The sequence below is a fragment of the Pelobates fuscus genome, chromosome 13 (genome assembly GCF_036172605.1).
Source record: "Pelobates fuscus isolate aPelFus1 chromosome 13, aPelFus1.pri, whole genome shotgun sequence".
Taxonomy (NCBI): Eukaryota; Metazoa; Chordata; class Amphibia; order Anura; family Pelobatidae; genus Pelobates; species Pelobates fuscus.
In genome coordinates this window covers 71,841,934-71,914,022 of record NC_086329.1, presented here as the reverse complement: position 1 = coordinate 71,914,022, position 72,089 = coordinate 71,841,934, and the positions used below count along the sequence as shown (strand labels likewise).

The following is a 72,089-nucleotide window of genomic DNA, read 5'->3' as shown; positions in this document are numbered from 1 at the left end:
GTGTGATTTGGAAGCTCTTATAACTATGTTTAATTATGTTTTAAAGGGACACTATAGTCACCTGAACAACTTTAGCTTAATGAAGCAGTTTTGGTGTATAGAACATGCCCCTGCAGCCTCACTGCTCAATCCTCTGCCATTTAGGAGTTAAATCCCTTTGTTTATGAACCCTAGTCACACCTCCCTGCATGTGACTTGCACAGCCTTCCATAAACACTTCCTGTAAAGAGAGCCCTATTTAGGCTTTCTTTATTGCAAGTTCTGTTTAATTAAGATTTTCTTAGCCCCTGCTATGTTAATAGCTTGCTAGACCCTGCAAGATCCTCCTGTATGTGATTTAAAGTTCACTTTAGAGATTGAGATACAATTATTTAAGGTAAATTACATCTGTTTGAAAGTGAAACCAGTTTTCTTTTCATGCAGGCTCTGTCAATCATAGCCAGGGGAGGTGTGGCTAGGGCTGCATAAACAGAAACAAAGTGATTTAACTCCTAAATGACAGTGAATTGAGCTGTGAAATTGCAGGGGAATGATCTATACACTAAAACTGCTTTATTTAGCTAAAGTAATTTAGGTGACTATAGTGTTCCTTTAAAGAAAACTAGATCAGTTTGGGAAAAAATAACAGATCCTGAGCGAGGAAGAGAAGAGGAGCGATTGGGGAATGGCATGACAGTGCAGCTTTAAGAGTTATTATAGTCCCAACCAATGTGTTGTTACGTCTCGGTTGTTTTTATAATTCAGTATGGACTTGCAGACTCCAGCAGTGTAAATCCTTGTGCCAAGATTTCCTCCTTTGTGTGTAAGCTACTGATTATAATAAATAGAATGTGAAGACTTCAGTATGAAAGTGATACACGGGTGCAACCGTTTTTGTGGTGATTAATGAAACTATTTATTTAGTAAAACCTTTTTAAATCATTAAAAACCTTCATTGACATGTCTTGCTCTTTACACTAGGAAAGTTATCTTGGAAGGAACTCCACTGCCTCAACAATCCTTTCATAAGCTGATCAAGGACGATTTGCCGTAAGTAACTCAGTAATCTGAACTCCCAGCGGAAATGGAAAGGACATTGTATTAGTAAGTTTGCCTTATATATTGTAAATATTCATGGGTTAATTCGCTATACAGGAATATTAGAGAAATGATAAGAAAATTGCAAATGTTAACTAGAATATCAAAAAGAGCTGAATAGTTGGAGAATTTTTCCAGTTTTCCCTTGTGCCCCTCTCCCCACTACACTTCTATGGGAACCACTGGATTGGACAACAGTCATCTTTTCTAGGGCGGAGTGTCTGGTCCCAAGAGACTGACCAGGCATTGGATTAAAGGTAAGTTTTAGAGCCTACATGCAGGGCCGGTGCAATGATTTCTGACATCCTAGACAAAGATCCATTTTGCCGCCCTCTCATGTCACTTACTCGTTGACACACACACACACACTCGCTGGCTGACAGACACACACACACTCGCTGGCTGACAGACACACACACACACTCGCTGGCTGACAGACACACACACACACTCGCTGGCTGACAGACACACACACACACTCGCTGGCTGACAGACACACACACACTCGCTGGCTGACAGACACACACACACTCGCTGGCTGACAGACACACACACACTCGCTGGCTGACAGACACACACACACACTCGCTGGCTGACAGACACACACACATTCGCTGGCTGACAGACACACACACACTCGCTGGCTGACAGACACACACACACTCGCTGGCTGACAGACACACACACACTCGCTGACTGACACACACACACACACTCGCTGGCTGACAGACACACACACACACACTCGCTGGCTGACTGACTGAGACACACACTCGCTCACTGACTGACTGAGACACACACTCTCTGACATACATACTCTCACTCACTGCCTCTCTGTGAGAGGCGGCCGGAGAGTCTGGTGAGTAACCGTCTGTTCCACCCTCTGCCAGCCCAGCCACCCCATCACCCTCTGCCATCCACCCTCTGCCAGGCCTATCACCCTCTGCCAGTCCTATCACCCTCTGCTATCCACCCTCTGCCACCCCATCACCCTCTGCCATCCACTTTCTGCCATCCCTATCACCATCTGTATTAACAAAAGAAAGATAGGCACACCCGATTAATAGCCATTAACGGTGGACTAAGAAAACTAATACACAAAAAGGGTGCTCACTCCAAAAGCTCAATTTCCAAAGAGCTACTAATATAATCATTTAATAATGAAAGGAGGAGCACAACCAATAAAAATTCAAAAAGCTTAATGAGAAGAGGGCGAAGCATGCTCCCTTGATAAAGGCTGATAGTGCCGAAACATTGCGGGCTATTTCACCCTCTTCTCATGTTCCTTGATAGGGTCTGTGTTTGTTATGTATTTTTTGGTTCACTATCTTATACAGGTATCATAACCTTGCTCTGTTGCATCAGTGGTTACACCACGTATTGTTGATTTATTTAGATCAGAATTTTCTTCTTTTTGATCTTTTTTTCTTTGGTCCTAGTCATTGCTTACATATTGGGTAGATATGTTTAAGTATATTGACACTCTATGATGTCCTTGTTGATACTTGTTATATGTGTGCCTGTACAATAACTTTTTTTGCATTTTTATTGGTTGTGCTCCTCTTTTCATTATTATATCCCTATCACCCTCTGCCAGTCCAGCCACCTCCATCACTCTCTGCCAGTCCAGCCACCTCCATCACTCTCTTCCAGTCCTATCACCCTCTGTCAGCCAAGCCAAGCCAAGCAGCAATTGCCTAGAACACCTGCCTTGCAAAGACTTCTCATCGAGCTGCATTGGGAAGTCTGTGATTGGACAGACACAGAAAGTCTGGCGGGGTTAGAAGGGGGGGGTGAGGGGGATGGAGCTTGCAAAGGATGCTGACAAGAGGTCTGCAGGTTTAGCAAACTGTTTTCATTTTTTTTTTCAACTTGTATTTTATTGATATTTTTTTTTTTTTGGCGTGAGAACAACATAGAGAACGACAAAGGATCTACAGCTGATTTTTGATATACCCCAAGCAAAAATGCTTAATTAAACATATGCATTTTTGCATATGGGCTATATCTACAAAACAGCGATTTTTATTTATTTTGTATTTGGGCAGGGGAGTGTCCCTTTAATTTATTTATATATCTTGTGAATCTGTTGTACAATGCAGCTGAAATTGTTGGCGCCTTTAAAATAATATTGTGGGGGGGCAAAAAGAAAATGTGATAAATGAATGTGGTTTTCATTTAACATTACATTTATTTCATTCTAATGCAGCGTTTTCCAATTGGTGTTCCGCGGAACCCTAGGGTTCTGCGAGAACAAAACTGGGGTACTGCCATGATTCGCCACATCAAAGATGGCCACCGCTCCCTGCTGTCCCAGGACAGTCAGAAACAATTGTTTTTTGTAAAAGTGTATGGGGTACAGAAAAGAAATGGGAAAATTGAATTTATAAAGCAGGTATTACTTTGTCGACATAATTGACCGGTTTTCGGTACATTCATAACATCGTCATTCGTTTTGTAGTACGTCAATAAGTTAAACACATAATATAGAGCGCAGTACAATAAACAAAATGGTAACCCATAGTATAATGTGCCTTTAGGGCAACATAAAATATGAAACAGGCTCTGGTACATATTAGAACTCGGCTTTTACAATTGTTATTGATACACAGGTTACAACAACTTTGATGACGTCAAAGCGTGTATTAAGTGGCATCGTAGTTGTTCAACAGCACTTTACAACTTTAGACAGTAACAAAAAATCGATATTGCATTCTATTGTTCAATTTGGGTAATTGTTCACATATTCATATATTATGTAGGCATACATTACATACACATATGTTAAATAGATTTATTCCCACGTCTCAGGAGTTGGCTTCTCCCACCCCATGTACTCTTTATTATGCTATTACATCTTATGTAACATATGGGGTATGTTGTGCTGTGGATCTGTAGAATTGTGCTGTGTGTGTGTGTGAAGGTTGGTGGTGACTGTGTGGCTAAACAGTACCTGCTTGTCTGTATTGAAACCTATAACATATGATGTTGGGGAAAGAAACTATTTACAATGTGGGTAGCTCTCATGTGCGACACCGCCTCCCATCCAGGAATATCGAATTTGTAGATGTATTACTAAACCTTCAAGCCATTTACCAAACACTACCAAACACGTATATAGTACAGGAGGGACCCCGTCTGGGATTGATTGGAAATCAATGGCCATTTTTATAAAAAGAGGATATATACTAAACTGATATAGTGCTCTGACTATTTTATTTTTTTGTTTTTAACCCCTTAAGGACCAAACTTCTGGAATAAAAGGGAATCATGACATGTCACACACGTCATGTGTCCTTAAGGGGTTAAAGGGCACTTTGTCAGGGTATTTATATCGGCAGACATTTTGTGCTATGATAGAAATTAAAAGTGTATATTCTGAAGTCACTCTGAACAGACCAGACTCCATCTTGTTATTTTCAAGTTAACAAAGAGACACGAAATTTCTATCCCTTCTGTAACTAACCACTTGCCAGAGCTAAAGGAATGTATAGTATAAACAAACCAAGTGATAAGAGACTGTCTAAAATGCTAATGGAATAGAATAATTCTAAAACCCAGACATTTGTGACAGAGAAGATTAAATAATTAAATTTTACTTTCTATATCTAACAAGATCCCATTGTATTGAAGGGGTCAGAAATAGTTTACGAACGGTCATATTAGAAATTACAGTAGGAATTGCAGACACATAGTCTGAAGAAAATTCAAGAAAACGGTTTGATCTGACAGAAAACTTAAATTATGAATAACCATAAAGATAAGGAAAATGACGTCAAAATAGCCACCAGGAAAAGTTAACTCTTTCCTGGATAGGTATGTTTAGTGGGACGAGACTGCCCTCTATAGACCAAATACTAAAATTGTTATTTAGAAGATAATCACACCTCCAATGTTTCTATTGGTCTACCACCTAGTGACGAACAGAGAATCTGTTCCTTTAAAAGTTAAGACAAAAGGAAGAGAGAGGTAATCAAGAAAGTCGGAAGCAAGCAGTAAGTAGCAAGCAGAGTCAGAGCGAGAAAGAAACATTCCTTGACACTTAACTACCTGAGAACATCTGGTGAGAATTTCTACTTAACTGGTAATTATACTGGCTTCATTTAATTAATTTAAATTAATTGAAATTTTCTAATAGCATGATATATGACTAGATAAATCATGATCAGATTTCGATATTCAGACATCTTAGTTACTAAAGAATATATATGGTTATAGCATCCCAATCTGCAGATGGGATTAATAATAATTATATATATTAATGTGATTATTATCACATGATAGCATGTCGTGATATTTATCCAGGCGTATTGATTTATTTTAAAAGAAGATAGAGTATCTGTTTAGGCAAATTAAAATTCAGCTTGTAGAATTTGATAGATTTCTTTTATTGGATGGTTCCAGGAAGTGACTAATGAACTGTGTTAAATGTTATTTTATCTAAAATTACATAAGAATAGATCTTAATTACCTAGGAGGTCTAGCCAGCATTGAAAGGGTTATTCTAACTATCAGCTAAAGTTGTTACGACCTTACGCTGCACTCTGAGGAATTCTGTTTTCTGTGTGAAACTTTTTCTCTGTGAAGCCCATCATAAATCTTCTTGACAACTAATGTTGCAGATTCTAAGCTGTGTTAACCGTTGGAAAATATATTACCATTTGTATTGCATATTCATGTTATACTGAAAATTTAATTGATTATTGTCACGCATGTTATTCATTATTATTATTTAAAATGTCACAATAAATTGTATCTATTTTAATAACAAATTGTGATTTTATTTATATGAAATACATTTCACTTACACGATAACGATCTTTGGAATCTGAGAATTGAAATAGTGGGCACTGTTTACTATTATTATCCCATAAATATCCCCGCAACTTGTTTTTAATGTTATGTGAGTGCAGAGCCTTTCTATAATGAGTTACCGTATATACTCGAGTATAAGCCGACCCGAATATAAGCCGAGACCCCTAATTTTACCCCAAAAAACTGGGAAAACTTATTGACTCGAGTATAAGACTAGGGTGGGAAATGCAGCAGCTACTGGTAAATCTCTAAATAAAATTAGATCCTAAAAAAATTATATTCATTAAATATTTATTTGCAGTGTGTGTATGAATGCAGTGTGTGTGTATGAATGCAGTGTGTGTGTATGAATGCAGTGTGTGTATGAATGCAGTGTGTGTGTATGAATGCAGTGTGTGTGTGTGTGTGTGTGTGTATGAGTGCAGTGTGTGTGTGTATGAGTGCAGTGTGTGTGTGTATGAGTGCAGTGTGTGTGTGTTTGAGTGCAGTGTATGAGTGCAGTGTGTGTGTGTGTGTATGAGTGCAGTGTGTGTGTATGAGTGCAGTGTGTGTGTATGAGTGCAGTGTGTGTATATATGAGTGCAGTGTGTATGAGTGCAGTGTGTGTGTATGAATGCAGTGTGTGTGTGTATGAATGCAGTGTGTGTGTGTATGAATGCTGTGTATGAGTGCAGTGTGTGTGTATGAGTGCAGTGTATGAGTGCAGTGTGTATGAGTGCAGTGTGTATGAGTGCAGTGTGTATGAGTGCAGTGTATGAGTGCAGTGTATGAGTGCAGTGCTGTGTGTGTGTGTGTGTGTGTGTGATGCAGTGTGTATGAATTCAGTGTGTATGAATGCAGTGTGCATGAGTGCAGTGTGCTTGTGTGTGTGATGCAGTGTGTGTATGAATGCAGTGTGTGTGTATGAGTGCAGTTTGCTTGTGTGTGTGATGCTGTGTGCAGAGCCTTGGTGGGGGTGGCCATTTTTATTTTTTTTTTATTATTTTAATACTAATTGTTTTTTTTTGTTATATAAATTTGTTTTAATTATTATTTTTTTTATTATTGTTTCAATATTTTTTCATTATTATTATTAATAATATTTGTATTATTATTTTCGTCCCCCCTCCCTGCTTGCTAGCTGGCCAGGGAGGGGGGCTCCTTCCCTGGTGGTCTAGTGGCATTGGCAGTTCAGTGGGGGGAGAGGGGGGCTGGCAGAGCTGTAACTTACCTTTCTTGCAGCTCCTGTCAGCTCTCTCCTCCTCCGCGCCGTCCGTGCAGCTCCCTCTGTCAGCTCACACTGTAAGTCTCGCGAGAGCCGGCTCTCGCGAGACTTACACTGGGAGCTAACAGAGGTGCTGAACGGACGGCGCGGAGGAGGAGGAAGCTGACAGGAGCTGCAAGAAAGGTAAGTTACAGCTCTGCCAGCCCCCCTCTCCCCCCAGTCTGTATTATGGCAATGCAAATTGCCATAATACAGACTATGACTCGAGTATAAGCCGAGTTCCGGTTTTTCAGCACAAAAAATGTGCTGAAAAACTCTGCTTATACTCGAGTATATACGGTATATAGTATTTTAACTATATTTTATTTTGACTGTAGCAACAGATATCTATATAATTTTATATAGCCAAAGCTGTAAAGCATATTTAGCTAGCTATATAGAAAGATGGATAAGTGGATTTTTAGGAACTTGTATCTTCAAGTACTCGAGAACTAAGACACTAAAGCATCCTATCATAGTGGATGATCCATTATATTTAGGATTTATCAGATACCGTCACAATCCAGTTCAGGTGCAGACAGGACACACATTGCATTGGTGGAGAAATGGGAGCTGACAGAGGTGCTGAACGGACGGCGCGGAGGAGGAGGAAGCTGACAGGAGCTGCAAGAAAGGTAAGTTACAGCTCTGCCAGCCCCCCTCTCCCCCCAGTCTGTATTATGGCAATGCAAATTGCCATAATACAGACTATGACTCGAGTATAAGCCGAGTTCCGGTTTTTCAGCACAAAAAATGTGCTGAAAAACTCTGCTTATACTCGAGTATATACTGTATATAGTATTTTAACTATATTTTATTTTGACTGTAGCAACAGATATCTATATAATTTTATATAGCCAAAGCTGTAAAGCATATTTAGCTAGCTATATAGAAAGATGGATAAGTGGATTTTTAGGAACTTGTATCTTCAAGTACTCGAGAACTAAGACACTAAAGCATCCTATCATAGTGGATGATCCATTATATTTAGGATTTATCAGATACCGTCACAATCCAGTTCAGGTGCAGACAGGACACACATTGCATTGGTGGAGAAAACATATATCATAGTGTTCTGTTATAAAGAGTGGTCGAAAGAACTAGAATTGGGGCAATCATCATGAAACCACTGGAACCAGCAGGCATATTCTAATGGTTATTCCTCCCTTTTTACATTTTTGTACCACTGTTTAGAACAGACACTTTGATAACTCTCTCACATGTAGGGTTGCCACTTGACTGGTATTTTACTAGCACAGCCGGTATTTAGGTTGTATGTGTAACGGATCAACTGGCACCCCGACTGGGTACCTCCGTTGAAGGATGCTCCTAGCGCTTACAGAGGGCTCCAAGCGCTCCGCAGACACCGCAACCACCGCAGACCCCACGAACCGCCACAGCTTAGTTGGGGTCTTGCCGTCTCCTACCCACCCTGGACCTACGACAAGGCTCCAGGTTCCAGTGGGTGAACCTCTCCTCCCAAGAGAGTGAAGCAGGAACAGGCTCTTTAAAAGAGCCTAGAAGTGATTATCCAAGGGAGCATGCAGAGCATAGCAATCCCTTGTAGTGATATAGCAATTCCCTTAATAAGAGACAGGACTCTAGATTGAGGGTGAAGAAGAACTCTGATGTTTAATGGCAGGTACTCTGCTTTTATGCAGTGCTCCCCTGCAAGGGAGACACCCACAGCAATTAGGCATTAACCAATCAAATATCGGTTGCATCCCACATATTCCCTCCCCTCTGCTTGGGAGATAATTGAGTTTCTTACTGTATAAACAGAAAAAAGTGGCCAGATAATAATATTTACAAGAGGACAGACAAGGGGGTAACCCTAATTGAATTAGCAGAGAAGAGGAAGGAGACGTCTGTCACTCAACAAGGTAGGTATATCTATACAAATCAAGGTAGGAGAGAAGTCGAAAAATAATAATACTTTAATAATAACACAAAAACATAGTGTAAAAACTAGAGCACAAACAGAAGGATAATCACTCCACCCTATCCATAACTACTAGTCTAGTCCAATATGACAGACCGAAGTGGTTGGAAGGGAGGAGAAGGGTATCAGGGGAAGGGGAGGGGGAGTGGGTAAGAGGAGACTAGGCTAAATAAAGTGTAGGGTGCCTAGAAAAAAGTAAAGCTAATTCCAATTCCTACAGAGTAATAATAGCAATATCGTAGATGACCAGTCAGGATCACTAATAATTGAAAATAAGATCTGTTGACTGGATCATTAGGCGTAATGTGACACTATAGTTGTTGTCCACTAGGGGTCACTAGAGAAATAAATCCTAGACCTATTGGTTTACTTCATTCACAAAATAATATCAAGTGTCAATGTGTAAACAGATAGAAACATTACAGTATCGGAAGATTGAACAAAGTGTAACATATCTGTCAGTATTGCAATTAGATAGTACTGACAGGGCACTACAACTGGTTAAAACCGTTGCGTGCTTGGTTACTCCTGTGCTGGAAGGGTGTTAAGTGCATATACGATCGTGCGGTATTAACACCTGGCAAGGACAGTTATTTATTAGGTCTACTGCGTGGTCTATTACTCACCGTGCTTGATAAGATTATATGTATCAGATTGTACAATATAATCACAGTATCTAGTTTGCAACGGTAGTATACTCGATACGTGATGTTATCTGTTACTCCTGTGTGACATACAATTTAAGCGTACGATCTAACAGTGCTTAAATTAGCAAGTATAGCTCATATGACACAATAAATAGATTTAGAAAGACATAGAATAGGAATAGTGCCTTCATGGGCACTGGTTATAGTAAAGAGAGTATGCCAATAGAGCCGCACAATAGTAAATAGGTAAAAGATATTGCATATACTGTGGAATAGTTTAGATGAATCAGTACCCAGATCGGTATTATAGTTACTGACCAAGTCTCAACTGGAAGCAATTTAAGCTATATGGAACGCAAGGCCTTAATAAACTTACAACAACTAACAGAGGTTATTATCTAACCAGCCGACAAGGGGGGCAATATAGTTCTTATGAACAGGTCTGAATATGTCACCATGTGCATGGCACATCTGAGTGACTCTACTCACTATAAAACCCTTCCCTCTGACCCCACGAGTCTGTTTATAGGTGAACTAGAGACACTCCTAAATTACGCTTTGGTCAAACAGGTTATTAATCAAGACAAATTCCGGTACTTGTTAACGCACAAAAATCCTACCATCGCAACATTTTATTGTCTGCCAAAGTTACACAATGGCATTCGTCCCCCTCCTGGCAGACCCATTGTATCTGGGAATAACTGCCTTACCGAAGCCCTCAGTAAATTTATTGAGAAAATTCTTCATCCTATGGTGCTTAAACTACCATCCTACTTACAAGACACCAAATCCACACTTCGAAAACTACAGGACATGACAGTTCCACCTTATACCCAGCTGGCAAGTCTGGACGTGGTCGCATTGTACACAAACATTCCACATGAGGCAGGCCTACGTGCATGCAGATTCTTTTTGGATAACGCTGCATATAGCGAGCCCCAAATCACATTCATTCTAGCCACCCTGGAGTTTATTCTCAAACATAATTATTTTGTTTTCAATAGCCAGTATTATCTACAGATCTCCGGGACCGCCATACTTACGCCAACTTATTTTTGGGGTGGTGGGAACAGTGCATTGTTTTGACATCCCGTTTTAACCACTTTCATCAATACATTATAAGCTGGCACAGATATATAGATGATCTGTTACTCATGTGGTCAGGTTCTGTTCCTGCTTTTGAAGAATTTGTGAAGGCTCTCAATGACAACAACATCAATCTGAAACTAACTCATGTTATTGATGAGCATGAATTAGTTTTTTTAGATCTTAAGATTTTGCTACAACAAGACGGGACTATCCAAACAGAACTATTTAGGAAAGCCACCTCGACTAATAGTCTGTTACATTGGGATAGTCACCATCCATATAAATTAAAAGCTTCCATTCCTTATGGACAGTATCTACGAGCATGGCGCAACTGCTCGGTTGACCAAACCTTTTACGATGAATGCAAAATATTAAGATCGCGCTTTAAGGAACTTGGTTACCCGAACCGAGTTTTAAAAAGGGCATTCCAGCGGGTATGTGATGTGGATAGGAACTTAAGTCTTCATTCCACCAAGCCCAAAGTGGAACAAAAGGCCCCACGCTGTATCGCGACTTTCGATCAGGGCTGGGCACCTATGTCCAAGATTCTTAGAAAGAACTGGCCCATATTATTACATAACCCTGAATTATCCAACGTGCTACCTGACTACCCTTCTGTAACAGCACGCAGACCTCGCAATTTACAAGATTAATTGGTTCGCAGCCATTTATCATCTCCCTCACCAGCCACGAATTGGCTAACAGACACGAAGGGAACCTACAAATGCGGCCATTGCAAGGCCTGCCAATTCATATTACCTTCAAAATCAACTACGTATACACAAACCCATATCACCATGAACTACAGCACCACTAGGGTTATTTATCTAATCACATGCAACTGTGGAATCCAATACATTGGAAAAACGTTTCAGCAGTTCAGACGCAGAATTTTACAACACGTGGCGTCCATCCCCAGTGGCAAGACACATCCAGAACTTCCATGCTGGCAAATCCGAATTTCTGAAATTTCAAGCAATTGAAAAACTCTTTCCCAATCCTAGGAAGGGCAACTTTCATAAAGTTCTACTGCAAAAAGAATCGCAATGGATTTTTTTATTTAAGACCTTGGCTCTTCTCGGTCTAAATGAGGAAATCAGTTTTACACCATTCATAAATTAAGTAGCTTTCAACATCGGGCTTAAGTCCACTATCATTAATGATGACGATCATTTTTTAGTTATTGCCTTAATGTCCATGTTTTCAGTTATCAGAATATGTATTACATCATCCTCAAGATTGGCACCAGTATACTATTTTTTTCTAGTATGCAGTCTTTACTATAGCATGAGCCTAGCATGCCTATCTATACATTTTATATCTATGGGCTCATTATCTTGCTAGACCTTATACGTCTAGTCTGCAGACTGGCTAGTGTACTACTAGCATTCACTACATAGTGTTACATATGCCCTATTTGGGTACTGCTAGAAACCCTTAATTATGGAACTTTTCCTCCACTAAGGGATCTATAGAAGTTTGATATATCCGTTTTGAGCACTCCTGGCCACCGTACCAGCTCATCAAGCCCCCTCCCCCCTGTGCTCCGAGACAACCAATGAGAACTAAGGGCGGGCTTTTTAAACTTTACTTGCCTGGGGAGCAAGTTCCCCCTGACGAGCCTCTAATCCAGGCGAAACGCGCGTCGGGTTTACACCGACATCATCTTGACATCGTCGTCTACTTTCCGTCATTCCCCACTTAGACTCTATTCCTCAAAGTATCTGACGATCTGGTCTCAGCACTTGCCTTACTAAAGTTTATCTTGGCTGTTTAACAGCCCTATAGGCAGATAATAGACCGAGTGTGTTAGCTGAGGATACTACCTACCGATCATACTTAATAATCCTTTCAGAACTTAACGTTTGGGAATCTAACATATCGACCAAGTTAAATTGGAAAGTAACTATCATACCGGTACTGATTCATCTAAACTATTCCACAGTATATGAATTGGAAAGTAATTATCATACCGATCTGGGTACTGATTCATCTAAACTATTCCACAGTATATGCAATATCTTTTACCTATTTACTATTGTGCCGCTCTATTGGCATACTCTCTTTACTATAACCAGTGCCCATGAAGGCACTATTCCTATTCTATGTCTTTCTAAATCTATTTATTGTGTCATATGAGCTATACTTGCTAATTTAAGCACTGTTAGCGCACTGACAGATCGTACGCTTAAATTGTATGTCACACAGGAGTAACAGATAACATCACGTATCGAGTATACTACCGTTGCAAACTAGATACTGTGATTATATTGTACAATCTGATACATATAATCTTATCAAGCACGGTGAGTAAGAGACCACGCAGTAGACCTAATAAATAACTGTCCTTGCCAGGTGTTAATACCGCACAATCGTATATGCACTTAACACCCTTCCAGCACAGGAGTAACCAAGCACGCAACGGTTTTAACCAGTTGTAGTGCCCTGTCAGTACTAGCTAATTGCAATACTGACAGATATGTTACACTTTGTTTAACCTTCCGATACTGTAATGTTTCTATCTGATTACACATTGACACTTGATACAATTTTGCGAATGAAGTAAACCAAACTCCAGCACAGGAGTAACCAAGCACGCAACGGTTTTATTCAGTTGTAGTGCTCTGTCAGTACCAGCAAATTGCAATACTGACAGATATGTTACACTTTGTTCAATCTTCCGATACTGTAATGTTTCTATCTGTTTACACATTGACACTTGATATTATTTTGTGAATGAAGTAAACCAATAGGTCTAGGATTTATTTCTCTAGTGACCCCTAGTGGCCAACAACTATAGTGTCACATTACGCCTAATGATCCAGTCAACAGATCTTATTTTCAATTATTAGTGATCCTGACTGGTCATCTACGATATTGCACTGTAGGAATTGGAATTAGCTTTACTTTTTTCTAGGCACCCTACACTTTATTTAGCCTAGTCTCCTCTTACCCACTCCCCCTCCCCTTCCCCTGATACCCTTCTCCTCCCTTCCAACCACTACGGTCTGTCATATTGGACTAGACTAGTAGTTATGGATAGGGTGGAGTGATTATTCTTCTGTTTGTGCTCTAGTTTTTACACTATGTTTTTGTGTTATTAATAAAGTATTATTATTTTTCGACTACTCTCCTACCTTGGTTTGTATAGATATACCTACCTTGTTGAGTGACAGACGTCTCCTTGCTCTTCTGAGTTTCTTACTGTATCTACTCAATTATCTCCAAGCTAAAACTTATACATTTTTATACATTTTATAACTTTAAAACTATACATTCATCTTCACATATTAATAATCAGCATACTTGAAATATGAACATACTCAAAAATCATGCAAATCCTTCCATTAGTTCAAAGGTTAGTCGCAAGTCCTTTGTGACCGACCGCAGGCACATTTTCATGCCCAAAACAGTTCCATGGATTTGGGCTGTGTGGTCGGTCTATTTTACAACGAGAAAATGACTAAGTCCCATTCGAACGAGCGTTCGCATCTTCGAACGGGACTTAGTCTCCAGCCGCGGTGTCGAAGTAGGTATGGGTCACCTGACCGCAATCGAATAAGTTAAAATGGCCGCCGCCACGTGTTCGTTTGTCGAATGGCGGCCTTGTCGACGACTTCGGCACTTCGACTGCATTCGAAGTGCCAGTTTAAAAGTTGTAACACTACTCCAAAGTATTTAAAGGGCCAGGAACAGCATACAAAAATCCATTATGCCCAAATATAGTTTGTAAAGCGCAATACATCCCAGGGCCATAGTCGCAGGGCAGGAGGCTGGCAAACCGGCCCCTCCAAAAACCAGTGGCAAGGTTACTTTCGCCACAGTATGGCCGGAGCCGATTTGCAAAAATGCCAGCAATGCAAAGGCCGCTATTTTTTTTCTGTGCTGTGCTCTGTTCTCAGGTGATGTGGATCCAGTGGGGTAGCAGCAAGAGAAGTGCACCCTGTCCATCCAGGTATCCATACTAGGTACCAGTGTTTATTTTACTGTAAATGCATGTAATACTTTATTGCCGATTTGCAGTACATCCTGAGGGGAAAACGTATTCACATAGGATCCTCCTGCTGTCCTGCCTGACAACTTTTTCTCCATCTCCCTGTTGTGCTACCTGGCTCCTCCTTCCCCATCCTTCTGCTTTCCTGCCTGGCTCCTCCTTACCCATTCTCTTGCTTTCCTGCCTGGCTCCTCCTTTCCCATCTTCCTGCTGTCCTGCCTGGCTCCTCCTTTTCCATCCTCCTGCTGTCCTGCCTGGCTCCTTTTTCCTCATCCTCCTGCTGTCTCCTTTTTCGCCATCCTCCTGCTGTCTTGCCTGAATCCTTTTTCCCCATCCTCCTACTGTCTTGCCTGGCTCCTCCTTTCCCATTCTCCTGCTGTCTTGCCTGGCTCCTCCTTTCCCATTGTCCTGCCTGGCTCCTTCTTTTGGATCCTCCTGCTGTCATGCCTGGCTCCTCCTTCTAGATCCTCCTGCTGTCTTGTCTGGCTCCTGCTTCCCCATCCTCCTGCTGTCCTGTCTGGCTCCTCCTTTCTCATTCTCCTGCTGTCCTGCCTGGCTCCTCCTTTCCCCATTATCCTGCTGTCCTGCCTGGCTCCTCCTTCCCCATTATCCTGCTGTCCTGCATGTCTCATCCTTCCCCATACTCCTGCTATCATGTCTAGCTCCCAGTGGAGTCTCTAGGATTCATTTTTATGGGGGGCACATGGTGGTCCAGGGACAAAAGTAGGGGGGCACATTTAACCCCGCCCTCGCCGCAGTGTAACCCCGCCCCTGCCGCATGTTAAGCCCCACCCCCGACACAATGTGTTGTTGTTTTTTTAATAATCCCTGGTGGAGGATTTATTATTTTCCACCAGGGATTATTAAAAAAACAAACACATTTCCCTTGATACAGTGCCATAGTTGGCACTGTATCCATATACACACACAGACTGTGGAGTCCATACACACACAAAAGCTTCCTCACTAGCAGGCAGACACACACACAGACTGCTGAGTCCATACACAGACACACAGACTGCTGAGTCCATACACAGACACACAGACTGCTGAGTCCATACACAGACACACAGACTGCTGGGTCCATACACAGACACACAGACTGCTGGGTCCATAAACTGACACACAGACTGCTGGGTCCATAAACTGACACACAGACTGCTGAGTCCATACACAGACACACATACTGCTGAGTCCATACACAGACAGACTGCTGAGTCCATACACAGACAGACTGCTGAGTCCATACACACACACACACACACAAACACAGACTGCTGAGTCCATACACACACACACACACACACACAAACACAGACTGCTGAGTCCACACATACACACACACATACACACACACAAACACAGACTGCTGAGTCCATACACACACACACACACACACACACTGCTGAGTCCATACACACACACACACACACTGCTGAGTCCATACACACACACACATACACACACAGACTGCTGAGTCCACACACACACACACAAACAGACTGCTGAGTCCATACACACACACACAGACAGACTGCTGAGTCCATACATACACACACACACACACACACATTCTGCTGAGTCCATACATATACACACACACACACACACAAACACATACTGCTGAGTACATACACACAGACTGCGGAGTCCATCCACAGACACACACACACACACACACAGACTGCGGTGTCCATCCACAGACACACACAGACACAGATTGCTGAGTCCACACACACAAACACACAACCTTTCTCACTAGCAGACAGACAGACACACACACACACACACACAGCAGCAAGGGGTGTTGCTGAACTGCGGGGGTGGGGCTTATGTGCAGTAGGCGGGGCTTGGTTTGAGGGCGGAGCTTGTCAGTGCCCCAGCATCTTTCCACAGACAATACCCAGCACTGCATTCCCTCGGACTGTAATAGACTGTTACAGTCCGAGGGAATAGAATTTAAACACATGGCCAGCAAGTTGCCCTTTTGGGGGGGCACAGCATGATGTAGGGATGCCCCACCCTAGCGACGCCACTGCTAGCTCCTCCTTTCAGTCCTCCTTGAATCCTCTAGAGGAGGAATTAGAAAAGGGACAAAAGGTGAAGTTCATATGGAGAAATTTATGGTGTGGGGCAAAATATGGAGCAAGTTAAAGGTGTGTGTGTGTGTGGAGGGGATATGAGAAAAGGGGCAGAGGTTGGTGGGATATGAAGAAAGTGGAAGGCGTGTGTCTAATGAAAAGTCAGCTAATACGATTAAAATACTGTTGAATGTCTGATTATATAAGAGAAGTTTGGGGACGGGGGACTGAGGACACAAAGTTTGGAGAATATAGAAAAAGGTGAAGGTTTGAGGGCAGATTATGAGAAAAGGGACAAAAGGTGTGGGGTGAATATGGAGGAGGTTTTGGGCAGAATGGGGAAAAAATGGAGGATAACACAATAAACGGGTGGTACGATACACAAAACGAGTTAAGACTAAAGATGGGATAAGAAACACAAAAGTGGTGTTAAGAGACACACAGGTGAAGATAGATAGATTTTTTTTTTCTAAAAGAGACTATCTAATGCACAGCTTACCAAACTTTGTGGTGCAACACATTAGTGTGTCGGCCACACAATTTGAGTGTGTCGCATAGAGGTGTCCGACAGGAAGGGGAGCACATTGCACAACGTTACCCTCCTGCTATCACTTCGTGTAGCATTGTCGAGCTTCTGTTTCCCCTACCTGGTCTGACAGGAATCGCTCACTGAGAGCACAGAACTGCGTGTCGGAAAAGGATGCGTGTCTGAAAAGTGTGCCACCAACGTAAAAAGTTTGGAAAGCTCTGCTCTAATACTGAGATGGCCTCTGTTAATGTGCCCTGGAGAGGGGTCTCTCTATTATTATTATTATTGCTGGCATTTATAAAGTGCTGTGGGAGGTTTTGTGAGTGCAACCTGGTGCTGTGATGTGGAAAGTGCTGTGGGTGCAATATGATGATGTGGGAGCAATCTGGTGCTCTAGATGATGTTGTGCATGTTGCCTATTGCTGTGGCCAAATGCAGATTCTACACTGTTACTTTTAATTCACTATAACTGAATTATACATATCACAAAAAAATAGCTCAACTGGAAAAACTGGAAAATTACCGCCATTTGATTGGTAGTATGGGCGGGGAGAGGGAATTTTCACACGCCCCGTCTTGCCTCCTGATCCACCCACCAGTCCGTATTGGACGCTGACAAGGGGAGGGGTCTCCCTCCGTCCCTTTATAAGGAGTCTTCCTCTCAATTACCGGCTTGCTCTTGACAAAGGTGTATGTAAACGCCGAAACGCGCCTCGAGCTGTACCATGCCGATGCATATTATTTGCTAGAACTATTTCTTTTTTCTTTATTTTTATCTTTAACTGGGTTACCATGATGCCTGTACTTATGTGTACCTAACGAAGTTAGTGGACTGTGCTCCTCTGTTCTACTTATGAGGGATAGCTTGAGGATGCCTCGAAGCAGCAGGTAGCTTTGCCATTTTTAAGTTCAGTTAGTGAGCTGGCTAGGGCATACTAGGGTGCAGTGTCTCTAGGCTATTTCATTCAGGGCGTTTTACCGTATATGGGTTTCACTGGTGCAATTTGGTATGTACTAGGGGGGAAGTCCATCCTCTTTTTCCAATTTCGTTCACTTCTATGGATCAACTGAGTTCTGCACCCAGCTACTAGCAGCCACTTCAGTATACCGGCTGTTTACCACTTATACTTAGTAAGGTCCACTAGCTACCGCCTCTGCGACTGATTTAAATTAGTAGACCAGTACCCATAGGAACCTATCCAGTGACTTCTACCTCCTTTACAGTTACTGGGATTTTTGTGTTTGGCTATTGGGTTGGGTCCTCACTATCTTTAGAGGTGTTTCCAACAGTACCATCAGGTGTCTGGGGTTAACGTGACGTTACTTGGGGATCTATTAAGGCCCATATAGTATGAGCTACGTTTAGCCCCTAATTACCTGTGTTTTGTCTTCATGCCATTAGTTACCGGGTATTTTAACTAGGTGAAGTTTTCACTTTTCTCATGATTGCTACACGTTGTTTTTTGGAGTTCATTTGGGTATCTAGCAATTTTGCCTTTACTTTAATTGAATTTATATATATTTTTTTGATTGTCAATAAAGGTCCCCACCATTTTTTTAGCTATACTTACATTTGGAGGTATCTGTGGATTGGAGTAGATCCCACCTCCTCTTTTGGAGTTGGCGGTCTACCCCATCTTTTTGTATGTTTTGCTAAATATTTGACCTCTTCGAATTAGTACTTGGTGGCAAAACCCTTGTTGGCAGTCACAGAGGCCAGACATTTCTTGTAGTTGGTCACCAGGTTTGTACACATCTCAGGAGGGATTTTGTCGCACTCCTCTTTGCAGATTCTCTCTAATTCATTAAGGTTTCGAGGCTGACATTTCGCAACTCGAACCTTCGGCTCCCTCCACAGATTTTCTATGGGATTAACGTCTGGAGACTGAACCACTCCTTTGTTGCCTTGGCTTTGTGTTTTTGCGGTCTTGCATGGAGCACCAGACAGAGGAAGACTGACAGTAATTTTGTGTTTCCTCCATTTGCAAATAATCGCACCACCAAGCTGCTTAGCGATGGTCTTGTAGCCCATTCCAGCCATGTGTAGGTGCACAATCTTGTCCCTGACATCCTTGGACTGCTCTTTGGTCTTGGCCATGGTGGAGAGTTTGGAATCTGATTGATTGATTCTGTGGACAGGTGTCTTTTATACGGGTAACGAGCTGAGATTAGGAGCACTCCCTTTAAGAGAGTGCTCCTAATCTCAGCTCTTTACCTGTATAAAAGACACCTGGGAGCCAGAAATCTTGCTGATTGATAGGGGATTAAATACTTAATTCACTCATTGACATGCAAATCAATTTATAACTTTTGTTGACATGCGTTTTTCTGCAATTTTGTTTTGTTCTGTTCTGTCTCTCACTGTTAAAATACACATACCATTAGAATTAAAGACTGATCATTTCTTTGTCAGTGGACAAACGTTCAAAATCGACAGAGGATTAAATACTTTTTTCCCTCACTGTGTGTGTGTATGTGTATATGTGTGCGTGTGTGTATATATATATACCGTTAATTTCCACTGGGGAATGCATTTTATTTATATTTTTAGGTATTTAGGGCATTTCCTCCTATACGGAGTATTGAAAGGCAGAGATAGCTACAGCTGGTCTGATTGTTCGCTGTGACATCACTGTGACATCATCCTTGCTGAGCACAGTTCAGTCAGTACAGACTGCTTAAACAGTAGTCACTGCTTAGCTGCTGTGGTGATCACGTGGCTAAAGATGGCAAATAGTAGAACAATTTTTTCCTGTTTTCCATGTGTATGCTGTGATGTAAGTAAAAGACTTGATTTTCTGTATAAGATTCCAGTTCTACATATAATTAACTGAGTTTTATTATGTTAACCAATTCCCCAGTGTAGTCCAGGATGGGGGATAAAGAGAATACAGATTGAACATGTTATCTGATTAGTAATGGTGAACACTGGGGAGGTTACACTCAGGTCTATCATTTTATTCTTTCTTCAATATTTAACCCTTTCATGGCTCCAGTTTTAATGTCCAAAGCACAGTGACAGCATATGGTTACTGTATCGGTTTTTGTGGTATGAATTCCTTGACCCTTATTCATTTCAGTTAGTGGTATGTCAAGTGAAAGTACTATAGAGTATTGTTATTAGGATGCTTATACACACATATATCCTGTATATGTATATAATAAATATATCCGGACTGAAAGACAGCACTGAGACACTAATACTAGCAGCACAGGAACAGGCAATCGGCACCAGATCAATAGAAGCAGAGTCTACCACACCAGACAGGACCAGAGATTCCTCGCAGACAATCCAGCACATAGTAACCACGCTGAGAGCCACAAATAACTTGTGATCCTGTTCGTCTGGCAAAGAGACTTTTTCTGATTCTTTTAATTTCTGCCTTTTCAGGTCAGCGGAACACAAGTAATCGATGTTATCGAGCAAGGAGCAGGGGCACACCCAGGTACATTAAAACACTTTGTGTGTGTGTGTGTGTGTGTGTTGTAAATATATAAATATATATTGGATACATATCACATATCCCATTAAAGTAACCAAACTACCCATCATTAACCTGCTTACACCATTTTTATATCCACTTTGTGACTTACTGTAGACTAGATGCTGCTATCATGACTGGCTTCAGCTATCGTGGTTTTACTTTTCGATGTCTGTCTTTCATTAACCTCGATTGAGTGATACTGTCTGCTGCCATTTGTAATTCTTATTTTGTCTTATTATTAATTTGCAGATGGTCCCCAGATTCCAGTTGCTTCTGATAGTGATTCATTCTCCTCACCAGATGAGGACAAGTTAGCCACTTTTGAGAAACAACTCGAAGATGAGTACAAAGTTAAGAGCGAAGCAGAAAAGCTGATAAAGGCGTATTCTACCGACCGCTCCAAAGTATGTTTGGCATATTTTATTTTATCTTAAAGATAAACTATATCTTTATTTATTTGCATTTTAGAAAACTCCTTCCACTTTCTGCAATGTGTGACTTTTTCCCACTCGTGATGGGATCCTAGCTAATTTTAGTTGATAGCAGGCTGGGGATCCAGGAGCTAATGGACTCTTTCTGCTCCTGGATCGGACTGAAATTAAAATACATCATTTTGTGGAGTTCGCCTACGGCTCTCTCTCAGCTGAATAGTACAAGGCTCTTCCTTCCACTTTTTTAAGTACAAAGATATACACAACTATCGTTTTTTTTTAGTTATTTTGATTTGATGTATTTACAAGACATATTGGGGGGTGGATAGATGGTGAAAGAGAAATAAGAAACAAAACCGTGGGTGAGAAAAAAAAACGTGGAAAGACATGATAGCAAAGGATATAAAGGATGTACAAGGAATAGGCAGCCATAAGTAAATACCATAAGAGTGAATGAAAGTAAAATACAGGATAAATTGAAACGTCCCAGAGAGCACATTCTGTCTAATTAGAAGGGGCTGGCATTTCAGATAAGGTAGGGATCAAGGTAAAGATTGGTAAACGAGTATTCCCTAACATCCTCTCCATCTACCATGATGTTGTCTTCAAATAGTTTGTTAATAGCGGAGGGGTACAATATGTTGATGTATAGTTTCCACATTTGCTAAATCCTTTTTGTTAGCTTTCCTTTTGCCGTTGTTGTAAATAGTGTGTCGGTTCTGAAAATGTGAAGTAATTTGGTGGTAAAGAGGGAAATATATTAAATCTCTAGGTGAAGACCAACAATAGAGGAGAAATGCAAGGAACATTACAGTGTTAGAAATACAAACCTGTATCCCTAATGCTGAGGTGCCCCTGTCCCTAGTCAAATACAAGAAACCAAGAGGGAGGCACTCATCTAAACATGCATACTTATAAGGGTGCTGCTGGGGCCAATTCATACAACATACAAGATCCAGCGCACTCACTAAACAATAATTTAAGTATTAACATGTAGCCGTTTTATTTAAAATCACCTTACCTAGTCAAAAATAATGGGGGATTAGTTACATTATATGATCATACGTTGCATAAGCCTGCCACAACTCCAATGTTTTTGCCTAGTTGAGGTGGATTAATCTCATAAGAGCATACATTAGGTTGCTAGATTAGGACCAGCCAAGAATGGGGTACATTGACGTTGTGGCAGGCTTATGCAATGTATGATCATATACTGTAACTAAATTCCCATTATTTTTGCCCAGGTTAGGTGTTTTTTTTTTTTTTTTTTTTTTTAAATTTGTATTTTATTCGATTTAGAATAACATATACATCTGTTCCATTATATTCGTTTAAGTGTACAACGTGTACATATTTATGTCATAATGGGTATATTGTAGGCATCAGGTAAAGCAAGTAAAACAAATAAAGCAAGTAAAACAATAGGGAACTCTGGCCATACTTGATCAGTCTTAGATAGCCAACTAGTTACACTATAAAGACAAGTCCCGTCTACCATTGAGTAGTATTAGTGTCCTTTAAAAGGGTCTTTGTGCTCAGTCCGACTCTGCGTGGTCTCCGCTACTTGTTGGTTCTTGAGTTAGCAGCCTTGGGAAGTGGAGTCAATATCTTTACGGTGCTGCTGGGTGGTGCGCTGTGCCATGTTCCGATGGTTCTCTCTTGGTGCACTCTATTCACGGTGGGAGGTGGTGTCTTTTGCTGCGGCATGCATGTCAGACCAGCTTTTTGCAGGAAGTTTTCCAGGTCGTCCTCTGAGGTGAGCTCGTATCTCTCTCCCTCAACGTCCGTGAGGAGGGACCCCTCTATGCCCCAGCGGTACCTGATATTGGCGTCCCTTAGTGACTTGGCTACAGGTGCTAGTTGTCTTTTCTCCACAAGTACGGAGAATGGTGTGTCTGGGTATATGGCTACCCTGTGGCCTTCGATCAATGTTGTTCCTAGTTCTCTGGACTTAGACATTACGGCAGTTCTAACGGAGATATCCCGAGTCAGCACAATAACGTCTCTGGGTGCCGCGGTGGGCGCTGCAGCGGACTTCCTCACCCTAAACGCCGAGGTGATCAAAGGTAGGTTTTGTGCATCTGTTATTCCCATGGCTGTCAGGAGGGTGTGAGTATAGGGTAGGAGCTGTGCAGTGCTGATCTCTTCTGGGATGCCTCTAAGGCGTAAGTTTCGTCGCCGGTGTCTGACCTCCATTGTGGTGATTGTGCGTCTAATTTGTTTTACCTGTGAGGCAAGGTCTTGTATGTCTCGGTTTGAGGTCTGGATCTGTTCCTCCCTGGAGGCTTCCCTTGTTTCCAGGCTATTGATTTTATGCCGTACCTCCTCCACCTCTGTCTGCACTGTTTGCAGGTCGCTCCTCCAGATTTGTCTCATCTCCGTCAGGAGCCTTTTGATGTCACCTTTTGTGGCAGGTGCTTCGTCCTCCTCAGACTCTGTGCTGTAGGATCGAGGAGAGGGCATTGAGTCTTCCTCCTCCTGAGAGGCTTCAGATACCTCGGGTGTTTCGCGGGCCTCAGGCGCCATCTTGGGCCTCTGTGAGGTCGCAGGCCTCTCGAAGGCCAGTCTGATATCTGGCTGCTGGGGCTTGGTCGGACCTTGGTGTCTCTTATTTTTCTTCCCCATTCTCTCTGCTTGGGGGGTGTCTGTCTCTCGGGTTGGTTTGCCGCGATTTTGCGGTATTTTCCGTATATTTCTCTGTGTTGGAGCGGAGCTCCGTGGAAAGACGTCCGCTCAGTTCAGTCGTAGGCCACGCCCCCCCAGGTTAGGTGTTTTTAAATAAAGCGACTACATTATATGAGCCTTGAGATTGCTATTTGGTGAATGGATGAGTGCGCTGGATCTTAGTCAAATACATGTCATCGTCCCCCTCCCCTCATGTGCAATACAAAATAATAGTAAAGTTTTGCTTACCTTTTCCACCTCTCTACATCCCGCAACATCAGTGAGGAAACGTGGCATCATTCTTGATGGTCCAATCCAATGTTCCTCCTGGGTTGCATTGGAGATCTGATGCTTTTCTATGAGCTTCCGCGACACATGACCGATTTTTACTTGTTGCTGTGGAAGCACCTCTAATCATTGTCAGTATGACAGCCTTTAAAGGTGAACTTAACCTAGCAATAACTTCTAAAAAAAACCTGCACTGTTTTACATTGCAGGATTAAAAGGGAAAGGAACTCTGCACCCAGGCCATTTCACTGAGATTAAGCGCCTTGGTGACTTCATTGTCTCTTCAAAAGGGTTTTAAGGGACAGTGAAAATTAAACTTAGCTCATGTATACATGGTGGTGTGGGGTAATAAACCTAAACGTCCAGTCTTTGTTTATCTTAATTATCCATTTGATTTTTCTGCTTACAGGATCAGAAACATCTCAGTGATGCTCAGAAAATACTCCATGACAGCAAAAGAAAAATAGAAATTTTGCGCATGTTGATTCTCCAACATAAAGGTAAAGGTTCAGTGATGTCATATGTTCTGTGTATTGTGAATGTGGTTTGTGTTCTGCTCTCTTATAGAAAGCTAGGTTTATGGGGAAACATACAGCTCTTGGAAGTGTCAGACAAAGGGAATTCAGCTATGATTCAAATGTTATTTCTTGTATTATTTGCAAATAATGGAATCTCCCAAGAATATTGCACTAACGCGTTTCGACCGTTATGGTCTTTATCAAAGTGCTGTAGTGTGAAACAAATTTAGCGTTTAAATACATTAAAAAAGGCGCGCATTGTGATTTCTTCGCCTGTTTTTATATATTCCGTGATATGACATATTCTTATATATATGTAATCCTTTTCAATAATTTTTACTGTGTTAAAATTAGTAAAATATTTTATTCCAATAAGCTTCCCCACCAAAGTTCCGAATAGCAGTACAAAGCATGGATAAATATGTATAAAATGGATGTTCTTTACACTGTTTATTTACATTATGGACATGGTACAAAAGATATTTGAGAAAAACTCATTGATGCTGACCGGAACCGGAGTTTCGCTGGAACGCAAAGGGAACATGACCGCTGACCCGGAAATGCCCTGTGACACGCAACGTGACCGGAAGCCGGAAATTAAATGACGAGGAGTAACAGCCGGAAACCGGAAGTAAACCGGCGAAGAAATCACAATGCGCGCATTTTTTAATGTATTTAAACGCTAAATTTGTTTCACACTACAGCACTTTGATAAAGACTATAACGGTCGAAACGCGTTAGTGCAATATTCTTGGGAGATTCCATTATATGCTATGCTATGCAAATAAAGTTTGTTCCTGTACTTCCTGACTTGGTTTTCATCAATTGACACAAGGGGATTCTGACAGAGATAAACTTAACCTGCCTTTCCAGCATTGCGGTCTCCAGGAAATTATAAAAAGGCGCTTATAGTCTGAGCCTCTATTTAAGGCTCAGCACCACGTGAGTGGTCAATTTTATATTTATTTCATTTCATTCATTTTATACAGGCTATACTATGTCCTTTATTTTATATTTTTAGGACATCCAAGACATATGGTAATATTGCCTGTTTAATATATTTTATCTATTTTATATTTGGTGTATAATTACTTGCTCTCACTATACTATTTACGATATTGCTTTATACACTTTCTGTGTGATTTGGAGTGACTCACACTTGGTGATTTGAGCACCTTTTACCAATATTCCTCCTTTTTTACTGTGTTTTATTATAACAGGCTATTTACCCAAGATTATTTTGACACTTTTAACGTAGCGATTTCATCGCCAATCTCTGCTAAATATTGGAGTAAAAGTGTTTTTTTTCTCTATTTTGGCATATACACCAATAACAACGGTTTTGTAATGTGTATTTCGTAAAGCTAGTGTGTGCTATTGTGTTCAGCTACATCTGCTGAGTATAACGATACCCCCATTGTATGCCTTTGGCACTATTCTGTGAATCTACAATGCCATATAAGAGACAAGGCTATTTCAGTTTCTATAATTAGAATTTTCATATAATGATTTGACGGGCCTATGTCTCATTTTGGAGTATTATAGCAGTTTGACTGTTTAAATAACCCCACAAAGGGCTTTCATTTGATAAAGCAGATACCCCAGGGTATTTTATATGGCGTATATTGTGCCCTAACTTGTCACCTTTTTTTTTACGAATTTATGCCAATGTTTGTGGTGAAAGGAAAAAAAATATTTCTTACACTTGATATGTGTCACTGTCATAATATCCCCAAAAGTATGCTCAGTTACATCTTCTGAGTAAACCAATATGCCCAATGTATGACCTAGACACTATTTTGTGATGTTACAGTGCTGTAAACGAGACGTGACAAGTTCAGGTTTTTAAGTGTGAATTTTCATGGTGTTTTGATGTGTCCGTGTCCCACTTTGGAGCTCTTTAGCAGGCAAGCTAGCCTAACACCGAATTCACCAATTCCCCACTATTTTCCGCCCACCCCAGCTAGCTAAATATATAATTTTAAAATATTTTAATGAATTAATAGAATAAATATAACCCCTGAGGATTCAAAAAGATAAAAATTAACCCTCAGGGTTTAAAAAAATAAAAAGCTGATGACTGTAAAATGTAGTCCCTGCCAATTGGCAACTGTAGTCAGTGATCAATTGGCATGAAAGGGGTTAATTATATTAAAGCAGGTGAAAGGGGGTGGGATTTAACTTAAAAACTTTTATTTACAGGGAGAAGCAGATCATCACTGATCCGTCTCCATGCACTTCACACTGGCCGCGGAAGAGTCAGAGGCTGTCAGAGCGATCACAGCTGCAGGGACAGTGCGATCGGGGGCTCCCAGTCTGCGTTGAATACCGAGACAGACCAGAGGAGCGTTAACCCCGCGATTGCGGTGATCCAGGGTTAACTTTAATAAATGACAGAACTTTTCCATCAAGGTTCCTTTAGGCAATGACAAGCTTGATGGGAAATTTCTGTCTGTGGTCGGAAAGCGGTTAAAATGTTTTGTGTTTGAAACAGTGCACTGAGACATATAGAAATATGTAGAGAAACCTTATAGAAATTACCCGTTTAATACTGTAACACCTGAAACTACCATGTCGATTTCCTTTTTACCATTAATATAATAAAATTTAATAATTTGTGTCCTAGAAACACCTACAATAAGTCCATTGGAGAAACGCATTGAGGAGTTGAGCCACCGATTTGCGATCGAGCGTGCCGTGGCTGAAGGAGCCAAACATGCCATCCAGAAATTGGATGGAAAGCCGCTTGTTGAGGTCAGTTACAAAGTGTATTCTCTTAACCATTTCATCCCCAGAATGAATAATGGGCCTCCAATGTCTGTCAAGGGGTTGGAAGTTGCAGTTTATTGGCATTAGCCAAGTAGCCATGGTATAGTATTATGACTTATAAAGCGCCAACAGAATCTGCTTTATGAATAATTTATATTCTCTCTTCTGAGACCTTAATTGTTTGAAGTCTTTATTGGTCCATTTGTTCTGTATTTTATTCTGTCTCTATGGTGCTTTATTTACAATTCTCCCAATTGTTTAATTCCCATTTAGTTTTATTAAAAGCCAATAGCATAATATCAATCTATGGAAATCTATGCTAACTAGTTTTTTCTTTTCCATTCAGCATTTAAGTTAAATACGGGTTTTTTTCAATAAACTGATTTGTAGGAAATAAAAATCTGAATTACCAAACTGAAACAAACCTAGATAAGCTCTGACTAAAGCCGAGATGGAATTTCTCCAGATCACTATTTTTAGTTTAAATATTTGCAGTTCAGATTTCAGACTTTAGTGATTAATCCTGAGTTTTATACATTGAACATGATGTGGAATTATAACACCCTTTATAAATACAGTGAAAGTATGAGCCACACTTGTAGGACTTGTGTGTCTAACCTTGAACATCAGCTCATGTTAGACAGCAGCTTCCAGATATTTTTGCCAGCAGATAATGTCTGTCGTTCTGTTGATCCTTTATCTTTTTTTTTCACTTTTTAACAGGCACAATCAATACTACAGGCGTCAAATGAAAAGCTGGACCTCCTTAAATATTCCTTGCAGGAACGAGTGAAAGAACTTCCTGATGGCCACCATAGGAAGAGTATAACCACCGAGGAACTGTCCCTTGGTTCAGTCAAATCCAAGTCCATAGCACTAACCGGTAAGTTGTTTTGTCTCTGAAAGATCTGGGAATAAACGAAACAAGAATATTTAACATTGAAATATCCGAGCATGTTTCCATCTGTGTGAAGTCTGACTGGAGGAAACTCACAGTTAGTCTACTGATATTCCAGCAGGATTTATTCTATGTGACGTGTATGCAAGTTTAAATGTGACCGGTGACATTTTAAATGATAACAATATGTAACTCTTAGCATCATTCTTCCAAATGTACTGAGCTAGCTTTCTGCATAACTTTTTATTGAGTGAATTAATAGCATAAACTAAGTAAACAAGTTAAGCATTACACTTTGAGGAATATTTTACTAATGGGAAATTAGATAAATGACTTTACTTACTGTCTAAGACACAGTTTATAATCATCTGAATATGTGAAAATGACATGTTACTGAGAATTTGCACTTTTTTGGTATTCTCATGAATTCAGTTTTACTTTTTTTTTTTTATTATCTTAGAGTCCCACTAAGTGTAAAGGTTAATCCAGACGTGGACTCCTTGTTCACTTTGCATAGAGGGGTTCCAACTTGTATAGCGTGGACTTGTTGCATTTTGGTTCTGAATTACTCCTGTGAGTGTTTAGAAATATCTAATAATGCAAATAGTATACGTTTCCTCTCTAATGGCACCAGTGAGATAAACCTTGTCTGACTACCAAGCAGGGACTAACTGAAGTTACTGAGTTTTTATCTGTTTGTAAGTTCAGTTTTGGTTGATTTATATTCTGATAAAGATGTAAAAGCTGCCTAATCATTTCATATTCTGTGTGTGCTACTTTGACCAAACACAAAGTTTTCTTTAACATCAATGTGAAAGTGTAATAGCCATTGTTACAATATTTATTCTGATTGTTTGACAGGTACTCTGAAAGTGCGAGTAAAGGGCTGTCACGGTATTCTGGAGAATGTACCTGGCAGACTAAAGGACCCGTCAGATGTTCTCCCTGGCAGGAGTCCACGTCGAGGAAGATTCTTATTAATGAACCGGATCAGAAGAAACAACCGTGGCAGCAATCAGAACATCCAAGAGACTTTTGACTTTTCTAGTACAGTGATTTTTATCTTATTAATCCCGTTATGTGTACAGTGACGCTCAATAACAGTGCTCAATATCTGGGGTATCGAACCTTTCCCTGCTACAATTGTTAAACTACATATCCCACCATTTACTGACAGAATTTATAATCATAGTCCAGTAACATTTGACAAGGTCCAGTAACATGGTTAGACAAGGTCTGTATAGGAATCTTGGATCCTTTAACTCTGTAATGTTCCTGTTTGGGGAGAATGGAGGCGAAATACAAATATTATTATCTAATAGGATTCTCCGTCCTTCACAAAGACCCTGCCAATCAATCACAATACTGAAAGTGTTGTCAAGGAGATCAGTTTTACAAAACATATTTCCAGATATCCCTCCGCAATTGCCTTTTTCCAACAAATTATTTTACAAATTCTGAATGAAGTGACTCTAAACTTTAAAAGTGAAGGAAACATTTACCAAAGATTCTTCAAGCTGGGAATCCTATCTGTCAACTTTATATCCTCCTCTAAACAAGTTACAAGTTGCCTTTTGAAACGTCCTCCTGGTCCATGGGGAGAATACTGGCTCACAACACCCCTTACATTATCGTCTTATCTAATCAGTAGACGAGATCTCGACTACTTTACTCATTGATGATTTCATTGTTTCTTTGGGATTGCGGCTTTACCATTCTGAGACTTGAACACAGCTCACAGCCTGACTTTCAATTTTATGCTCTGGACTTTCCTGATTATTTGTTAATGCACTGTTTTGGGTTAATTTTTTATCATCCATTTAATTGCCATTAAATATTATTATTACATGTATCTAACAATGACATTGTGATATATAACAGTACATTATTATGTAATCCTGTACATTCATAATAAATGCTAATAGTATTAAACAAATACAATAATACACAAACGTTACTGTATAGTAGAAAACATGGAATAGTGTGACAAAAAATATATAAATAAGATAGGCCCACCTCTCAGATCACCAGTAAAATCCTTGACATAATGTCATACCCAGGGGTGTATAACACAGGAGGGTCTATGTAGCAAACCTCATAGGAAACTGTAGCACTTCAATATATGTGGAGTATAAACTGCAAGAAAGCCTCCTTAATTCAGTGTGCCAAAACAAGGCTGCAGGGTGTTACCTCCTTAATCCAGTGTGCCAAAACAAGGCTGCAGCATGGTACCTCCTTAATCTAGTGTGCCAAAACAAGGCTGCAGGATGATACTTCCTTAATCTAGTGTGCCAAAACAAGGCTGCAGGATGGGACCTCCTTAATCTAGTGTGCCAAAACAAGGCTGCAAGATGGTACCTCCTTAATCCAGTGTGCCAAAACAAGGCTGCAGCATGGTACCTCCTTAATCCAGTGTGCCAAAACAAGGCTGCAAGATGGTACCTCCTTAATCCAGTGTGCCAAAACAAGGCTGCAGCATGGTACCTCCTTAATCCAGTGTGCCAAAACAAGGCTGCATGATGGTACCTCCTTAATCCAGTGTGCCAAAACAAGGCTGCAGGATGGGACCTCCTTAATCCAGTGTGCCAAAACAAGGCTGCAGGATGGTACCTCCTTAATCTAGTGTTCCAAAACAAGGCTGCAGGATGGTACCTCCTTAATCCAGTGTGCCAAAACAAGGCTGCAGGATGGGACCTCCTTAATCCAGTGTGCCAAAACAAGGCTGCAGGATGGGACCTCCTTAATCCAGTGTGCCAAAACAAGGCTGCAGGATGATACCTCCTTAATCCAGTGTGCCAAAACAAGGCTGCAGGATGGTACCTCCTTAATCCAGTGTGCCAAAACAAGGCTGCAGGATGTTACCGCCTTAATCCAGTGTGCCAAAACAAGGCTGCAGGATGGGACCTCCTTAATCTAGTGTTCCAAAACAAGGCTGCAGGATGGTACCTCCTTAATCTAGTGTGCCAAAACAAGGCTGCAGGATGGTACCTCCTTAATCTAGTGTGCCAAAACAAGGCTGCAGGATGGTACCTCCTTAATCTAGTGTGCCAAAACAAGACTGCAGCATGGTACCTCCTTAATCCAGTGTGCCAAAACAAGGCTGCAGGATGTGACCTCCTTAATCCAGTGTGCCAAAACAAGGCTGCAGGATGGGACCTCCTTAATCCAGTGTGCCAAAACAAGGCTGCAGGATGGGACCTCCTTAATCCAGTGTGCCAAAACAAGGCTGCAGGATGATACCTCCTTAATCCAGTGTGCCAAAACAAGGCTGCAGGATGGTACCTCCTTAATCCAGTGTGCCAAAACAAGGCTGCAGGATGTTACCGCCTTAATCCAGTGTGCCAAAACAAGGCTGCAGGATGGGACCTCCTTAATCTAGTGTTCCAAAACAAGGCTGCAGGATGGTACCTCCTTAATCTAGTGTGCCAAAACAAGGCTGCAGGATGGTACCTCCTTAATCTAGTGTGCCAAAACAAGACTGCAGCATGGTACCTCCTTAATCCAGTGTGCCAAAACAAGGCTGCAGGATGTGACCTCCTTAATCCAGTGTGCCAAAACAAGGCTGCAGGATGGTACCTCCTTAATCCAGTGTGCCAAAACAAGGCTGCAGGATGTTACCGCCTTAATCCAGTGTGCCAAAACAAGGCTGCAGGATGGGACCTCCTTAATCTAGTGTTCCAAAACAAGGCTGCAGGATGGTACCTCCTTAATCTAGTGTGCCAAAACAAGGCTGCAGGATGGTACCTCCTTAATCTAGTGTGCCAAAACAAGACTGCAGCATGGTACCTCCTTAATCCAGTGTGCCAAAACAAGGCTGCAGGATGTGACCTCCTTAATCCAGTGTGCCAAAACAAGGCTGCAGGATGGGACCTCCTTAATCCAGTGTGCCAAAACAAGGCTGCAGGATGATACCTCCTTAATCTAGTGTGCCATAACAAGGCTGCAGGGTGTTACCTCCTTAATCCAGTGTGCCAAAACAAGGCTGCAGGATGGTACCTCCTTAATCTAGTGTGCCAAAACAAGGCTGCAGGATGATACCTCCTTAATCTAGTGTGCCAAAACAAGGCTGCAGGATGATACCTCCTTAATCTAGTGTGCCATAACAAGGCTGCAGGGTGTTACCTCCTTAATCCAGTGTGCCAAAACAAGGCTGCAGGATGATACCTCCTTAATCTAGTGTGCCAAAACAAGGCTGCAGGGTGTTACCTCCTTAATCCAGTGTGCCAAAACAAGGCTGCAGGATGATACTTCCTTAATCTAGTGTGCCAAAACAAGGCTGCAGGGTGTTACCTCCTTAATCCAGTGTGCCAAAACAAGGCTGCAGGATGATACCTCCTTAATCTAGTGTGCCAAAACAAGGCTGCAGGGTGTTACCTCCTTAATCCAGTGTGCCAAAACAAGGCTGCAGGATGATACTTCCTTAATCTAGTGTGCCAAAACAAGGCTGCAGGGTGTTACCTCCTTAATCCAGTGTGCCAAAACAAGGCTGCAGGATGATACCTCCTTAATCCAGTGTGCCAAAACAAGGCTGCAGGATGGTACCTCCTTAATCCAGTGTGCCAAAACAAGGCTGCAGGATGGTACCTCCTTAATCCAGTGTGCCAAAACAAGGCTGCAGCATGGTACCTCCTTAATCCAGTGTGCCAAACCGAGGCTGCAGGATGGTACCTCCTTAATCCAGTGTGCCAAAACAAGGCTGCAGGATGGTACCTCCTTAATCCAGTGTGCCAAAACAAGGCTGCAGCATGGTACCTCCTTAATCTAGTGTGCCAAAACAAGGCTGCAGGATGGTACCTCCTTAATTCAGTGTGCCAAAACAAGGCTGCAGCATGGTACCTCCTTAATCCAGTGTGCCAAAACAAGGCTGCAGCATGGTACCTCCTTAATCCAGTGTGCCAAAACAAGGCTGCAGCATGGTACCTCCTTAATCCAGTGTGCCAAACCAAGACTGCAGCATGGGACCTCTTCCATTGTGCCAAACCGAGGCTGCAGTGGGAAACCTCCTAGTCCCACATTGTTGTCATGCTGTAGGTTTCCATGTGTTAGCGTAGTGAGACTATTCAGAATCAGGGAAATCCATTAGATATCTCAGTCTTGAGATTTACAAAAAAAAATGGCGCTGCTCCAAAGTAAAAACCAAGTAGACCGTTTTAGTCAGCCAACAATCTGTACAGGTGTTGCAATGTATAGCAAAGTAGTTTTAAAAAGAAAAAGAAGCTTTTTACTGCTACTTTGCCGTACTATTCTACATTGCAACACCTGTTCAGATCGTTTGATGGCCATTGTTCCATAATAAGACATTTTTAACATTACTCTATACAGCAGCTCACAAACTACATTTTAAGTTGGTAGACGGGCCTTATGCCCTACAATGGCCTTATTTATCGTAAACTCACTTACCTGATTCTATTGGATTGGTTACACAAATTATTTATTGAAGACACCTCTGTAAAACAATTCTTCCAAATCTGTGGCCAATATGTATTTACAATAAACATCGCTATCCAAATGAAAATCAAAACCACAATATCGATCTATATCCTGTTCAAAATTTGTAGCAGGTCAACACCAAACTACTCTACCCACATATAAACTTGGACTCACTCATCGTACAAACTCCATTCTTTACATTATTTGTTAGACAAAAAAGACCGACAGCAGGAACATCATTTTCAACATGTTTTTAGTGAATTGGTTCTAGTGTTATTTCACATATATCTCTTTGCTTATATTCAGACTGTATTACCTGGCTGACTATAAAGTTGTCTAGTTTTTTTATTTTATTTTGCTTTTTTTACAGAATACAGGAGATTAGACTCCTTTGATGAAAGCAAACCTCTAGAGCTTTGTGTAAAGCTAATAGATGAACCTTTATATTGTCTGTGTATTGACCAAAGCTACGTAGAAATGTTCTTTAAATTAAAATACTCTTAGCCTTTTAAGTTTAGTTCCTGAAATTTCCTTACAGGTGAAGTCCGTACTCAGCTGAAGATCGATCATATTCCAGTGGGTTCAACAAGTTGGAAAACTGTTTCTAACCCATCCTGGAATAAGACATTTAAACTGGATTTAGATAAGGTACATATGGCATGCGTGTATTATTTTTTTTAGCTTGAATTCATTTTTGGCCCCAGGTAGAATTAATACGTTATAAATCTTCAAATCCTGTAAAGAGTTGTCTAATTGAACTCTTATTTCTAAACCTTTTAGGACCTTAATGTGTCAGACAGTTAAAATGTAGAGTTGTTTAACATTGGGTTAGTTTATCTTTCTCTCGATATTGTTAAAGGATTTTTTAAACAATCTGTGATATATTGCATATTTTAGAAAACATTTGCCACCTTGACTTTTTATAACTTTTTAGTTAAAGGCATTCTGTCAAGCATTAACTAACCACGTTGTTTAATTGCTTATTTTCCCCAATACACAAGCTTGCCATGTGGATAGAAAATGTATAGGTGCAAACTGATTTTATGTTTACATACCCACCACGTCTGGGTCTGCTTAATGCTCTGTACACCTGACCTGGAATGAACTGCGATTAATCTCTCAAAGTTAGCAAGTCCTGCTGTGTCAAGCACACACATGGAAGACTAGTAGTGTGGCTAGTAATAGGGCAAAGAATATAACACTTTAAACAAATTTATATCTATTCATTTACTAACCTCAATATATTGATGAAAAATAATTTTGTTTTTTTTTAATGTGAAAATGGTAAAATGTGGTTTAAATGTGTGGAAATGGTTCCTTACGAAAACATGATTGGCCAAAAACTTTTTTTGTTTAAATATCTATCGTTCATTTAATTTTTACATAGTCTCGGGAGCTAGAAATATCCTTATATTGGCATGATCAGAGATCACTGTGTGCCACAAAGACTCTGAAGTTGGAAGAATTCCTGTTGAACCCCAAACAGGAACTGTGTCTACAACTGGAACCACAGGGCACCCTTTTCATCAAGGTGAGAATCAATCTCTGGCCACGATAAATTTATAGTTATATTTTAATGTAATAATACAGAAAACAAAAGAATGATTACGTTACACAACTTTACAATTAAAAGATAGTGGATTTTCACACTTAGTGAATAAGTGTATAAATATAAATCAAACTGTACTGAAGTGTAAACTGAAATGCACAACTTAGGTAACAATAGGTGATTTGAAAGCATTCCTTAAGTCAGCAATAGTAGTAACTTGGATTTTTAGCTTAAAGGGACTCTGTTTTCAATTCATGCAATTTGCCATTTATTGAATAAACCTTTGTATATACGTCATATTACCTACATTACCACTTATAGCATCTTTAGCAATCTTTGACTTTTTTAGATAAACGACACTATATTAAGTTATAGACTGTCTAAACAAAGGGCTTCACTTATTGTGATTAGCTGTAGAAGAACAGATTTGAAGCTGTTTACTTTTCCATTTGTGTGTCTGTTTTTATGTTGGTTTGGCAAAATAAGATATTATCATTTACTTCCTGCAGTTAACTCTTTCACCTTGTTTTGGAATAGGTGACGTTTTCCAGTCCTTTCACCCAGAAAAGGCCAAAGCTTCAAACAATTAAGAAATTAATCTCCTCAAAACAAGGTAAGTGTATGTTTAACATGCCTCGTATTAAATAGCAAACTGCCCATGGGCCTTTAACCCCTTAAGGACCAAACTTCTGGAATAAAAGGGAATCATGACGTGTCACACACGTCATGTGTCCTTAAGGGGTTAAAGGCATCTATCAGGCAGAAATGATTATTGATTGGTTACTGACAAGCGGCGAACCCTTGTACCCCAGTACTAGCCCCCAGTGTGATAGAACACATCAAGCTTGTCAAGCAGTGTGAATGCACTCAGTAACCAGTGTGGGATTTCACATTTCATTATCTTACAGGTAGAGAAACTGATACGTATACATCCATTCTAACAACCATACTGCAGGATGTACATCTTATAACATATACAGTATACACAGATTAAATTACTTATACCTACCTGAAGATCATCATTTTCACTGGATGCCATTCCCATTAACGACATTGGTATTATTGGTTATTGTAATATTATAAACCATAACTCACAATTAATACATTCAAATAAAGTTCTAGGCTTGGAGATTGTGTTCCTTCTTTTTTTTCTTATGCTTTTTACTTTAGAGTTTTTGGATTATGATGTAAGCAATTAATCCATTATTGATCTCTGTGTATCATATACAATACTCAAGTTATGTTCTGTGCTACTTTTATAGAGGAGACCACCGAACCAGCTCCACTGGAGGATGCAGCTATTGATGCTCATTCGCTGCCAGAATCGGATACTGAGAGCGTGGATTCATCGGCGCCGGCTGTGGATACTGAAACGGAAAAGACCATCCAGCCAGCTCCAGAAGAAGATGTTGTTACTGACAATCCTATATTGCCAGTAGCCACTGAGAGCATGCGCCCATTAACACCTGATGCTGATACCATTACAGAAGAGACCTTCCAACCACCTCCAGTGGAAGCTACAACTATTGACAATGTACCAGTAGTGGACACTGAGAATGTGGATTCAACACTACCAGCTATCAACACCATTAGTGAAGAAACTATCCAACCACCTCCAGTGGAAGCTAGAATTTTTGACAATGCTCCACTGCCAGTAGCAGTAGAGGACTCTGTGAGCATGGAACCATTACCACCAGCTATTGTAAGCTTGCTAGAAATGACAATCCAACCAGCTCTAGAAGTTGATTTAGTTACTGACCCTACTCCATTGCCAGTAAAGGACACGGACAGCGTGGAGCCATCGGTGCCAGCTGTTGATGAAATTACAGAAAAGACAATTCAACCAGCTCCAGAGGAGGATGCAGCTATTAATCCTCAATCACTACCAGTAGAGGACTCTGAGAGCATGAAGCCATTGCTGCCAGCTGACGATGAAGATACAGAAAAGACAATCCAACCACCTCCAGAGGAGGATGCAGCTATTAATCCTCAATCACTACCAGTAGAGGACTCTGAGAGCATGAAGCCATTGCTGCCAGCTGACGATGAAGATACAGAAAAGATAATCCAACCAGCTCCAGAGCAGGCTGTAGTAATTGACACGCCTCAAGTGTCAGCAGTGGACAATAAGAAAGTGGAATCATCACCACCTGGTGCTGCTACTGATATGGAAAAAAACATCCAAACATCAACAGAGAAAGATGCAGTTATTGATATTGATAACATTGCAGAAGAAACCACTGGACCACCAAAGGGTTTAGTTCGTGACGCTGTTCCATTGGCAGAAGCAGATGTGAAAAATCCATCATCATCAGAGGGGTATTGAGATATTCATCTTTCTCATCAATGCTGTTAACATATACTGTGTGTTATAGGAGAATTTTGTTTTGGGTCTTTGTTTTTTCATGGGGGAGGGGACTGTATGTAATTTTAAATATATTTAAAACGTGTTCTTTTCTTTGCAGTATTCAGCAAGGAGCTCGGCTGAGCATTCAGGATTTTGATTGTCTCTGTGTGCTGGGAAGAGGAGCATTTGGAAAGGTGGGTTATGGTGTGAATTCCACTTTCAATATAAAAGGTGTCAAGATAAATGCTAGGTAACAATATATATATATATATATATATATATATATATGTATTTTGCATTTCAGGTTCTGCTTGTTGAGTACAAGCGTACAAAGAGCAAATTTGCTTTAAAAGCCCAAAAAAAACAAGACATAACTGGAACTAAAAGAGTCCCAAGGTCAGTAAATGGAGGGTACTTATCATCCTAATTTTTTGATTATTTTTTTGGATGGTGATACTATTTGTCAGTTTTTATTTGTGTGCAAGAGTTGCCTTTAAAAAAGTGATTAATTGGGGGCAAGGCCTATGCCTCATGGTAGCTGGTTGCCATTTAAAATAAGAAAAACTACCACAACAAGAGGACTTAGTCTTAAAGTAGAGCGACAAAAGTTTAAAAATAAAATCAGAAAGTATTATTTTGTTGAGAGAGTAGTGGATGCATGGAATAGCCTTCCAACTGCGGTGGTAAAGGTTAACACAGTAAAGGAGTTTAAGCATACATGGGATAGGCATAATCCTATCCTAGCCATACGATAAGGCCAGGGACTAATACAAGTATTTAGAAAATTGGGCTGACTAGATGGGCCGAATGGTTCTTATTGGTCACATTCCATGTTTCTATTTGCATCTTGACAGTGCTCCTCACAATACTCCTATTTTAAGCCTATTCTTGAGGCAATCTGCATTCACAATCAACACATTCGGTGCCCTACCAGCTGCTAACACTGAATGGTACGGTCCGGTTTTTAGAGGTGCCGATGCCTTTATCTCCGGCGGAGCCGATGAGGCTTAGTGAAGGCACCAGGCAGGAGAGGCGGCCAGTCTTCTGACCTGTGAAGCACAACTCTCTTGCAAAGACCTACTGTGTCCCCCCTGGGCTGGTGGGGGTTATCCCGGTCCCCACTGCGCTACCTGTCACCTGTCTGGAATCGTACAGCAGTGTATTGGAACGCAACTCTGAATGCAGGATGGTGGAGGTACTCTCCCATCAGGGGCATGCTGTAAATATGACAGAGTAGCCCTGGAGTGACCCCGTTGAGCACTCTATGATAATATTGGAAGCTATCTTTAACGACTTCTGGCCTAAGCTAACAGCCCGAGAAAAACTGTCCCGGCTGAATTCCCGATCTCGAGATCAGAGGCGACAGACGCGAGATGGTGACAGGACCCTGTGGGCATTACTCAACCGCAAGCAACTGCTCCTCGTTTCCACGATACTCCTGGGCTGAAGGTCAATAAGGGCTTACTCACCTTGCATCAACCACACCAGCAATCAGCGATAAACCATACCACTCTTCTGCTGTCCCTTAGATGGGAAGGACTTCAACTTTTTCATTTCTCAAGCCCGTGGATCAGGGATCCAGGCCTACACAAAGGCCTGGGGCTATGGAGTTGCCTTGCCTCACCGTTCTATTACAGCTATTCTTCGTATCCAGAGACTGGGAATTGGCTAAACATGGGACTCACTACAGCATATAGCCATTACACCTCCTGTATGAGCTTTGCTGGGATTCCTGAAGGACTCCAACTCCCATTCTGCCTTCAGCTGTTCAGTCAAAAAATGTTATCATTGACTTTACTTTAGTCTTACATTTTTTTTGTATTTTTTTTTTCGTATAATTTATGTTGCGTGGATGAGACACTCTGGTAGAGCTTTTAGATGCAGTAGTACTCCTCTGGGTAATGGCTTAGCATGTGATTTGGCATTCTTACCCTATGTTACTTCATCAGTTGTCACCGTGTCTGGAAAAGCTACTCGTTAGCAAGCCTCTATCTTAATATATACCCAGACATGACTCTAGCTTGTTATTACTATATTCTAAAAATGTGCGTTTACTCTACATGCCATGCTGAAGCTTTATACAATTTCTTATTGCTAGGCTTGTAAATGTTGTCGTGGGACTACAAGTATGAATGTTGTTATTTGCACAGCAAAAAAAAAAAGTGATTAGTTGAATTATTCCATTTTTATTTCCAAGGCTTATATGTGAAAAGGAAATCCTACAGACTGTGAGCGAAGTACAGCATCCTTTCCTTGTTAACATGTTGGCAAGTTTCCAGACTCCGGGTCATTTTTGTTTTTTAATGGAGTATGCCGCTGGTGGGGACTTAATGACCGATATTAGGAACAACAACTTTCAGCCATTTTCCACAACCAGAGCTGTGTAAGTAACAATAGTTTTGGGATTATGGAAACGGATTGTCGCAGTTTGGTTGGTAAAGGGTGCTGACTGCAGCAGCAATCACTGTAAGTAGGAAATTAATACCCATATAAATACAAAGCAATGAGGAAAGATAACAAGTATGTTAGCTACACGAAAACAAGTGGGTAACACAAATGCAAAACAAGAGAAAAGGGAAATTTAATATGAGGAAACTGGAGGCCTCTGGGTCTCTGACCTTCTGGACACAGGATCTCCAGGAGCAGGACACAGGGAGCAACTCCATAACAAATCCAATGAATTGACACAGAAAGGGCTGGGCTACACTAAATAGGGAGAACATCATCCTAAGGAAAGGCCTGCTGGGGACAGTCAGATCTCTTCAGTCTGAGGACAGCAGCCTGCAACAGCACCACAGAAAGGTGTTGGCAGTATGAGGTACTGCACCAAACTGCAGAGATCAGAAAACCAGGCAATATTCATGGACTCGTGACACCAAGCTAGACATCCTAACCAAATGTAATAAAGGGACACTATAGTCACCAGAACAACTGCAGATTATTGTATCTGTTCTGGTGAGTAGAATCATTCCCTTCAGGCTTTTTGCAGTAAACACGGTCTTTTCATGGAAAATGCAGTGTTTACATTACAGCCTGATCTGCCTCTTTGACAGTCTCAGCCAATCCTATAGGAAAACTATGTCAGCCAAGCAGGCAGATCAGGGTCAGAGGCAGCTGCAGACTTGAATACAAGTATGATGTTACTCTATTTAGAGAGACCATGGGGCTAGATGGTGGATTTAACACTATAGGGTCAGGAATACAGGGTTGTGTTCCTGACCCTATAGTGTTCCTTTAAGGTGGACTAGAAATTTGAAAACAAAATCAAAAACAGATTAAGCTGACTGTTAATACAGAAGATACAAGACATTGCAGGAAATATATCTGAGCACAGATTGACACAGGATTGGTGGAATCAAAATTTTCAATGGTAAAAAAACTTCATTTCCTTCCCTAAAATGAAACGAACTTATTCTCTTTTCTACAGGTTTTATGCGGCGTGTTGTGTGCTCGGCCTGGATTTCTTGCATCAAAACGATATTGTTCACAGGTAAGTGTACAGGAAAAAATAAAGTTGAACATACATAGTGAACAAAGAGCTGTGTGTTGCAGGCGCTTAGGTAGTTATTATGGTAAATTGCAAAACGCTACAACACTCTGTCCCTTTCACCCACCACAAATTTGTATAGTAAAATAGAAAGGGAAAAACGCTAACAGCAGTTCACCTTAGGAATGGATCATTCAATAAATTTGTTATACACCTACCCTTAGAAGGGTGACTTGATGCTGTCTTAACAAAATTGCGTGTAGTACGTCCAATTCAGGTAAAAGATTTTATATCTTCTGTATTTTTTATGTGTATATGTACCTGAATTGGACACAATTTTGTAAAGACAGCATCAAGTCACCCTTCTAAGGGTAGGTGTATAACAAATGTATACATACATAGTGTCCCCATAAATATTATCTGTGTTATTTTAATGTATTGTGATCAAAATGATGTCTGTGGTTTGATTGATTAGTTATGTTATTATGTTAACTGTTTGTCTTATAATAGTTAAGTCTTTAAATCTAATCTTTAAAAAGGCTAAAAAAAAAAACATGTAATTCAAGTGCCTCTAGTGATATTGAAAAAAATAAAAACTATTTTTCTGTATTTTAAATCCAGAGATCTCAAATTGGAAAACATTGTAATTGACATAGATGGATTTGCCATAATTACAGACTTTGGTCTTAGTAAACAAGGTAAAAATTAGTTTATATTAAACAAAAGTAATTTCTCACAAAGTTGCAGAATTTTACTTTACCTACAGCAGTGGTGTATTTTGGATTTGTGCTGCCCTAGGCACGACTAAATTCGGCCACCCCTAATATCTAAATTTGCCCCCCCAATTCGATTGATACATGCACTAATATACACTCACTGACAGATACGCAGTCATTGGCACACACATACAGTCATTGGCACACACTGTTTAACCAACACACACTTTCACTGACAGACACACACTGACACACACCCACTCGCTAACAGGCACACACTCTCAGATACACATAAAATTACATACACACACTGACACACACACTCACAGGCACACCCATTATCACTCACAGACACACACTGACAGCTACACTCACTCACTCACTCACTCACTCACTCACAATAAGGTGGACAGCTCCAGAATACGAGTCAAACAAGGCATTTTTCTGGGAGCTTGGGTGGCATTTTTTAGCGCCCCCCCCCTGAAAGTGCCGCCCTAGGCAAATGCCTTGTTTGCCTTGTGGTAAATACAACCCCTGACTTTCAGATAACATCCAACTGCAAACCGAATTAAAAGTATGTATGAAACACAAACCGTTACTCACTAAAGTCCGATTGGCTTCGTACTTAATGGGGCAAACCCATCTGACTGAATTTTGTCAGAAATGCAGCCAAATTTTCCAAAATTCTTTCCCCTAGGCATTTATAGAAACCAGAATGAAAATAGTTAAAGCCTTGGCAACTGCAAGGGTTAATTATGTTGCAGTTGGTCAAAATATATAAATAAAAACCCTGTGGGGACCATTAAGATCCCCATATGACTATAAGGAAGTTTAAAACCTCCCCCTTCCCTTAACTGCCATAGGGACTGTTTAAAACTAGCGACTGGGCAGCCAATGTCCATAGTAAATAATTGGGAGCACATAGTCCCTTGTATCCCCACCTGTAGGCATTTGGTGGGGGGCTAAAAATCAATAATGCAGGTCGACAGTTGGTGGAAGGCTACTCATTTTATACTGGGAGAACCTAATGTCCCCACCACATTCATTAGTGCTGGGTAGGGGCTCTAAATATTTAAAGGAGCGCTAAAGGATCAGGAACACAAACATGTATTCCTGACCCTATAGTGTTAAAACCACCATCTAGCCCCCCTGGGCCCCTCATGCCTCCCTAAATATAGCACAATCTTACTTGTATTCAAGCCTGAAGCTGTAGCTGTGCATATGCTGTTTGTCTCAGACTAGCAAGCTGCCTGCTGGCATCATCAGAAGTTGTTGCCAGAGCCAATCACAATGCTTCACAATAGGATTGGTTGAGACTGTCAAGGAGGCAGATCTGGGGCAGAGCCAGCACAATTCAAACACAGCCCTGGCCAATCAGCATCTCCTCATTGAGATGAATTGAACCCATGCATTTCTATGAGGAAAGCTCAGTGTCTGCATGTAGAGGGAGAAGACACTGAATGTTTGGATGCATTTTAGGCAGCCATGACCTAGAAATGATCTCTAACAGCTATCGGAGGAGAGGTCAGTGAAGTTATCATTAGTCTGTAATGCAAACACTGCATTTTCTCTGAAAAGACAGTATTTACAGCAAAAAGCCTTAAGGTATTGATTCTATTCACCAGAACAAATTCAATAAGCTGTAGTTGTTCTGGTGACTATAGTGTCCCTTTAAACAATGGGGGTTGAACATGCCATTGTCCAACCCTCCCCCAAAATTGATTGTCACTATTGGGTCCCCAATCCCCTCTTTTACAATGAATTACACCTACCAACCCCTTTCATTATAATAAAATTGGGAGGGAGGCATTAAAACTAATATCTTTGAAAGAAAATAAATTATACTTCTCTTCTGAAGTCTTTTTTTCTTGTAAATCTTATCTTCAGCCCCAAAAAGGCTACTTTAGTATCCATCATCCTGCAATGTAACACTTACAAATCCCAATTGCAAAAACCTGCCCACAAAATTATAAACCTGACACAACTTAAATAAATCTTTCTTTGTCCTGCGAGGGCTAGTGCAATATGAAGCTTTAAAGTGGGAATTGCCTTTATAAAGGCTTTCCCACACATTGAATTCTCATTAGAGCACTCTGATTGGTTGGCTTGTCAGCCACAGATTCGTAAACACCATGTAAAACTTTATACAAAATTACAGAGAGAATCTGCAGCTGCAATGCACCAACTCCTTGCAGCAATATTCTAATATCACTTATAACATATACTGTATATCAGCAACATCTATCGGTATCATACAATAGAAACAGAGTGTTGGGAAAAGTGAAAATCTGGTGCTGCTATCACCTATGTGCACCACTCAACACATATACAAGTGAAACAAAGTGAAATATAAAATGGTGAGAGCACTCTAAAATATTTAAAATTACCAATACTTCATAGGGCTTATTCCTGTCTACTGGGAATCTGATGTTGTACCATCTGATGTTGTCTTAGTCTTTTGTTACAAGTTAAAGTCTCAGATCTGTCTTGTAGCGTTGGCCGGCAGCACAGGGCTCACCGCGGTACTGGAACTTGAATTTCAGGTTCCGGTTTCCGGCGGGACTGAAAGGAAGTGTCAACATCTATCAGTATATTTACCGATGCACATTTATCTTTTCTCTTTTTCTGAGGGATGGGATATGGAGAACAAGACAGAACATATTGTGGCACCCTGCATTACATGGCACCGGAAATGGTTTGCGGTAAACCATACACAACATCTATTGACTGGTGGAGTCTCGGTGCAGTTATTTATATAATGCTGTGTGGAATGGTAAGAAAAGCTAATTTTTACCAATTTGTAGGATTCCTCGTTTATAAACCAAAAATACCTTGTGTGATGTCAAACAGTCCATTGATAATAGTGATAGCATTTCAAACTGTAGACTGGTAGGGGTTAAAGGGAAACCTGAGCACCATAACTACTACAGCTCATTATACTGTGTATCTAAATATCAGAACCCAATAACTCCCTCTTCACTTTATCCAAACTTATTTTAACCCTATAGAAAAAAAAACAGATGTATGGTACAAACAGGCGCTGTGTAGATGTAACGATAAGTGCTGCTAATCTCCACAGTGAAAACAATCAGTAAATTTTACAAATATATTCAGACATAAAAACTAAACTAAGTGGACAACGCACTTGTGTGATATCAATCTATGAAATAAACATTTAGCACAATAGTGAGCACTAGTGGTGTGTAAGGGTAAAAAATTAAGGAATATACCATGTATATGATATCCCAAATGTCTCTGTAAGGGGAAATACTCCAAATAGTGTAATACAGTTTGAACATAAAATAAATATAAAAAATAATGTTATTGTTGCATTACACTTAATGAGCCTATATGGAACTGGCTCAGGTAATTCAACATATGTGGGATGGAAATATCCCTGGAGTCAACTGTCTTGCAGGTTCACCTGGTGTCTGGACGATCGTTGGGTGACTTTCTCAGCAAACACTCTTGCTTGTGCTCTTGCCCTGCTTCCCCGCTCTCCCTGACAGGGCTTGTACGAACACTGGCTCCAGTGCTTTGTTGACCTTCCTCCCCTCTCTGTGTCCCCCGACATGCCCATGTCCTTATTTATTTATCCGCACACACCACTAGAATGTTAACTATTGTGGTGAATGTTTTTTTTCTAGATTCATATCACACAAGTGTGCTGTCCACTTTGTTTAATTTTTACCCTATAATACTCTCTCAGTTTATTTATATTATATTTATTGGTTCTGCTTTGGCAAACCATTTACATTAGACATTACCCACCGTAGATCCCATGCCAACCCTGCACTTTTTCTAACTGTAGTTTTTCTATTAGTATCCCTTCTCAGGTAACAGAAGAGAGGTGAGGTATAATATTGTCTATTCAACGCCGAACTATCCGAGGTTCCTGACTGCAGAAGCACGATCAATATTAAGAAGTGTAAGTTGCCAACACATAGTGCTTTCTAATTTAGATAGATTGAGTTAGCTCGTTCTTGGACCCTCCAGGATTAAAGTTCCTGCTTCTAAGCAGTACTACTCTTATGGCTTATCATGCTATAATGATTCCATTGTGTGTGAATGTGGGCTCGGGCAGTTTGATTTGTAAGGCTCTGGAAACACAGCTGGTCCTGTGTGAATATTCGGTGTGTTAGATTGTAACAGAGAACAACAAGCAGTCACAAACACATGGATCTAGTTACAGAATAAAACAGGTTAGAATTCCATGTGGTGAATGAAATAATAAGCATGACTAATACCATCGATCAGGGCAGAGCTATGTCCGGGCACCAGAACACGATGCCATGGCGATATGGTGCCTTCTGTTCATTGAGCTCTGTACTAACATATACAGCCTGAGCTCATAAAATAAGATTTTACAGAACCTGCAAGAAAATGCCTTTAATTCTCAGTTTTTTTTCAGTTAAAATAACATTTTCCATTTTTCTAAATTTTCTTTTACAGCTTTTGCATAAAGATCCCAAAGTCCGTCTAGGAGCCAGCGAGAATGATGCCTGGGATCTGAAGAGCCACCCTTTTTTTAAAGTATGTCAAATAGAAAGACGCATTCTAGCAGCTAAATAAATATTAGGTTTTAGTTGAGATTTTTAACCAAATATACAATATTTCTGGAGTTCATGTACCGTATTTATCGACGTATAACACGCACTTTTTCTCCCTGAAAATAGGGGGAAAATCGTGGGTGCGTGTTATACGCCGATATCCCATAATTACTTACCTGTCTTGAAGCGTGGGCCGGTGTTCAGCGCGCACCGCGGTACTGGAACTTCAATTTCAGTTTCCGGATTCCGGCGGGACTGAAAGGAAGTGTGCACATTGTGTGCACACTTCCTTACAGTCCCGCCGGAAACCGGTACCTGAAATTGAAGTTCCAGTACCGCGGTGCGCGCTGTGAAGCCGGCCCACGCTTCAAGACAGGTAAGTAAATATGGGACAAGAGGGAAAGTGCACTAGGGGATACTATGGGAGGGGGGGGGGGGGAGAATACTATGGGGGGGAGAATAATATGGAAAGGGGGGGAAGAATACTATGGAAAGGGGAGGGAACACTATGGGATGAGGGGGGGAACACTATGGGAGGGGGTGGAGAATACTATGGGAGGGGGGAGAATACTATGGAAAGGGGGGGAACACTATGGGATGAGGGGGGAACACTATGGGAGGGGGGGAAATTTCCTGGAATTTCCTTCTGAAAATAAGGTGCATGTTATACGCCGATAAATACGGTATTTTATATTTAATCATTCAGGGATCATAGGAAAATTATACCCAGCATCTCCTTGTCCCTATGGAAAAGCCACCCCTATTTTCATATCTATTATTCTATATTCTTAGTTTACTGATTGTATAAGAGTACACACTACTTATCTTCCTCATCCTTTTCCCTTAAACTTTTTGAATTTTTAACAGCAAATAGACTGGTTCGCATTATTGTTTAAGAGTGTCAGGCCGCCATGCGTACCATCCATCGAGGGACCAGACGACGTCCGCTACTTTAATAGAATGTACACATCATGCGCCCCCATTCTGACACCGCCAGGCGAGTCTGAGTCACTATCTGATGTAGAGCTGGAGCTATTCAAAGATTTTGACTGGGTTTCCGATAGGATTTAAAGCTGGAGATAGACATGGATGGACTTCGCTGGAATCATCATATTAGCATTGTTATTTATTCCAATAAAAGTATTATTATTTCCAATTGATTCAGTATATAATTGTGGATAATGTGCATAATAGATGGCATGAAGATCAATTGATTAATAGAAATAAAGATAGAGGAAAAAAAGTTAGAAAGAAAATAGAAAAAAGTCAGCAAATGTTAAAAGGGAACATGCCTTCCTGGAAAGGGTGTTTGTATGAGTCTCATACATTGCGAACAGTAATCAAAAATTGGATCAATTTCACTATACACTAATCAGCCACAACAATTAAACCACTGACTGGTGAAGTGAATAACATTGATTATATCATTAAAATGGCACTTTGTCAAGGGATGGAAATTATTGGGCAGCAAGTGAACCGTCCGTTCTTGAATTGTCTTGTTCCCCTCTCCATTCGGTTATCCATCTCCCCCCACCCCCTGTTTCCTGAATAATGACGAGTCTCTCTCTTTTTTACCCCCCGACCATCCCCTGGCTTGTTAACTTCAAAGAACTAATTAGCTCAAGTGCTTTCCCTTGGTGGCTGCGATTTGTTTAACTGAACACACGTGCTCTAGTGAATGGCCATTTTGTCTCCCTAACGCAGGCAGTGGTACATGGTTGTCGAGCGTCTGAAACCCCTTTTCGGAGACGCGTCCCCACACACTTTGTGTGTCTTTTTCCCCTTTCCCAGCCCTCTGTGCACCTCTAACCCCCTCCAAACCCTCTGTGTGCCCTTTGGTTTGTGGTTTTCTCCTCCAGATTTTGGGTTACTACCTGTAGGATTTTGTACCTTATAACTACACATCGGCTATATATTTTTCAGCATGTCATAGTTCCATTAGAGTGTAGTCGGGAGTCATATCCTTCAGGGTGTCTGGGTAACTCGGGGGTAAACGTGCATGCTGTGTGCACGATCCAGATTGAATTACACTTTTCATACTTCCATTCACTGTATAATATTGAGCTCTCCTCTGTAACACTACTATCGATATAGTGTTGCCACTGAGGCACAAGAGGTTAACACTAGTTGCAACATTTTGTGGTTCTTTGTGGATACAGGTAGACTTATATTAACTACCTCCTGTGTAGAGACAAATTTGCTCCTACTTTAAGACTTTTAGTGGACATGCCACTCTACTAATACCCTAGCAACTAATAAATGATTTTCCCTATATGATTTAGCACTGGAAATATGAGAGGGCATTGTCTTTAAGTTCTTGTTTCAATATGTTGTTCCTACATTTGTAATTGTTTTTTTTTTTTTGTAAACTTATATTAAACGTAAGCTCTTTAATTAAACAAGGCTATCCAACATCCTTTGGGAACAACTTTCTGTAATTATAATTAGGCTTAGGCCCTTTTAGTTGGATGGTCCATTATCAAGGGACCCATACCTTTTTCTTCTCTCTATTATGTACCTCTAACAATAATAATAATCATCATGACAAAAACTTTACGTTGTCCAGGAACACTGTTGCTTGGCCATTTGACAACGCAGTAGGTCAGATTTGGCTACCTGTGGCACACAAGGTTACCTACCCAAGTGGGCCAGATGGGAAGATCATAGGCTTTCAACGTCTGAACAATTCTCTCTCATACTACCCGAAATAGAAAATGTTATTTGTCATATTGTGTTTTTAACAAGGCTGGATAGTAGGAGAACGACGAGGCATGCAGTGAGGCAACGAACCTCATACTTCATACGCATTCGGTATTCCAGATGTTTTGGAATACACCTCCCATAATGCTGGCAAAGATGTAATTTACAGCATCTGGACTGCCTAAGGTTACCTACCTCTGATCACAGTACACAATGTTGATATCGCCATGCAAACAGGAGAAACTTATCACATGACAGGTGCCACTTCAATAATCCATCCCTGGACGCGAGCCTCAAACATGGGCTTCTTCATTCCTCTTTATGTACTTCGTGCCCCATAGGAGAACATGCTTGTCAAAGTTGTGACATACACAAAAATATAATGGTTAGAGTAAAATGGCATAACAGACACAGTGCATGCAGACTTGCGTGCCACATATTTACAGCAGACAGACACAAAGATTGTGAGAGACACACCATATTAAATATAAGAATTGGGAGTACTATACATACATAATGCACAAAGACACGGAGATTACAGAATTCAGTGACAGACGGATTTGGTTGCAGATGTGGGACAGTCCCTCTGGCTGGGGTGCAGTTTCTCATCCACCCCTGCTGAGTGACTAGATGGCTGGGCTTTTGTAGCAAAAAGCAGGCCATGGCGTCTGAGATCTCTGAAATAAATGTTTTGTAGTCAAATTAGGGCTGTACACATCTAACACACAGGCCCCACATACTGCACAGCCCCCTATTTAGTACACTGCCCCCCCCCCCCCACATCTAACACACAACCACCCATCCCCACAACTAACGCACAGCACCCTAATAGACTGCCTCCTACATCTAACGCACAGCCCCCTAATACAAAGCCCACCATGTACTGCACAGACCCCCCCAATATACTGCACAGACCCCCACAATATACAGCACAGACACCCCCAATATACAGCACAGACCACCCCAATATACAGCACAAACCCCCCAATATACAGCACAGACCACCCCCATACTGCACAGACCACCCCCCATAATTTTAGAATTAGAAGACCACCTCACACTGCACAGACCACCCCACACTGCACAAACCCTGCCATACCGCACAACCCCTCCATACTACACAGACCCCCCAATACTGCACAACCCCCCCATACTGCACAGACCACCCCATACTGCACAGACCCCCCATACAGCACAAACCCTCCCCATACTACACAGACCACCCCAATACTGCATAGACCCCCCCATACTGCACAGACCCCCCCATACTACACAGACCACCTCACACTGCACAACCCCCCCCCCCCCATACTGCACAGACCCCCCTCCCCCGGATGGCTGAGTGTTGGGAGCGAGACTGACCTGATAGATGTCAGGATGCACTTGAGGATCGGACACAGCGCATGCGCACTAAGGGGTAGGAGATTTCTCAGAAGCACAAATGGCCATCAGATATCTATACCCCTAAGTGCGCACGCGCGGTGTCCGCAGGCAAGCCACAGCTGATTTTGTGCGCGCGTGCGCAGTATGGGGTATAGAGATTTGACAGTGAAAGGGACCATCAGACCTCCCTACCCCCATACTGCGCACGTGCGATGTCTGTGCGCGAGGCTGTCCTTGCTGGGTAGGCGCGTCTGCAGTGTGGGGCAGGGAGATTGGATAAATGCTCGGCTCTCCCTGGACGCTGGTGCGCACATGCGGTGTATCCCGCTCTGTGTGCATGACGGGAGTACTTAGCCGGCGTGCACACTGGCCCGTTACATCCCCTACCGCACACCCCCTCTTGTTGGTCCAGGCACAGTGTGTCCCGGTGGACGACTGCTTGGTTTTTCACATGCGCAATGGGCGGCCTCTTCTCCCCGTACTGTGGCTGAAAATTTCACCTACCTGACCTTCTACGCCTCCTCCTCCTCCAGCTGGGAAACGTCACTTCCGGTATAGAATTCTGACAAGTTATAGTGAAATGATAGAACACCGGTCTATTTTCCATGTTAAAGTCAGTTCAAACAGACGAACGCCAACCATTCGAATTGTCGAATGAACTGTTGAATGGTGTTCGAATTGTCGAACGGCATTCAAATTGTCGAATGCATTGAAGTCTGGAGAAGGTAAAACTTCAGCTGAATTAAAATGGTTGCCGCCACATGTTCGTTTGTCGAATGGCGGCCTAAAAACTGAAACGGGGGTGTTAGTTAATGAAGACCAGGAAAAGGCAGCAATTTCAATTAACCGTTTAATAATCAGAGATGAGAGTTGAAACCTATTATTCACTTATACAAAGTGTAATGCCACAGGGTATTTTTACAGGACTGTGTATATTTATACTTCTTAAGCATCTGGAGTCCGATTTAGGTATTGTTGCTTTGTCTCTTTCAGTTCTAATTGCTTGTGGTACCCTGCAGTGAGCAACTTGTTTTTTTTGGTGTTTGTGGCTTTCCCAAGTGTTTTCGTAAATATATTTTTATTGTATATTTCTCATCATTACTTCGAAAAGCAGTGTGGACTCGCAGGTCCCATATGAGTGTTGCGATTTTGTTCAATTAGGAGGATTATTGAGTATCTTAATACAGTGTGGTGACACACAGGTCACATATGAGAGCATATATCTGAAATATAGTGGACTCGCAGGTCCTAATAGAGGTTTATCTTCTCATGAGGAGATTAGGTCTTCTCAGGTGGGGTACACTGTTGTGTTTTTTGTTTAAGATTATCTGGTTGTAATATGCTTTCGCAGTATGGATCGTGTGGGTTACGTAGGTCCTATGTTGGGTTTGCATATAAAGGTATTAGTGATGTGTATGAAATATCCATATGGGCACATATGTCGGTGGTTCCTAAGGGCTCCGAGGTTCCGATCCCTTAATTTGTGCTCCTTTGTAAACTGCATTCTGCGCAGTGTATTTTTGGGTAAACAGTAATTGATATGTAGGTGTAGCTCTCGTGACAAGGTTGTCTTATAGTCGTGGGTGGTTGGAGCGAGTGGCGTTTGTTTTCAGTGTGTGATGGGCTCCCAGGTCCATCCCAGTTATGTTGTTCTCCCTCCTCTCCTTCATGTGTCTTATGTCCTAGCTTTGTGTAATTCAGTCAGCTGAGTTGTTTGTATGTGCGATGTGGGGTTCTGTACCAGAATGTCAATAGCTTATAGTTCATTTCTTGGTATTTTGAACTAATCGTAGATTTGTGATGAAAGATGAGAATTTTGTCCCATTGTGCGTCGGTGAAGACTTGGTCGGTTATGTTTTCCCATTTTTCTTTATTTTCTTCGTGTTGCCTGCTGACCATCCGTGATTAGGTATTGGTAGAGCGTCGCCGTTGGTTTCTGGATTGGTGTTTTTTTGTCGCAGATGTCCTCAAACCACGTGAGGGTTCTGTGCACCTCTTGTTTGTTCAGTAGTGTGTGATAGAAATGTGTCAGCTGGGAGTATCTGAATCTGCGCATGGGCGTTGGTGGGCCTTCCATCAGTTGTTCCAGGGGGGTCAGTCCAGTGGTGGTTAGCGAGTGGGATGAAGTCCGCCCCTTGTAGAAAGTCCCAGGCCTTGATCGGTAGTCCTCCTCCTAGTGTTTGGTTGTGCGTTAGCGTGGTCATCGGGCTGGGTGTTGGGGAGATGGTCGCCGTATTCCTCATTGTTGACCATGTTCGGAGGGTTTGGCTCGCCGGGGAGGGTGCGCAGGGATAGTTGTTTCGTGGCGTTTTCTGATTCCATAGGGATGCGAAAATGGATCGGCCGCATGATTCCTTGTCCAAGGTAACCCACTGTTTGTATCTTGGGTTAGTGTGCCACTCCAGTATCCGTTGTAGGGCTGTCGCTTGGTGGTACTTGCGTAAGTCTGGGAGTGCCAGCCCGCCTTGTCTCCTGGTCTTGCATAGTATTTCATATCTTAGTCGTGGTCTGCATCCTCTCCAGACGTAGGTCAGGAATGCGGTTTTTAGTGTCGCGAAGAAGGTCATCGGAAATGCCACTGGGATGGTATGGAACAAATATAGGTCTGGGTAGTATATTCATTTTGATGACCGCTATGCGGCCGAACCACGATATGTGTGGGTAATTCCATGTTCGGAGATCATGTTGGATGCGCGTGAGGAGTGGAAGGAAGTTTTTCTGGTAGGTGGTGTTGGGGTGCGCCATCACCCATATCCCCAGGTATCTCATTTGGGTTTGGCACCACTGGAACGGGAAGGTCAAGGCTATATCTCTGTGTTCCCCCGTCGGGTCCGTGATGTTGAGCAGTTCGCATTTGCTTAGGTTAAGTTTGAGGCCCGAGAGGTGCCCGTATTTTTCAAGTTCGTCCATTAGGCAAGGTAAGGTGAGTCTTGGGCGTGTAATGAAGAATAACATGTCGTCAGCGTACGCTGCAACCTTGTGGGTGGCGGTTTTCCCAGTGTAGCCTGAGATATTAATATTTCGTCGGATTGCCTCCAACAGGGGTTCCAATGTTAGTGCGAACAATAGCGGGGATAGGGGGCAGCCCTGCCTCGTACCGTTTCGAATTGGGAAGGACTCCGTCAGGGCTCCGTTGACGCGTACCGCCGCCGTCGGGGTGCTGTAGATCGCTCCGATCCATTTCTGTATGTTGACGTTAAACCCCAAGAGACGTATCGCCGTTTTCAAGAATGTCCAGTCTACTCGGTCGAACGCCTTTTCGGCGTCCGTGGATAGAAGGAGTGGGGATCTGTTTTGTCTCGCTAAATGTTGTATAGCGAGGACTCTCAGGGTGCTGTCTCGAGCCTCTCGCTCCGGTATGAACCCTGTTTGATCGGGGTGCACTAGTGTAGGCATCAGGTTGTTAAGTCGGGTGGCTAATATTTTGGTGAAGAGTTTTGTGAAGGCAGCAATTTTAAATAACTATTTCTCCTCCGTATATATTTTTTTTAAATCAACAATTTTTATTGTATGTTTTGCAGAGTTTCAATCGGAATTAGGGGTACAGAAGTAAGAAAGGGAGAGGGGTATCAATGCTGAGTACAGAGATTAAGTACATAGTCATATGTTTCTTGCCCCAGGAGGCAACACATTTTCAAGTGTTAACACATTTTCAACCTATGCATCCGTGTTTGGTAATGATGGTAGCCCACTCAGATTCTGTCTCCAGTTTGATAAAACATACTATTTTTTGATAAAACATACTATATTTAAACTATTTACAGATAACAAATTTAACCTACAACATATGGTCATTGTGGTGTGATTCATGCGACTGCCCTGTGGGGTTCTGTGGCTATGTTACCCATGCGAGTGTGCTACTACCAGCCTGACCCATTGCCTTTCGATGACCTCTCAGTCTCCTGATCTGCATCATATATTGGGCAAAACTTGGCCCCGTATTCAAGCTCATCAAAGTACCCTGTCCTAGCATGCTTAGATGGGGTCATACGCGTTGACTCTAATGGTTCCAGGGGAGTCATTTTTGAATGTTTGCCATAAGTCGTGCATTTGGGACTTGGTGCGTCCTGTAAGTGTCTGAGTCGTTGTGTACTTTTCGTAGTCCACATTTGTGGAGATTAGGTGCATCAGTTCCTCTGTCGTTGGTACCTTCTCTGACTTCCAGTTTCTTGCTAGTAGCGTCGCCGCTGCTATTAGTATGAGGAACGTCAGTTTACGTGTTGGTTTCGGCAGGTCAAGTGGTATGATGTGCAGCAGGTACGTTTCTATGGTGCGTGGGATATGTCTCCCTGTACTGTGTGAAATTATGTCTGCTACTCTCTCCCAGAAAGGTTGGATCTGTGGGCATCTCCACCATATATGGATTGTGTCCCCTGTGGCTCTCTGGCACCTCCAGCATCTATTATTTGATGTGTTGTACATTTTGGACAATTTGCTGGGGGTCAGATGCCACCTGTATAAAAGTTTCCTTGACAGCTCCAGGTGTGAGGCACAAGCCGATAAACCCTTATGTGCTGTAAAGGCCCTTTCCCACTCTTGAGCTGACAGGTCTCTTTCAAGATCTTTGTGCCATTCTCTTTGGAACCCCCAGAGTTGTGTTTGTGGTTCTTCTATGAGTGTGGAGTAACAGAATGAGAGGGTTTTTTTCTGTTGCTGTGTTTTTAAACATTTGTGTTCGAACCTCGACATCTGTGACATCCCAACCATCCCCTTGTTCTGATGTTTCTCCTCTTTAAGTGTGTGGTACATCTGTAGATACGAAAAGTGTGCTGTTTGTGGGACATGGAACTCTGTTTTCAAGTCTGGGAAGTTTCTAAGAGCCCCTCGGTGTGTTACCTGATACAAGTGGGTTATATTGTGTGCCGCCCATATCTTAAAATTGAACGAAGGGTTCAGTATGTGAAGGGTTCTCAGAGGTGTCGCCGGAGACCATTGGGATGTCGAACAAACCCTGAGTCTGTGTTTATCCCAAGTAGTTAGCATCAGTCTGGTGGTCGGCAGTATTTTGGGGGTGTAAGGGTGTAGCTCCTTTGGCACCCATAGATAATAAGGGAGATGTTTCCCTCCTAGTCTGTGGGATTCCAGAGCCACCCATTGTGGGGTATGGGGCTGCGTGTGGCACCCAATGATGTTGGCTAGGTGTGTGGCCCTGTGATATTCTCGAACGTCAGGGAATCCCAGTCCTTCGTCACGGATCGTGCGGGATAGAAGTTTCCAAGGAACCCTTGGTTTCTTGTGCTGCCAGCTAAATCTCAACAGGGTTGTCTGCAGGGCTTTGAGGAATTTCGCGGGAACGTTAATTTGTAGTGTGCGGAATAAATATAGTATCTTTGGGAGTATCACAATTTTTATAGCTGCGCAGCGGCCCACCCATGTTATGTATTTCCCTTCCTAAGATTTTAGTATAGATTCTATCTCCCTGAATAATTTTTGATAGTTTGTTGCAAAAAGAGAGTTGGGGGATTTCGTCAACTTTATGCCTAAGAAGGTTAGGAAGTCCTGTCTCCAGTCATATTTAAACGCCTTACGTAGACGCTCCATGGTGTCGCCCTCGATGCCTATTCCCATCGCTTGTGTTTTGTTAACGTTAAGTTTATAATCGGAGTGGGTGCTGTAGTTTTGTATTTCTTTCTGTAGGTTTGGGAGTGATATGTTTGGTTGAGCCAGAGTTAGCAGGACATCGTCCGCAAATAGATTGAGTTTATACTCCCGCTCGCCAATCACTATACCATGTATGTTAGGATTGCGTCTGATCGCCTCCGCCAATGGCTCAAGGGCAAGGACATAAAGGAGAGGAGACAGGGGACACCCCTGACGTGTACCATTTGATATGGTGAACGGGGCGGACTGAAATCCTGATGTTGATACTGAAGCATTTGGGGAGCTGTACAGGGCCTTAATCGCCACTTGATATTCGTGGGGGAAATCAAATTTCGTCAGAACAGCGTCTAGGAAAAGCCAATTCAGTCTGTCAAATGCTTTCTCCGCGTCAAGAGAAACTATAAGCCCCTGAGTCCGGTCCATGTGTATGGTCTGTAAGATGTCTACTACTTTCCGTGTGTTGTCCGACCCCTGTCTCCCATGTACAAATCCCACTTGGTCGTCTGAAATAATGGTAGGGAGAATGGTCTTAAGTCGGGTGGCTAGTATTTTTGCATATAGCTTGGTGTCTGAATTCAGTAGGGAAATTGGGCGGAAATTCTGGCAGATTGTTGGAGGTTTGCCGGGTTTCGGGAGGGTTATCACTCTAGCTGCCAGGAATTCCGGGGGGAAAGCGCCTGTGCGTTGCGCATGATTGAATGCTGTGGCGAGGTAGGGAGCTAGGAGGTGCTTGAACTTTGCGTAATAGGCATTTGTGTAGCCGTCTGGGCCTGGGGCTTTTCCTGTGGGGAGGGAATCAATGCAGTCTAATATTTCTTGTTCTGTGAAAGGGGCTGCTAGTACTGATTTTTGGGTGTCATTCAGGGAAGGTAAAGGGATCTCCTTTAGATAGGCCTGTATGCCTGACGTCGTGGGGTTTGGGGTGTTTGGGTCGTCTTTGAGGTTATAGAGCTGGCCGTAGTACTGCGCGAACTCTTGGCAAATTTCGGTGGGCATGTGAAGTTTATGTCCATCTTTATTTATTATGTGGGCTATACGAGTTTGTTGCTGTCTCTCCCTTAGATGTTGGGCTAAAAGTTTGCTCGCCTTGTTGCCTTGTACATATGAATGTGATTTTAACCTTTTTAGCATGAGACCAAACTTTTGTAGTCTGATCCCATTAAGTTTATTTTGTAGGGACGCTATTTTCTGTTTGCATTCTTGCGATGGCTGTGTTTGATTAACTCTATGTAGCTTCTCCAATTGCTGACTACACTGAGATAATTCTTTTTCGGCTTGTTTCTTAATGTAAGAAGCTCTACTTATTAATGTGCCCCTCATCACCGCCTTATGTGCCATCCAGAGTGTGTGGGGGTTTTGAACTGATGTGCAGTTCGTGTTAAAGTAATGTTTTAGTTCCTCCTCCATTTGTGTACAAAATTGTGTGTCGTTCAGCAAATGTTCATTAAGACGCCACGGGTTCCTATGTTTGTAGTCGTATGTGTTAGCGATTGTTAGTGTCACTGGTGCATGGTCTGACCAGTTTATTGCTGTGATTTCACAGTCTATTATTTTGGACATAGCGGAGTCGTGCATTAGACAGCCGTCTATTCTAGAGTACGTATTATGTACTCTCGAGTGGTGTGAGTATGTCCTTTCCCCTGGGTGGAGGGCTCTCCACACGTCTCTAAGACCGAATGATGATACTAGGTTTCTAAGGGCCTTGCTTTGTTTTTTTAGGGAGCTATAATTTGGAGAAGAGGATGGTCTTGTGGAGTCCCACAAAGGATCAAATATGTGATTAAAGTCTCCGCACAACAAGAGGGTGCCTTTCCTCACCCTTTCCACTTTGGTGAGAACCCCGTGTAGGAAATTTCTCTGGTTGGTGTTAGGTGAGTAAACGTTTACTAACGTGTAGTCTGCGTCATTTATGGAGCACTGCCAGATGATGTATCTTCCCCCGGGGTCTAGGATGTGGCTGTGTGATACTACTGTGAGGTCCTCAGGAGTATGGAGACCCCTTTGGATTTCTGAGTTGTAGTGGCGTGAAGCTGGTGAGGATATAAGCGTGAGTTCAGTTGTGGGTGTGCGTCTGTCCTAAAGTGGGTTTCCTGCAGGTAAACCACATCAGCCTGTGTCTTTTTAAGTTCTCTGTCTAGAACATGCCTTTTGTACGGGATATTCAAACCCTGTGTATTGAGGGAGTATAGTTTCATACTGAATGTTGACGGTGTATAAGCGCGGTGTCATAAACCTGTGTCCTATGTAAATTTTGTGGGACGCCCTTGAGGTGGGTCCCCTGTAGTTGGCTGGAGCCTGTGTGCTCATTAAAGATAGTCCTTATATTCCATATATGCCTGTTGCGTGTTCCTATTCTGGAAATAACTATGCGTGAATTCCCTTCTACATACGTTCCCTCTCCTCTGCCCCATAGCAACCTAATATAGGTTGTCACTCCTATGTTGTTTGTCGTGACCATATGAAAAAAACAGTTAACATATATACACAAGTATAAACATAAACATAAATTTAACTGGTACGTATATACCCTAATGGTACCTAGTGATGTAGTTAACCCGCTAGTTCTCCCACTAGCTCTAACCTGCGAGGGGGTGATGGGGTCCAGGTCTAGCTTGCCGGCCGCACTGGTACCCGTGCCCCAGAGCCTCTGGCTCTGAATTGTAGCTTAATTAAAGAAATGAATTGTCTGCGTTTATAGGATAGAAACCCCTTCTGGTTTTGAACCACGGACATGCATATGCCCTGTCCCACCTGTTGGCTTCGAATATGTGGCCTGGTATATGCAGCGCTCTCCGTGACTATGTTGCAAGCCCGTCGGACATCTTCTGTAATGGGAGGGGAAACAACTATGTGCCCTGTGGCTGTTAATAGGGAGTTAGGGTTGATGTGGCCCGGGCCTAACAATGGCCTTACAATGGCCTTATTGGGGACACTGTCGCTGCGCTCTAATTACAGTGTTCCGCCCCGTTTTCCCTTCTTGCTCTCCCGTTTTCCCTCATGGTGGATATGTTTGCCCCCTTTTTTACTTTCCACATATCAAATAATACAATTAATACAACCATTACACGTTGAATTGTTCTGACATATTACCCATCTCCGACTAGAGTCCATGATGCATATAAATGCACTGTCCGCTTGGACCAATATAGCGTAAAAGTTCATGATGGTCTGTGCCGAGGTTTGGATCTTTGAGGGTCGGGAGGGCTCTGCTTAACGCCTTCAGTTGCCCGTTGGCGTCTTGGAGGATTTAGTGTGTTTGACCGTTTGCCATTCTGGCTGAATGTCTGCTGATCTTTTGGGCCTTTCAGCCGGTGTCTCCATGTTAATGCCCCAGCTTCGTAGCAGGCGGATGCCCGCTGCCTCGTCCGAGACGACATGAGTTTTACCTTCATTCAATACTAGTAGCTTTATCGGGAAGCCCCAGCGGTATAGTATTTTCTTATTCCGCAGTTCTGTGGTTATAGCTCGGAAAGATCTTCGACGTCGGAGTGTCTCTGCGGAGAGGTCTGTATACACTTGGATGTGTTTGTATTTCTCCGGCAGGGCTTGTGTCGGTCTTTTGGACTGGAGAAGGGCCTCTTTGACATGATAGTAGTGAAGCTTGGTTAGTACATCGCGTGCAGTGGACGCAGGTAAATGCTGGGGCTTCGGTACTCTGTGGGCTCTGTCCATAAGAAACATATTGTGTGGTATGTCGGGGGCCATGGCTTGGAACAGTCCCGTGAGGTACGCCATTAGTTCTATCGGTGGGACATCTTCCGGGACCTCTCTTATCCGCAAGTTCTGGGGTCGCGATCTATCTTCCAGATCCATAGCTTTTATTTCGTGTCTGTCAATCCGGTCTTCTAGTTCCTCCATTTTTGCAGCTAAATTGCTGTGGGCTTCGGCAAAGTCCGCCATTTTGCCTTCCATGTGGGCTGTGCGGGTTCCGAGTTCCATAATGTCGCGGCGGAGATCTGCAATAGCGGACTTCACTGTAGCTTGGATCTTGATCGCCATATCATCCAACATTTTCTGGAACTGTTCCCCATGGATTCGGATAGTGTTTTGAGGGGATTGTGGCCTGTCGCGATCTTCTTCCTCTCCACTTCCGTCGCCATCTTGGATCGCCTGCACCGTGGCTTTTGGATTAGCCGGTTTGGCCGTGAAGAAGGAGTGCTTCTCTTTAGCTTCTGCCGTTTTTCGTGCCCCTCGTTGTGACATGGTAGGTGCACCGGTTATTCGGCGGGGTTTTGTGCTGTTTAGCCGCTGTATATGCTGTTTTTTCAGCCTTCAGCCGGGGAGCTCTTTCCTTATGCGGCCATTCAGCTCGAGCGCAGGCTCCGCCCCCCTCCTCCGTATATATTAAGTAAGAACCCATGGCAATAGATGTGCAAATGATTGCTACTAAAAACTTGCAGAATAATTGTAATTGGTTAACTCAAGACAAGGTGGGAGGTAGAGGGGCACTAGAGGGTCCTCCAGTGCCAGGAAAACAGATATGTTTTCCTGGCACTGGAGAATCCCTTTAACTATAAACCTTATAAGTTAAGTTTTATAATCACTATATGTTACAGTGAAAAGGCTTCACCTCGATATTACTTACTAATTGCATCTCCTGGGAGACACCTGCTGGTAGTTTTTGTCTTTTTTTTTTTCACTTTTTCTTTAGCATTGTTTCTTTTTACTACCTACCAATTAAAGGGCCACTATAGTGCCAGGAAAACATACTCGTTTTCCTGGCACTATAGTGCTCTGAGGATGCCCCTGCCGCATTGGATGGAGAGCAAGGGGTTAAATCTTACCTTTTTTTCCAGCGCCAGGCTCCCTCGGCGCGGGGAACTCTACTCCTCCTTTCCCCGTCATCGGCTGAATGCGCATTCTTAATGCTTTCCTATGGACGCTGGCGTCTTCTTACATAGTTACATAGCTGAAAAGAGACTTGTGTCCATCAAGTTCAGCCTTCCTCACATTTGTTTTTTGCTGTTGATCCAAAATAAGTCAAAAAACCCAGTTTGAAGCACAATTTTGCAACAAGTTAGGAAAAAAATTCCTTCTTGACCCCAGAATCGCAGTCAGATTTATCCTTGGATCAAGCAGTTATTACCCTACATTTAAAGATGATATCCTTGAATATTCTGTTTTTGCAAGTATGCATCTAGTAGCTGTTTGAATATCTGTATGGACTCTGATAAAACCACTTCTTCAGGCAGATAATTCCACATCCTTATTGTTCTTACAGTGAAAAAATCTTTCCTTTGCCTTAGACGAAATAGTCTCTTTTCCAGTCTAAACGCATGACCTCGTGTCCTATGTAAAGTCCGGTTTGTGAATAGATTTCCACACAATGGTTTGTATTGGCCCCAAATATATTTGTATATTGTTATCATATCCCCTCTCAGGCGACGTTTTTCTAAACGAAATAGGTTTAAATTTGTTAACCTTTCTTCATAGCTGATATGTTCCATTCCTTTTATTAATTTTGTAGCCCGCCTCTGCACTTTTTCTAGTGCCATAATATCCTTCTTTAGAACAGGTGCCCAAAATTGCACAGCATATTCAATATGTGGTCTTACCAGTGATTTATAAAGAGGCAAAATTATATTCTTGCCCCGAGAATGAATGCCCTTTTTCATGCATGACAATACCTTACTGACCTTGGCCACTGCTGATTAACATTGCACATTGTTGCATAGTTTGTCGTCTGTTTGTCGTTTGTCGTATAACAATTCCCAAGTCCTTTTCGTGTTCTCCCTAATTCGCTTCCATTAAGGGTATACGTTGCTAGTGTATTCTTTACGCCGAAGTGCATAACTTTGCATTTTTCAACATTAAATTTCATCTGCCATTTGAGTGCCCAGTCCCCCAGTCTATCTAAATCCCTCTGCAGCAAAGTAATATCTTGCTCACATTGTATTATTTTACAGAGTTTTGTGTCATCTGCAAACACCGAAACATGACTTTCAACGCTGTCTTGAAGATCATTTATAAACATGTTAAATAGAAGGGGTCCCAGAACAGACCCCTGAAGGACACCACTTGCCACCTCTGTCCAGCTTGAAAATTTACCATTAATGACAACTCTTTGTACTGTGTTTTTAAGCCAATGTTCTACCCAAGAACAAGCATTTTCATCTAGACCGATTTCCTTGAGTTTGAACACTAATCTATTATGTGGAACTGTATCAAATGCCTTGGCAAAATCCAAATAGATCATATCCACTGCAACACCCTGATCTATACTTCTACTTACTTCTGAGTAGAACGCAATCAAGTTAGTTTGACATGACCTGTGCTTCATAAAACCGTGCTGATTTTTGATGATAAACGTGTTCTTCTCAAGGAATTCTTGAATATTATCCCTTAATAACCTTTCAAATATTTTCCCAGCCACAGAAGTTAAGCTCACATGTCTATAATTTCCAGGCAAGGATTTTGAACACTTTTTGAATATAGGAACCACATCTGCCTTCCTCCAATCCTCCGGAACACTTCCTGAAAGAAAAGAATCTTGAAAGATTAAAAACAGAGGTTCACTTATTTCTACACTTAGTTCCTTAACCCCTTAAGGACACATGACATGTGTGACATGTCATGATTCCCTTTTATTCCAGAAGTTTGGTCCTTAAGGGGTTAAGTACCCGTGGATGGATACCGTCAGGCCCTGGAGCTTTGTTTATATTAACTTTCTTTAGTTGCTGCAGCACCTTGTCTTGAGTTAACCAATTACAATTATTCTGCAAGTTTTTAGTAGCAATCATTTACACATCTATAGCCATGGGTTCTTCCTTAATATATACGGAGGAGAAAAAGTTATTTAAAATTCCTGCCTTTTCCTTGTCTTAATTAACTAACATCCCCGTTTCAGTTTTTAGTGTACCTACACTTTCATTCTTGTTTTTTTTTTTAGAATTTATGTATTAAAAAAAAAAAATGCTCTGGGGTTGGTTTTGCTCTCTTTAGCGATCATTTTTTCATTTTGAAGTTTAGCAAATCTAATTGCCCTTTTGCACGCATTATTTGCTTCCTTATATCTTTTATAAGATGCATCAGATTTGTCCGATTTAAATGCTTTAAATGCCCTTTTCTTATTTTTAATCTCTTGTTTTACTTCTCTACTAAGCCACATTTCTTTTAATTTGTTTCTTTTATATTTATTTCCCAATGGTACATACTGAGAAATGTACATTTCTAATATTTGTTGGAAGATGATCCATTGATCCTCAGTGTTGCTTTTTCACTAGTTTATGCCAGTCAATATATTGTAATGCTGCTCTTAATTTATTGAAATTGGCCTTTTTAAAATTATATGTTTTAGTATACCACATGTGCTTTTGTTTTGAGTTTATATGAGTTTATATGAAAATCACTGTGAGAAGCGCGGAAGCGCCTCTAGCTGCTGTCAATGAGACAGCCACTAGAGGCTGGATTAACCCATTTGTAAGCATAGCAGTTTCTCTGAAACTGCTATGTTTACAGCAGAAAGGGTTAATCCTAGATGGACCTGGCACCCAGACCACTTCATTAAGCTGAAGTGGTCTGGGTGCCTATAGTGGTCCTTTAATTAGGGGTTACACCCTGTTTTCTCCCCATTACCACCACTGTGTCTCTTTTGATCACATAGGTTCTATTCTGGATTTAGTAGTGAGTGCAGAGCCTTTATATAGTATTTTAACTATATTTTATTTCGACTGTAGCAACAGATATACATAATTTTATATGGCCCAAGCTGTAAAGCATATTTAGCTAGCTATATAGAAAGATGGATAAGTGGATTTTTAGGAACTTGTATCTTCAAGTAATCGAGAACTAAGACACTAAAGCATCCTATCATAGGGGACCAAGGAAGCATCACTAGCCAATCCATTATATTTAGGATTTATCAAATATCGTCACAATCCAGTTCAGGTGCAGACAGGACACACACTGCATTGGTGGAGAAAACATATATCATAGTGTTCTGTTATAAAGAGTGGTCAAAAGAACTAGAATTGGGGCAATCATCATGAAACCACTGGAACCAGCAGGCATATTCTAATGGTGACTCCTCCCTTTTTCCATTTTTGTACCACTCTTTAGAACAGACTCTTTGATAAATCTCTCACATGTAGGGTTGCCACCTAACTGGTATTTTACTAGCACAGCCGGTGTAGCGAAAGCCACTTCGCCACTGTGGTTTGGAGGGGGCTGCTTGCCCGCCTCTTACCCTGTGACTACGGTCCCTGGGCGATTTGGCCCTTTATGCACGGTATTTGGGCATACTGTGGGTTATTGGGCTGCCCCAGGATTATGGGCCCTCTCATCAGCCCATATGAAACTTAAACCCCATGGCGTTTGAACTGTGTTTGTGGCATCTAAACGCTGTTTGGATATGTTGAGCGCTCAGATCCAAGCCATCTGGGGATGGGTTGAATGTGGGGGTTCTGTTTAGTATAACAGGAGTTATGTATTTTTATGTCTTTTGGTGGTTGCTGGTAACATGTGCTTAATGGAGGCTGTGTTTGTCCCTGGATATAATTAAATCAGCTTCTCCATTGTCTCCAGGATAGAGGATTCTGGGGAACTAGTTTGAGCTTCTAAAAACCATGCTTCCAGAAGGTCAAATGCACATTTGTACTAACTTTTGAACCCCTGGTCCAATTCGTATGATTTTTGAGTATGTTGTTCCCCTGAATCTCTCCACCGGCCCTACAGGGATGCTGGGCAACCGGCCCAGATCCCCAACTAGAGCTGGAGTTACAGAAAGTGGAGAGCATCGACCTCCCCCCCCAGCAGCAGCCGGAGTACCAGGGGGAGGTAAGTGATATTTCTCCTCCCCAGTCAACTCCTTTGTTCCCTGACCCCCCAGCAGAAGAGCTGGCAACTGGGCAGAGCGCCGCTGGCCTCTGTCCTCCCTTGTTTCCTTCCCCTGAGGCTGACTTTCTACAGGCTGCCTCAGCGGAAGAGCTGGCAACTGGGCAGAGCGCCGCTGGCCTCTGTCCTTCCTTTTTTCCTTACCCTGAGACTACCCCAGCTCTGACCCCGGAGCAGAGCACATCGGGCATCTGGCCCCCAAGTACTCACAGCCATTTGCCCAGCAAGGCCGAGGGTGCCACAGTTTCACCCCACAACTTGGGACCTACAGGCCAGTATGACTTATTGTTGGGGGGCTATTCTGTGAATTCTTTATTGTGGGGGGGCTACACTGCTAAATTTGTTTTGTGGGTTAGACCCTCTGTGAACTATGTACCGTGGGTGGGCCATTCTGTGAATTCTTTATTGTGGGGGGGCTACACTGCTAAATTTGTTTTGTGGGTGGGCTACTCTGCTAATTTTGTTTTATGGGTGGGCTGCCCGACTAATCTAGGTACTGACCGGCAGAAGGTCAGGTACCTGGTTAGTCTATCCCCGAATGGGAAGATATGTAGCAAAAGCCACTTCGCCACTGTGGTTTGGAGGGGGCTGCTTGCCCGCCTCTTACCCTGTGACTACGGTCCCTGGGCGATTTGGCCCTTTATGCACGGTATTTGGGCATACTGTGGGTTATTGGGCTGCCCCAGGATTATGGGCCCTCTCATCAGCCCATACGAAACTTAAACCCCATGGCGTTTGAACTGTGTTTGTGGCATCTAAACGCTGTTTGGATATGTTGAGCGCTCAGATCCAAGCCATCTGGGGATGGGTTGAATGTGGGGGTTCTGTTTAGTATAACAGGAGTTATGTATTTTTATGTCTTTTGGTGGTTGCTGGTAACATGTGCTTAATGGAGGCTGTGTTTGTCCCTGGATATAATTAAATCAGCTTCTCCATTGTCTCCAGGATAGAGGATTCTGGGGAACTAGTTTGAGCTTCTAAAAACCATGCTTCCAGAAGGTCAAATGCACATTTGTACTAACTTTTGAACCCCTGGTCCAATTCGTATGATTTTTGAGTATGTTGTTCCCCTGAATGGATTGATTGTGAATATGTATTTTTATGCGAATGTGATGTATATTTTGGGAGTTATGAATGTTGTGTAAAAACTGTATTTTCCCTACCTAGGATAATTGTATTTTCCTGTGTGTACAGATAATTAGTTTACAGGTAGAGGGGAGGGCTATGTGTGGGATGTAACTATTGTGTGATTGGTTAATGTACATTACTGTGTGTGTCCCTCCCCTTCATGGGAGCACCTAATAAAAAGGGCTGCAAGCTAGCAGCCAGAGAGTTCTATTTTTACCCTCAACTTGAGTCCTGTCTCTTATTGGGGGAATCTGCTACAAGGGATTGCTATGCTAGGCATATTCCCTTGCTATAATCACTGAGCTCTTGTAAGAGCTTGTTCCTGCTTCGTTTTGAAGAGATAGCTGCAACCTGCGGTGCTTATGGTGTCTGGTGGAGTGCTTGGAGTCCTCTGGAAGCGCTAGGAGCATCTTTCAACGGAGGTACCCAGTCGGGGTGCCAGTGGATCTGTTACAGCCGGTATTTAAGGTTGTATGGCCGGTGCCGATATTGCAGAAATGCCAGCAATGCAAAGGCCGCTATTTTTTTTTCTGTGCTGTGCTCTGTTCTCAGGTGATGTGGATCCAGTGGGGGAGCAGCAAGAGAAGTGCAACCTGACCATCCAGGTATGCATACTGGGTACTGGTGTTTATTTTACTGTAAATGCATGTAATACTTTATCGCTGATTTGTAGTACATCCTGAGGGGAAAACTTATTCACATAGGATCCTCCTGCTCTTCTGTTTGGCTTCTTCTTTCATTCCTCCTGCTGTCCTCACTGGCTCCTCCTTCACATCCACCTGCTGTCCTCACTGGCTCCTCCTTCACATCCACCTGATGTCTTGCCTGACTTCTCCTTCTCACCATCCTGCTGTCCTGACTGGCTTCTCCTTCCCACCCTCCTGCTTTCCTCACTGGCTTCTACTTCACATCCTCCTTATAACCTGCCTGGCTCCTCCTTCCCTGTCCTATTGATATATCTTGTCTGGCTCCTCCTTCCCTGTCCTCCTGATATATCTTGTCTGGCTCCTCCTTCCCTGTCCTCCTGCTGCCCTGCCTGGCCCCTCCTTCCCCATCCACCTGCTGCACTGCCTTGCTCCTCCTTCCCCATCCTCCTGCTTACCTGCCTGGCTTCTCCTTCCCCATCCTCCTACTGTCCTGCCTTGCTCCTCCTTCCCATCCTCCTGATATCCTGCCTGACTCATTTTCCCCATCCTCCTGCTTTCCTGCCTGACTCCTTTTTCTCCGTCCTCCTGCTGTCCTGACAGGCATCTCCTTTACCATCCTCCTGCTGTCCTGCCTGGCTCCTCCTTCCCTATCCTCCTGCTGTCCTGCCTGGCTCCTCCTTCCGGATCCTCCTGCTGTCATGCTTGGCTCCTCCTTCCCCATACTCCTGCTGTCCTTCGTGGATCCTCCATAGGAAGTATTAGAAAAGGTGAGGGGGCATATGGAGCAATTTATGGTGTGGTGCAAAATATGGAGCAAGTTAAAGGTGTGTGTTAAGGGGATATGGGAAAAGGGGCAGAAGTTGGTGGGATATGAAGAAAGTGGTAGGTGTGTGTCTAATGAAACGACCGCAAATACGATTAAAATGCTGGCTGTATACTGTTGTATGTCTGATTATAATAGAGAAGTTAGGGGACACAAAGTGGGAAGAATATAGAAAAAGGTGAATGTTTGTGGGCAGAATGGGGAAAGAAATGGAGGATAACATACACTAAATGGGTGGTAAGATACAAGTTAAGACATGCCTTGCTCCTCCTTCCCATCCTCCTGCTGTCCTGCCTGACTCCTCCATTCCATCCTCCTGATATCCTGCCTGGCTCCTTTTCCCCCATCCTCCTGCTTTCCTGCCTGACTCCTTTTTCTCCATCCTCCTACTGTCATGACAGGTATCTCCTTTACCATCCTTCTACTGTCCTGCCTGGCTTCTCCTTCCCCATCCTCTTGCTTTCCTGCCTGGCTCCTCCTTCCCCATCCTCCTGATTTCCTGCCTGGCTCCTCATTTCCCATCCTCCTGCTGTCCTGCCTGGCTCCTCTTTCCCCATCCTCCTTCTGTCCTGCCAGGCTCCTCTTTCCCAATCCTCCTGCTGTCCTGCCTGGCTCCTTTTCCCCCCATGCTCCTGCGGTCTTGCCTGAATCCTTTTTCCCCATCATTCTGCTGTTCTGCCTGGCTCCTCCTTTCCCATCCTCCTGCTGTCCTGCCTGGCTTCTTTTTCCCCATGCTCCTGCTGTCTTGCCTGAATCCACTTTCCCCATCCTCCTGCTGTCCTGCCTGGTTCCTTTTTCCCAATCCTAATGCGGTCTTGCCTGGCTCCTCCTTTCCCATTGTCCTGCTGTCCTGCCTGTCTCCTTCTACCCCATCCTTCTGCTGTCCTGCCTGGCTCCTCCTTCCGGATCCTCCTGCTGTCATGCTTGGCTCCTCCTTCCCCATACTCCTGCTGTCCTTCGTGGATCCTCCATAGGAAGTATTAGAAAAGGTGAGGGGGCATATGGAGCAATTTATGGTGTGGTGCAAAATATGGAGCAAGTTAAAGGTGTGTGTTAAGGGGATATGGGAAAAGGGGCAGAAGTTGGTGGGATATGAAGAAAGTGGTAGGTGTGTGTCTAATGAAACGACCGCAAATACGATTAAAATGCTGGCTGTATACTGTTGTATGTCTGATTATAATAGAGAAGTTAGGGGACACAAAGTGGGAAGAATATAGAAAAAGGTGAATGTTTGTGGGCAGAATGGGGAAAGAAATGGAGGATAACATACACTAAATGGGTGGTAAGATACAAGTTAAGACATTAGAAAAATGGGATAAGAAACACAAAAGTGGAGTTAAGAGACACACAGGTGAAGATGGATTATTTTTATAAAAGACTCTAATGCACAGCTTTCTGAATTTTGTGGTGCAACACATGTGTCGGCCACACTGTTTGAATGTGTCGCACAGAGGTGTCCGACAGAAAGGGGAGCACATTGCACAGAGTTACCCTCCTGCTATCGCTTCATGTAGTGTGGCCGAGCTGGTCTAACAGGAAGTGCTCACTGAGAGCACAGAACTGCTTCCTATCAGACTGGGTAGGAGAAACAGAAGCTCATCTACGAGTGGTCCACCTGCTCGGCCACTCTACATGGAGTGAGGTGAGTTTGAGCACGCATAGGGAAGGGGAAAAACAAGGGCACAAGGGGCAAGGGAGGACTAAAAAATGGCATAGGAGGGGTGGGGGACAGAACAAGGGCTCAGGAGAGGGGATCTAAAGAAGGGCAAATAGAAGAGAAGAAATAAAACGCTGTCTCGACCATCACCGTGTCGGAAATGGATACATGTCTGAAAAAGTGTGTCACCAATGTGAAAAGTTTGGAAAGCTCTGCTCTAATACTGAGATGGCCTCTGTTAGTGAGAACCCTCTCTGGGGCACATTATTATTATTTCTGGCATTTATAAAGTGCTGTGGGAGGTTGTGAGTGCAACCTGGTGCTGTGATGTGAAAAGTCCTGTGGGTGCAATATGATGATGTGGGTGCAATCTGGTGCTCTAGCTGATGTTGTGCATGTTGCCTATTGCTGTGGCCAAATGCAGATTCTACACTTTTATTTATAATTCAGTTATAGTGAATTAAAAGTATAACAAAAAATAACTCTAGGGGGCGGGGCCGGGCCGCCGAGCCGAGCGGTCGCAGGGGAGAGCAGCTCCTGCTTAACATGCCCCATCCACGCTATAAACTGTGGCTTTCTCGGACCCAGACGACCAAGCACTGCGACCTGCAATGAAGAGGGGCTACCGGAGCCGGGGAGAGGCTTGCTCCCGGAGCTCAAGTCCCCCGGAGGAGGATTACCTGCAGCAACCAGCGGGATCCGGCCTGGCGGTGAGTGGAGCGGACGGCCGCCGCTTCACTATCCTGCCCCACGGAGCCCGTCATGCACAAGGCACAACGGCGGACCCGGTCCTGTTCCCCCCCCCTCCGGACCGGGGGGGTTATCCCGGTCCTAGTTCCAAGCCTACACTCGGAGGCATTACTGGACCACCATGCAAACCCAGAGCCAAGATGGCGGAGGCCACGTGTGCTGGGTCCGACCTGCGGAGTCTAAGGCTGTTTACAGATTCCACCTGGCATGGAACACAAAGCGGCACACATATGACGGCCCACACTGTAACGAAGGACTCAAGCCCGGAGACACTCCAGGCACAAAGCACCGAAGACCCTGCACGCTGCACTACTCACGAGGACGACACCGCCCACGAGACCGCTCGCCCTTCTTCTGGGCTGGGTGCTCACACAGAGGAACCCCTCTGAAGCCTGCCATACACCCTGGGGGAAGAATGGGATCGGAACCCAGGGCCCTCGATCCTGCTGAAGGGATCAAGGGCACGAGCGCCTATAAAGGCCTCAGGCTGAAGGCTGAAAAGCGCCACCACAACACTGGGGAAACTTGAAGACTAGCAATATCCACCTCGAGACGCAACAGCAGGCCCGGTTGAGTGTACAGACGGGCAGGGGATAAGTAACGGACACGCTAGCTACTACCACGCGGACTTACAAGTGCTTAACCTGGACTTGGGCCAAAATCTTTGAAACAGCCGGACGAAACATCTATGTAAGCTACTTTTATCAGCATGGTTGACTAACCACACACACCACGGGGCGCAGCTAGCAGGACCTATGCTCACCGGGACGTAGCGGGCATGTTACACTGGGCAACATGCAGCACCAAGCGGGACATAATTAACCTAAGCAATTACTGTGTATATTGGGACTTCTGCATACATTTTCTAATTGTGATTAGTTCAGTGTGAATATACTTCAGCCCACACTAAACGGCGAAACCTTAATTTTGCTGATTCTGTTGTCCCTCTCATGACCCCTTGTGATAGGCAGGATTCAGCAAGGGTTAGCCTGTACAATATAAAATGTTCCTGTCTTAACGCTTCAGCCCTACTACTGTCCTCTAGGTGCAGCTATAAGGGCCTAAGGGGTGATGTTAACCACCTCACATCTAAGCATGTGCCCAGCAAATCATACACAGTATATAATGTCTGCATGCTCCCCCTGTTTTTCCTTCTCTGCCTCCTAGCCACTTAATCTTTAGCCTCCGCATAGCTCAAAGTCTGGTAATGATGCTGTTAGTAATAATACTAATGTTATTCAAACGAGATCGCATTCAACTTAATTAAACGGACCCTTATTGTTTAGCTTGATTAGCTTGCTTTAGTCTGTAATAATGATACTAATGGTGACGACACCACTAGCAATAATATTACTGTCCTACCAGCGAGGTCACATTCCACTCAGTTAACCGAACCGTCATTGTCTAGCTTGCTTAGCCTGTAATAATGATACTTCTGGTAGTGTTGCTGCTAGTAATAGTGCTACTGTTCTACCAACGAGGTCACATTCAACTTCGTTCAGCACACCTTCATTGTTTTAATTGCTTAGTTTGTTTAACCTGTAATGACAACTCTACTGTTAAAATATATAAAAAAAAAAAAAAAAAAGAGAGGCCGCTATTCTTGGGAATACATGCAACTATTGTGTACATCACTTATGCAAACTGTATGTTTTACATGCATTAACCAATTACTTTACTTTCTGTACTGAACCATCATACGCCTCAATAAAAACAAAGATTGACAAAAAAAAAAAAATAACTCAACTGGAAAAACTTTGCATTTCGGCTTTGTTTTGAGTTCAGCTACTTTAAAGTGAACATTTTAATTGACTTTAATTCTGACAATTCTCAATTTAGTGAATAACCTGTCTGAGAAGCTTAGAGTGATGGGTATTGGCATACATTAGAAATACAGAATGAGATGGATTTGGTGGCTGCTGGTTCTAGGGTTGATATGTCTCTGGAGATGATGGCTGTAATGGGAGAAGATGGCGAGTGTTGTAGAAAAGGTTCTGGTTACGTTGTTACAGTTTTAGT

At 42.5% G+C, this 72,089-nt stretch overlaps 1 protein-coding gene across 1 annotated transcript; it reads left to right on the top strand.

Moving 5' to 3' along the window:
- Positions 1-24,617: 24,617 nt before the first annotated feature.
- On the top strand, positions 24,618-46,571 carry LOC134582613 (serine/threonine-protein kinase N2-like). The gene is made up of 16 exons (XM_063439279.1): positions 24,618-24,623; positions 24,695-24,785; positions 27,430-27,557; positions 28,296-28,455; positions 29,332-29,517; positions 34,271-34,348; positions 34,439-34,548; positions 35,288-35,431; positions 35,987-36,062; positions 36,712-37,768; positions 37,915-38,046; positions 39,994-40,179; positions 41,224-41,286; positions 41,905-41,981; positions 44,630-44,772; positions 46,452-46,571. The coding sequence occupies exons 1-16, from the start codon at positions 24,618-24,620 to the stop codon at positions 46,569-46,571; spliced, it is 2,757 nt and encodes a 918-aa protein (XP_063295349.1).
- Positions 46,572-72,089: the final 25,518 nt, after the last annotated feature.

Bases quoted from the DNA above. Each gene is read 5' to 3' on its own strand.
- LOC134582613 (XM_063439279.1), top strand. The intron at 41,287-41,904 runs GTAAGTGTACAG...TTTTAAATCCAG, and splicing joins CAAAACGATATTGTTCACAG to AGATCTCAAATTGGAAAACA. The intron at 41,982-44,629 runs GTAAAAATTAGT...TCTTTTTCTGAG, and splicing joins CTTTGGTCTTAGTAAACAAG to GGATGGGATATGGAGAACAA.